Source organism: Zymoseptoria tritici, chromosome 2, assembly GCF_000219625.1.
Source record: "Zymoseptoria tritici IPO323 chromosome 2, whole genome shotgun sequence".
Classification (NCBI taxonomy): Eukaryota; Fungi; Ascomycota; class Dothideomycetes; order Mycosphaerellales; family Mycosphaerellaceae; genus Zymoseptoria; species Zymoseptoria tritici.
In genome coordinates, this window is record NC_018217.1 from 110,989 (window position 1) to 176,080 (window position 65,092).

At 49.9% G+C, this 65,092-nt stretch overlaps 12 protein-coding genes across 12 annotated transcripts; 7 read left to right on the forward strand and 5 right to left on the reverse strand.

Moving 5' to 3' along the window:
- Positions 1–12,012: 12,012 nt before the first annotated feature.
- Positions 12,013–13,119, forward strand: MYCGRDRAFT_25671 (uncharacterized protein; the record flags this gene model as incomplete). The annotated part of the gene is made up of 2 exons (XM_003854652.1): positions 12,013–12,368; positions 12,420–13,119. Coding segments are annotated over 2 exons (1,056 nt in total), but the record flags the coding sequence as incomplete, so codon positions are not given.
- A 533-nt stretch (positions 13,120–13,652) lies between these two features.
- PKS9 (polyketide synthase) lies at positions 13,653–20,890 on the reverse strand (the record flags this gene model as incomplete). The annotated part of the gene is made up of 2 exons (XM_003855768.1): positions 13,653–14,149; positions 14,200–20,890. Coding segments are annotated over 2 exons (7,188 nt in total), but the record flags the coding sequence as incomplete, so codon positions are not given.
- A 1,267-nt stretch (positions 20,891–22,157) lies between these two features.
- MYCGRDRAFT_90337 (uncharacterized protein) lies at positions 22,158–22,753 on the forward strand (the record flags this gene model as incomplete). The annotated part of the gene is made up of 3 exons (XM_003854653.1): positions 22,158–22,176; positions 22,230–22,285; positions 22,340–22,753. The coding sequence occupies 3 exons, from the start codon at positions 22,158–22,160 to the stop codon at positions 22,751–22,753; spliced, it is 489 nt and encodes a 162-aa protein (XP_003854701.1).
- A 513-nt stretch (positions 22,754–23,266) lies between these two features.
- On the forward strand, positions 23,267–24,993 carry MYCGRDRAFT_90338 (uncharacterized protein; the record flags this gene model as incomplete). The annotated part of the gene is made up of 7 exons (XM_003854654.1): positions 23,267–23,422; positions 23,482–23,607; positions 23,663–23,923; positions 24,221–24,290; positions 24,347–24,538; positions 24,603–24,818; positions 24,881–24,993. The coding sequence occupies 7 exons, from the start codon at positions 23,267–23,269 to the stop codon at positions 24,991–24,993; spliced, it is 1,134 nt and encodes a 377-aa protein (XP_003854702.1).
- A 473-nt stretch (positions 24,994–25,466) lies between these two features.
- Positions 25,467–26,222, forward strand: MYCGRDRAFT_37119 (uncharacterized protein; the record flags this gene model as incomplete). The annotated part of the gene is made up of 2 exons (XM_003854655.1): positions 25,467–26,062; positions 26,165–26,222. Coding segments are annotated over 2 exons (654 nt in total), but the record flags the coding sequence as incomplete, so codon positions are not given.
- A 1,048-nt stretch (positions 26,223–27,270) lies between these two features.
- On the reverse strand, positions 27,271–29,049 carry CYP-63 (putative P450 monooxygenase; the record flags this gene model as incomplete). Its single annotated transcript, XM_003855767.1, has 5 exons — positions 27,271–27,695; positions 27,753–28,089; positions 28,149–28,374; positions 28,433–28,751; positions 28,815–29,049. 5 exons carry the CDS (start codon positions 29,047–29,049, stop codon positions 27,271–27,273), a joined length of 1,542 nt encoding a protein of 513 aa, XP_003855815.1.
- A 712-nt stretch (positions 29,050–29,761) lies between these two features.
- Positions 29,762–31,926, reverse strand: MYCGRDRAFT_35451 (putative multicopper oxidase; the record flags this gene model as incomplete). Its single annotated transcript, XM_003855766.1, has 8 exons — positions 29,762–30,087; positions 30,137–30,530; positions 30,590–30,701; positions 30,752–30,875; positions 30,930–31,353; positions 31,411–31,512; positions 31,570–31,754; positions 31,821–31,926. The coding sequence occupies 8 exons, from the start codon at positions 31,924–31,926 to the stop codon at positions 29,762–29,764; spliced, it is 1,773 nt and encodes a 590-aa protein (XP_003855814.1).
- A 1,178-nt stretch (positions 31,927–33,104) lies between these two features.
- On the forward strand, positions 33,105–35,221 carry MYCGRDRAFT_36350 (uncharacterized protein; the record flags this gene model as incomplete). Its single annotated transcript, XM_003854656.1, has 8 exons — positions 33,105–33,241; positions 33,355–33,514; positions 33,580–33,802; positions 33,852–33,982; positions 34,042–34,185; positions 34,240–34,374; positions 34,432–35,046; positions 35,099–35,221. Coding segments are annotated over 8 exons (1,668 nt in total), but the record flags the coding sequence as incomplete, so codon positions are not given.
- A 2,364-nt stretch (positions 35,222–37,585) lies between these two features.
- Positions 37,586–38,740, reverse strand: KSD1 (ketoacyl synthase domain-containing protein; the record flags this gene model as incomplete). Its single annotated transcript, XM_003855765.1, has 1 exon — positions 37,586–38,740. A coding segment is annotated over one exon (1,155 nt), but the record flags the coding sequence as incomplete, so codon positions are not given.
- Positions 38,741–40,195: 1,455 nt separating this feature from the next.
- On the forward strand, positions 40,196–41,487 carry MYCGRDRAFT_90342 (uncharacterized protein; the record flags this gene model as incomplete). The annotated part of the gene is made up of 2 exons (XM_003854657.1): positions 40,196–40,228; positions 40,288–41,487. The coding sequence occupies 2 exons, from the start codon at positions 40,196–40,198 to the stop codon at positions 41,485–41,487; spliced, it is 1,233 nt and encodes a 410-aa protein (XP_003854705.1).
- A 721-nt stretch (positions 41,488–42,208) lies between these two features.
- MYCGRDRAFT_67708 (putative ABC transporter) lies at positions 42,209–46,688 on the reverse strand (the record flags this gene model as incomplete). The annotated part of the gene is made up of 13 exons (XM_003855764.1): positions 42,209–42,839; positions 42,894–42,974; positions 43,031–43,464; positions 43,530–43,721; positions 43,772–43,880; positions 43,936–44,206; positions 44,271–44,525; positions 44,589–44,751; positions 44,803–45,479; positions 45,530–45,763; positions 45,816–46,095; positions 46,150–46,376; positions 46,430–46,688. The coding sequence occupies 13 exons, from the start codon at positions 46,686–46,688 to the stop codon at positions 42,209–42,211; spliced, it is 3,813 nt and encodes a 1,270-aa protein (XP_003855812.1).
- A 356-nt stretch (positions 46,689–47,044) lies between these two features.
- MYCGRDRAFT_35508 (uncharacterized protein) lies at positions 47,045–48,031 on the forward strand (the record flags this gene model as incomplete). The annotated part of the gene is made up of 1 exon (XM_003854658.1): positions 47,045–48,031. One exon carries the CDS (start codon positions 47,045–47,047, stop codon positions 48,029–48,031), a length of 987 nt encoding a protein of 328 aa, XP_003854706.1.
- Positions 48,032–65,092: the final 17,061 nt, after the last annotated feature.

Sequence of the window (65,092 nt, forward strand, 5' to 3'; positions counted from 1 at the left end):
TAATAAATTTCTAGTAGGGATACTTATAATAGTTTAGGATAGGCTCTAAAGGCTTAGAAAGCCTTAAAGCTATTAGAAGTAGTTAGGTTAATTTCTATATAAGTTTCTTTCTTATTTTACTCTTATTAGCTAGAAACTATTACTAACTACTTATAATAGGCTAGTAGCCGTAGAGATTAACTATATAGTCGAAGAGATTATTATATAATAGGAATAAATATAAGTATTTTATCGGTTACTACTTATTAGATCCTACTAACTACTCCTTAGTCTAGGTAGTACTCCTACTACCCTTATACTAGGTAGACGTCGCGCTTTTTAGATAGCTACCTCTACTCGTTCTCGGTCGGTTCCTAATATAGAATATAGTAATATAGTTATTATTTTAAAAAATAATTCTTTGAATAAAATTTCTTATATAAATAGGCGCAGGTTGTCCGAACTTGAGGTGCGTATGATGGTGTACCATACGTTAGTTTCCCTCACTACGTCGATTTCGTGATTTTGATAGTCACGTGCAGGGCTCAAATGACTTCACTCCCTTAATAAACGCTCCTATTGTTGTATATATCACCACCTATTGTCAGCCGGTTACTAAGATCACGCTAAGAGCTAACAATTATATGTAAGTGCGCACAATGCTAATAAGGGCGTTTAGTAGGTTTAAATATCCCCTTCCGCGGTCGTTTCTCTCTCTCTCGAACACTAACATTACTACTACTACTACTAATCTCTGCCGCTCTCGCTCTCGCTTACAATACAATAGCCTTCACTACTTGGAACATACTATAAGGCGAAGCTGTTAAAAAAGCCAGGCTCGAATCGCAAGGCCTGCCGATCGAGCGCGACGATACACTAATGCGAGATGTTAATAATCCTCCGTCTAATAGCGACCCTCTAACTCTAACACCGCCGCTAGCAACCTTATCGCTGCCTGCAGATCTCTAAGCCTTCCGCATGCCGACTACAATAGATTAGTTCGCTCCGCAGTACATTAGCGTTAAGGCATAGACCGAAGCTCTTACTAAGGCGCAATTAGCAGACGCCGCTGTGCGTCGAAGCGGTCGTCAGACGCTTAACCGCTACAATTATGCAGGTCGAGTGCAGGAGACGGACGAAGGTAAGTTTAAGCTAGGAGATCTCGGCGTTTCTTAGTGTAATCCTAGCTAATTATCCCGTTTTAGGAGTGCCGGCGTCTACCGAGTGCAGACTCTATAAGAAAGGAGGCTACGTGTGTCGCGCATATAAGGACATTACGACGCACAAGACGACCTACGGATATTACTTTAGCCGTAGTAAGGCTAACTGCGGTGCTAGCAAGCTATTAGATAGAGATTCTGCTGTCGAGGATGCTACTAGAGGTAGATAGTTTAGAGGAATAATAGAAAAACTCGAGGCGAAGGTAGCAACAATAGAGGGAGATATTAAGCTGTTAACGGATGCGAATTTAGAGCTAGAGAACAAGGGCAAGGCACTACTAAGTGAGATCGAACTCCTTAAAGGTAGCTATAGCGCTGAGATTAAGGGACTCGTAAGTAAGATCAAACTCCTTAAAGATTAGCAGGTAGATTTGTTAGCGAGCTATAAGCTAAACTAAGAGGAGTTAGTAGCAACGAGAGAGGCGTTAGAGGAGAAAGATGCTACGATCGAGCGGCGTTTGGCGAAGTTGGAGGGCAAATAGGTAAGAAACGCGCTAAGATGTAGTAAGATTCGCTCTCGAGCTGCCAAATAATACCTAAGTTTCCTCTATATATGCTCCTTGTATGTCTACTACTGTATACTACACCGAGAAACGCTATAAGATAACACTAAGATTCGCTCTTAGCCCTCTTCTTCTCCGACGCAATCCTCTTCCTGCTACTACGTCTTGGTCTATTGCTCTCCTACTCTACCGACTTATTAACGACCGGCTTATTAACGACAGGCTTATTAACGACAGGCTTATCGACATGCTCCTCTATAGCGGCAGCGGCAGGCTCGTCGACCGCAGACTCACCGACGATAGGCTCGTCTATAGATAACTCTATCTTTACCTCCGGCTCCTGCTTAACAGGCGTGTTTAGTATCTTAGAGCGCTCTTGTAATAGCATAAGGTTTAGAGCGGCTAATAGCTTGCGGACACGGTCGTAGATACTATCCTTCTTCTTCTTCGGCTTAGTTAACGAAGATCGTAGAGTCGCTGTCGTATTAACTGCTCCGGAGGACGTTAAAGATGCTATAGCCATTACCTTAACTAGCGTCTGTGCTAGCGGCGGCGGTAGTAGCGACGGTAGTAGCGCTACTAAGCTAGATTCGGCCGCCTTCTCCTTCTCTCTTCTAGCAATAGCTGCCTTAGCCTCTGCTATTATATCTTGCGAGCTAGATAGGGCGTTAACGTCGTTAAGGATAATAATAGAGTCGTTATTTCTCACTAGTAAGGATGGCTAAGGAAGCTCTGAACTAGCAGCTCGCTTACTAGCCCTCGAGGGACTAGCAGCAGGCTCGACCTTAACCTTTAGGGATTTAGCGATCGCGGCATCGAGATTAGCGTCAGGATCATCGCTAAGATTATCGTCGTTAGTCTTAATAGCAAGGGCTGCGGCAAACGCAGCGTCCTATAGATTGCTAGTGTCCTTGCCCTTAGCCTTAGCCGCGGAGGTGCCGGCGGCGGTCTTAGTAAGATCCTTGTTAAGATCGGCTCTAAGAGCGTCCTTAGTCGCCTTGTAAGCCAGCTTAGCAGCGCGCTTCTTATTAAGGTCGGCTTGTCTCTAGGACTTGCTGCTTCCTATAAACTTCCGGTAGGCCTCGTTCTCGGCTATCTTATTAAGATAACCTCTACGGCGGTTACGGGTATACTGTTCGTTTACAAGCAGCGTAATATATATAGTAGCTTTAACGAGCTTGACTATAGTGTTAGGGTAGAAGGGCGCTAGCATCCGGTGGAGATCCTACGATATAGTACTCTTGTCGCCAGGCCTAATAGGCTAATTTAAGCTATTGTATTTCACAGTAAGGAAGCAGTCGTAGTAGGCGTTGCGTTCGACACGCTTGCGAGCATGCTCGCTCTCCTTAAGGAGGTATTTAAGCAGGTAACCCTTCCTTAAGTTCGCCGAGAGGGCACTAAGATTAGAGTTTATCTCCGCAACAACGCCTTAGCTAGTCCACTCGAAGGGCTCCTTCCGAGGGCTGTAGGTGTGCACCGCCGTTGTAGTATCTACCTCGGCCGTATACATAGTGCACGCGAAGCTAACCTCCTGCACGATAGGCTCTTACGGCTTGTTGCCTTGCTTAGTAGTTAAGGCTGGAGGTAGAGCCGGACTAGAAGATCGTAGTGTACTATTACCGGCTGTAGCAAGAGCGGCGGCTCTAGCTTAAGCGGCATACTTAAGCAATAGAGCGCGAGTGCCGGCATTAGTAGGGCGAGTGTGCTTCTTAGAGGTGCTCTGTCGAACGGTATTAGTACGACCGGAGTAGAAGACGTTGTAGCCGTTGTGTGCGCTAGTGCTAGGGTTTCTTACCGGCGCGGCCTCGATCTTAGCAGCAATCTCGGTCGTTAGGGGATCGCAGCCGCAGTTGCTACAGTTCTCGGTAAGTCTAATATCGTAAAGGGCTCCGCCGTTAGTGCAGAACTTAGTAAATAGTCTAGGAGCTATAGTTAAGCTGTTTGTTTGTTTGTTTGTTTGTTTGTTCCATTTACGTCCTGTAGGAGTCTATGACTATGTAGGACGGCTGTCTCGCGACAGCAGTCTATCTATGTACAATCGTTGTTCTCTCGTATCTCTTGACCTTAGGGAAAGACCCGTGCCTAGGATAGTAGCAAGCTAGTATCGAAGGACTTTAAAGAAAGACAAATAAGGAAAAGTAAAAGGAGTGTAGGCTAGACGGTCTCGTCTTCGCCTCTTGCTAGGTGCCAGGACCTAGAAGCAATCTTTGTATCCGAGAGAAAGGTAGTAAGGTGTTTCCGGAGTTCCTTATCTTCTACTATTTCTAGTAGAGATTGTGCTTGTCGTAGCGGTAGTAGCCTAAATACATCGTAGATAGGGCAGCTACATACGAGGTGTTCTGCTGTTTCTCGTCGCCCGCAAGGGCAGTCTAGCGTCGTTGCGTGTCCAAAGCGATAGAGATAGGACTTTAGGTATCCGTGTCCTAATAGGATAGTATAGAAGGCACTAGTTAAAGCGCGTCTTCCTCCTATTCTATGTTTTCCTAGCGAGCTCCATAGAAATCGACTAAGGTAGCTATTTGTATTCCTAGGTACCTTATTAATCTCCCGTTGTCTTGCTATTTCGTATCGGGTTTTCCAGACGCTAAAGAGATCGTCTTTTGCGTAGTTAGCCCTCTCGTGTTCTACGAAATGCTTGTATTGTCGGAGTCGATAACAGAGTAGTTGTATCTGTGTTCTCTGTCGTTTTTGCGGAAGTATCTCTCTCGAGTCCTCGTGTCGGACTTCTCGCGTATCCGAAGGCGCGCTTTAGATAGCGAGTCTTACAGGGTGGTTTTCGGGTAGCTTTGCTACGCGTAGAGAGTATAAAATTAACTGTCTCTCTAGGCGTAGATCCGGGGGGAAGAGATTTGACTCTACTTCGGACGGGACGTTTGGGGCGGTACGGAAAACGCCTAGGATCTTCCTACAAGCTTTACTTTGTAGAGATACTAGAGGTTTTATGCTCTTTTTCGACCGCCACCAAACCGGGGCCCCGTAGTCTGCTATTATAGTAACGCAGGCTAGGTAGATCTTTCTTAACGATATAGAAGACAGACCGCGTTCGGTATTTGCTAGTCTTTCTAATCGATAGAATGCTGCTTGTGCTTGTGCCGATCTTATTGCAATGTGCTCCTTAAAGGTAAGACCGGCATCTAGCCAAATCCCAAGCTACCTTATCGCTTTCTTCGCCGGGCGAACAATATCGCTGTTTAGAAGAATTACCGGGCAATCGGACCCTTTCCCTTTCGAGAAGTGTACTAGGTCTGTCTTTGCTAGGTCGAAAGCAATCGAGTTCTTCTTTCCTAGGTCTATTAGCCTTCTTGCCTCACGTTCTAGTACCTTAGAGTTCTTCTTAAGGGACGTAGACGAGGTAGATAGTCTAATGTCGTCGACGTAGGAACTAGGAGTAACTCCTTGTAGCGAGAAGAATATGTCGCGCGTATAGATAAGAAAGAGGATAGGAGACATCGGGCTGCCTTGCGGAACGCCGATCTCTACGTCCTAGAATTCCTATATCTGTCCGTCGAATGCTATTCGTAGGCGTCTATTGCTTATAAACGACTGAACCTAACGTATAAGGCTATGCAGAAGCCTTAACTAGATCATTATTCTTAACAGTCGGTTCTTTGCAACGTAGTCGTATGCTCCTCTTACGTCGAGGAAGATAACCGAAGTCTTCTTTTTCTTTCTTCGATTCTCCTCGATTTCGTTCGTTAAGAGAAGCACCGTATCGATAGCCGATTTCTTCTTTCGCCCTCCTAACTACGAGTCGTGTAGAAGGGGCTTCGTCTCTGCGATAATCCCTAGGCGTTTTGCGAGTATTCTCTTACTAATCTTACCGAGGCAGTTTAGGAGAGAGATAACTCGGTAGGCCTTAGGGACCGAATAGTCTGGTTTTCCCGGCTTTGCTAGAACTGCGCCTGTCGCAACTTTCCAGCATCGGGGGTAGTGTCCTTCGTCGAGTAGCCTCCTATATATACGTAGAAAGGTAATAGGAATAGCGCTGTACGCTTTACTAATAATAGCTTGCGTAATACCGTCTAGGCCCGGCGTTTTTCCTTTTACTATCTTCGTACTACAGGCGGCAGCGAGTTCCTCTTCGGTTAGCGTAGTCTAGCCCTAATCCCCGGCTGTATACGCTTCCTAACGGCTAGGTAGAGGTTCCTCGGCAGGAGGGCGCGGAAATAAGGCTTCGGAGAAGGCCTTACATTTCCCCTCGAAAGAATCCTCGTTATTTATCGTAGGTATCTGTCTTCGGCTGCTGTTCCTAGTATAGGACATAGCTTTAAAGATAGATTTCGAGTCTTCTTTTTCGAGGAAAGCGTTCTAGTAGTTCTTCTTAGCTGTTTTAATAGCTTGGAAGTACTTGTTTCTCGCTTTCGTATACGCCTCTTTCTCGTCTAGCGTCGGCGTACGTCCGCAGGTAAAGGTCTGTCTATATGTTCTAGACATTGTGCGGCGTAGCGTGCGTAGCTCTCTATTCCACTAAGGTTTTGCGCAGGCGTGTACTACTTTCTCTAGGATTGCTCCCCGCATCGATTCGGTAATACACGAGGTAAAGGAGTCTACGATGTCGTCGAGGGAGTTCGTATAGTTAATAGACGTCGCCTTGCTTATTAGGAGATCTGTAAACAGTTCCTAATCCGCGGAAGCTATGTCTAGAACTACTTTCTTCTGTTAGGCTCGTTCTTGCGCGCTAATAAGGTCTATAGATATAGCCTTATAGTCTGAGCCTGTCGGAATCGTTCTCTAGTCGATTTCTTTCGTAGATAAGGATCCTCTTGTAAACGTAAGGTCTAGGACCGACTCTGCGTCTAGGTGCGGCCTATAGAAGGTCCCGACACCTATCGTATTACGTAGAGTAAAGCCCTAGTCTTCTATCCACTCTATAAATTCGCGGGCACTAGTAGTATCCTTTCCCTTCGGATCCTAGGACGGGTGTCTAAGGTTAAAGTCTCCTACTAGTAGAGTGTTTGGAAGGAACGTATTACGTAGAGAGTAGAGGCTTCTCTCTATTGTTCGTCGGTTTTGCGGGTTCTCGGTATCTCGAAGGTCTTTCTCGTTGTAGAGATTAACTATCTAGATCTTGTTGCCCCTCTTGTCTGAAATAACAAAGGAAAGTATGTCGCTGTCGTCTAATAAAATAGGAGAGATATTAACGTTAAGTCTTGTGCTAATATATAGCATTGTCCTTGGCCGGATCGTCGAATCCGTAGTCGTTGGGAATAGCTGGTTGTACTCCTGGTATGCGATAGATCTTGTCTCTTTGTAGCCTGTTATCGGGTCTTCTATAGTCCACGGTTCCTAGACTAGTAGAAGGTCGGCTTTCTGCTTAACCGCGACGTCTAAGGTAGACTCTGTAGCCTCGATAGATCGGTTAAGATTAACGTAGAAAATCCGTAGAGAGTGTTCTAACATGTAGAACGTTCTAGGGGCCTCCCTTTCTGTTATATACGATCCTTCGCCTTCTCGACTCTTAGGCTGTCCGCGCCTACGTATAGACAGTTTTAAATAGCCCTTTTTGCCTCCTCCTCGGTAGCAAAACCTACTAGAACTGTCGCCCTAGTAAGAGTCCTTCTTCTCTCTTCGTTTGTTAGCCAAATCGGGGTGCCTGCGAGTTTAAGACCTCTATTAAAGGTCTTAATTTCTCGTTAAATGTCCTGTAGGCCTGTTAGCGTGTTAAAGTTCGCGGTCGAGACGCCGTAGACTACGACCTTGTACTAGAGAGAGTCCTCTATTACCCGTGCCTCGCCTACGATATCGGTAACCTTAGTAAGGCTATCGATCGTTCGTTAGCGGGCTTTCTCTATTGCAAAGTTTAGGACAATGTTACCCCGAAATAATTTCTTTATCGCAAGGACAGCTAGCTCTTGGTCTTCGCCTTTAAGAGCGTCGTTAATTTTGTCTCGGGTTGCGATCTAGTCGAGTTCCTTCTCTTTATCCTTTGGTATAAGGATAAGAGGCATTAGTTCTGCTTGTTCTTTCGGCTTGCTAGCCCTCTGGGAGACGGTCGTCTACTGTTGTTGTTGTTGTTGTTGTTGTTGTTGTTGTTGTGTTGTCGTCTTTGTTGTCGAGGAGGTAGAGGTAGAGGTAGCGGATCCGCTGTCTCCCTTAACAACGTCTGCGAAAGTAGGCTTCTTCGCCTGTGCTGCTAGTTTCTTTGTTATTATTTCTAGGTTCGAGACTTGCTTTGCGAGGATTTGGGACGTTGTCCTAAAGTCTGTATGCTCGGTAAAGTGCCGAAAGACTTCGAGAAGGTCGAGAACCCGGGTTTGTTCTCCTAGAAACCCGACTAGATCCCCCGCCGCTTCGACTAGTAGCTGTCGGGCTTGTAGGATCTTCTCGTTCGCGGGCGTGTAAGAGAGTGTTTGTTTCTTTCCGAGAGAAGGGCTACGAGTCGGGGAGATACTAAATTCGAAGGGGTTTTGCCTTTTCCTAGGTAGGAAAGGAATGCCGGTTCTTTTTAGTAGTTCCTCCGGCAACGGCAGGGTTTTAAGAGACTTAAACGTAACTTCCTCGTCCCCTCTAGCCGTAGCTTTTAGAGTTTAAGGGGCTGAGCTTGCGTCTGTCATTTCCGTCTCGGTAGACATTGTCTTGTTGTTTGTTTGTTTAAAAAGAGGCTCAGCAGTCTTACGCCGAGAGGGCTGCTTGTTCGTCTCTATTTCCAATCGCGTTCGGGTCCTAGCCTACTTGCGACACTAGGGCACTCTTCTCCCTACTATACAAAGTAGGAGAAGGTATACTTTAAAGAGGAGAGAAGAGATATATAAATATACCTCTGCTTCTAGGAAGTACTCTGGCCTACAGCAACGTGCGTCTTTATAGCAGGCTTTAGAGGCGTTCTGCGGGTAGCCGTAGCAGGTTCGGGACAACCTTTGTCTCTAGGGAAAGGTAGGCCTATACTCTATAAAGAGTATCTAGCTATATAGCTAGTACTACTACTCTAATCCCTAGAGGTGCAAATTCGTCCTTACTAAACTATACTGCTCCTTTAGCTTCCTCTCTCGGCGGCGTAGGACAACAGGTAACTCTAGTGTAGAGAGAACTAAGTGTATATGTATGTTTGTGTATCCTAGGAACACTGCTCTTGTTTGGCCTTTAGCTCTTTTAAAATTCGACCAAATCAGGCGTTTAATAGCTAGAATAAAAGCTCTCGTCGAGGGCTTTTAAACAGGCTACACGGCGTCCGAATCGGCGGCGTATTAGTTGTGTTGTGGTATGTTGAAGTGTTGTAGTACAGGTTGTAAACCTTCCTTGTGCTGCAATGCCCTAAACAGGGAATATTTCGAGTGTGGGGGAGGTAAGGTCGGAATAAGGTTTCGGAGGTGGGGGCCAAATCCCGGAGTTCAGGGTCAAAATTTGCACCCTAAAGGGGGCAACAAGGTAAATCTTTAAACTCCAGTAGCGGCGTAGGTTTTAAGGGCAGCGGGGTGAATGCGGGTTCGTTGGAACGGCCTTGATAAGGGCTTTCGAATAGTGCGTGTTTGGTGATGATCGGGTCAATATTGGGTGTGCAATGGAAGTGCGGATGTCGATGTAGTTAAGCTGTTAAATGTTTGTTCGAGTATGTAGATAGTTAGAGGTAGATAGTTAGAGGTGTAAATAGTGCAGGATACAGAGAAAACAGAGGGTAAGGGTGCAGACGATAGAGGGTGCGAGAGAGCAGAGTTTTTATTTAAGGGCCTGTTATCTCGTGATCTTAGCATAATCTACACTGTTTCTTACAGAGGGAAGCTATTCGCTACAAATACCTCCCTTATGCGATCTCTTAGCTGTAGGCTAGCGCCCTGTATAGGCCTCTAAAACTCTACTAGCTTACTACCGGCGGCGAGGTAAGCAGCGGCTACAGCGCGGAGGTGGAGATATATAACAACATAGAGCTTCTCGCTATTAGCAGCCTACTTACGGCCATCTAGTTTAGTAGGGAAGCCGCCGTTAACAAGCGTGTGATTAACCTAATGCATCGTAGCTAGTAGAAGATATAATATAAGGTCTGCATAAATAGATTAGCACATTAGCGCTGGTGTAACGCGACATGCGCGATCTTAGGTGGATCTTAGCGGCGATCCTAGCTAATAGCATACGCACCGAATTCGTCCTTGTTTTGGACCATTTGTTAAATCTTAGGATAAGCGGTATTAAGGTAGATGCTATAGTTCTCGGTGCCCTTTAACTCTAGATAGGCGTATAGTGTGTTCGGAATGCCGGCAACATAGCTAGTAATCTTAGGGTGCTTGCGAATGCGGTATCGGTTGTAGCTACTAACGAACAGCTAGACTGTATATCGCATAATTAGCACGTATATAGCGAGGAAGGCCACACGGTTAGCCCGCTAATCCTCGTTATATAGACGGTTGTTGCGGAGCTTAATAAAGAGGTTACGCTACCGGTTAAACGCCGCTAATGCACTAAGGCCCTAGAAACGCTTAATAGTGTTGTTGCCCTTGCTAGTTGTATACTAAAAGGCTTCGTTAAAACGGAGTTAATAGCCCTCTTGATTCTTACGGAAGCAAAGGTAAGCGTCGGCTATTATTGGAGTCTCTACGCTATAGTCAGCTCGCAGGATCTGTGTATACAAGTTAGCCTGTGCACCGAGATGTCTACCGAGACGTCCACCGAGATAAACAGATACAGGGCTTACCTGTAGAGTAAACCCGAGCTAATCCACTACACCGAGATACTAGCTAAAGACCGAGAACTTCGTCTTGGCTATAGTGCCGACGTACGCCTATATAATCTTCTGTAAATACACGTTAATGCAGCAATAGATCTAAATGCCGAAGAGCTTAAGCTTGCAATAGGCATCTACCGACTATATATAGTTTAGTCCCTTAGCCTTTGGAAGATAAGAGCGGACCTTTACTCGCTTACTAATGCGGCGTGCATCGAAAGGCGCTGAGTTCATTCGGTAGGCGATTTTAAAGATCCGGTTCCTGTATACAGCGGTCAGCACTAGGATTAGCACTAAGATAGCTAGTATTGCAAACCTTCCGATTAGCTTAAACTCGTTTCGCATCTCCCTTACGAGGTTGCGGTATCCGTAATCTTCTAGCGCTCTACCCTTAATTACTCCGACTAACACGCTCTTAATAATCTTATTATAGGATAGCTAGTTATCCTTTAGAATCCTCCTATACAATCCTATGCTCTTCCTTAGCTCTACGAACTGCCACTTCGAGAGAGCAAAGCTATTAATAGTAAGGATCTTATGGCATGTAGCATCGTCCTCGTCTAATTCCCAGAACAGCTCCTTAATCCGAGCCCTTAGCCGCTCCTTATTATAGGCACTAAGATTAGCTCTGCGTGGTCTCGTTGTAATCCCCTAAGCAGCGATTACACGCTCGAACGTAGCATGCGATATATCTACGCCCTTCTACTCTTTTATCTATGCTCGGACGGCGTTGTAGGTTAGGCCTAAGACTTAAAGAAGAACCTTAATCTCCTTACGCAGGTAGTCGTAATTCGGCGGTAGGCGTAGCATAGCGAGATCGCGGTAAGATTAGTAGTAAGATAGCGTAAGGGCGGCGGCGAGTTCGTGTGTATATACGCTAAGGGCGTGAAATCGATAGTAGTATGTATATCGCCAAGGGCGTGAGGGCGTGAGGGCGTAAGATCAATAGTGGTGCGAGAGCGTCTTGGCGACGACGACGACGACCATGGCAACAGTATAACACCAGCATAGTGGTGTGTTGATATACAGCGATACAGCGATATCGTCAAAGGCCAGAATCACGAAATCGAGGTAGTGAGGGAAACTCACGAACGGGGCGCTATCGTATAGCAGTGCAAAGCGGCCTCTCCGTTGGTTGTTCCCTTGTTCGTCGGCCACTTCGATCGAGCGCTATATAATCCACATTTCTGCGGCACAGCATTCCTAGCAAGCACGACGAGCGTTCTACAATGCAGAGCGTACCTCCTAAGAAGAGTCAACGAACACCAACAGACGACTCGCGGGGCTGCGGCTCGACTCATACAGCCTTGTTAAGTTGCTTCGTTCACGGCAGAGCGCCTTGACTCGAGTCCAAGGGCGATCCGGGAAAATCGTGAAACGAGACCGAGCTGCTAGTCATAGGTAGGGTTACGTATGTGGAAAAGTCACATTTCTGTCGACAACTTGACGAGTTTGTGGGCAAGGCATATATATAAATATACCACTTGTTCCCATGTCCGATCCGCAAAGCATCACGCCCGCACAACCCCATCCGTATCAAGCCGCCCGTCTCAAATCCAACACGATGGCAAACTCAAAACTTGACACGAAAGATCTGGAGCACGTCATCGCGTCTTTGCAGCATATTATCAAACATGAAGATACCCGCACTGAGATTGCGGCCGATCAGGAACTTCGAAACCGCCTGGCCGAAGCGTGTCGTCACACGATGCTTCGGTTGGAACGACCTTGGGATAGCATCAGGCGTTACAACTACGCCGTGCATGATGTCGCTATCGCCAAGACAGGCCATTCCATGGGCCTGTGGGCGGCTTTGGTGGCAGAATCTCCAAACTCGGTTCACGGGTCGCAACTCGCCGAGAAGACCGGAGTTGAACTCGGCCTACTGATGCGCCTCTTGCGCTATGCGACTGCTCAGAGCATGGTAGAGCAAACCGACGTGCAGTCCTTTCGAGCAATCGAAGCCACTCGGACGCTTAGCATGCCAATGATGAATTCGGCGTTTACTGTTGCGTGAGTTTGGCGATTCCGTCGTTGAGGGGGTTTTACTGACGGGAAGTATAGGACGGAGATTCTCATCCCCAGCGCTCTGTCCATGGATGCTTACTTCAAGTCGACCGACTTCAAAGAGCCTGCCGATCGGGGCCACACGCTTTTCCATCAGGCCTTCAACACCGATCAGCACTGTTTCGAATGGCTGTCGGCCAAGCCCGGCTTGGGTCAAGACTTCTTCAACCTCATGAAGGTCAGACGCCAAGGACTCAAGGATTGGCTCGACGGCTTTCCCGTGGAGAAGTACCTCGATGTCAAGGACACCACTGAGCGCATGCAGTTTGTGGACGTGGGCGGTGGAAATGGCCAGCAGGCTCTTGCTGTCCTGAAAAGGCATCCGGAAATCGCAGGCAGAGTCGTTGTACAGGAGACTCCCACTCTGGGGGCCTTGGAGCAGCTCAAGAGCGATCCCCAGGGCCTGATTCCCATGGCCACTGATTTCTTCCAGCCTAACCCCCTGAAAGGCGCCAAGGCATATTACATGCGCAACATCATGCACGACTGGCCGGACAAGGAATGTCGGGTGATCCTTGGTCACCTCCGAGACGTCTTGGAGGACGACTCCGTGATCCTGGTGGATGATCTTGTCGTCGATGACATGGAGATGCACTGGCATCCGTCCGCCACCGACATGACGATGATGACGCTTTTGGCTGCCAAAGAGCGGTCATTGACGGAATGGGATGCTCTGATCGAGTCGGCCGGGTTGGAGAGGAGGGAGAATGTCGCCTACGATGCTTATGGGTTGAACATCCAGGTGTTGGGCAGGAAGGCTTGATTGCGAATCGAATAATCGGTACTATTCGATGGACATTCACACGTAGTCAGATATTGGAATTACATTTTTGCGTTTGAAGTTGAAAGTGTCGCGACGTTGCCGGCCTGGGGGAGAAACGTGAAGATGAAATGGAACTCCTAGGTTGTAGTCGTATCAGCATGGCACGGCCTTCGTCGATAGTCCAAAGAGTCATCGCTTTGAACGACTCCGAGACCAATCATCGTGAAAATCAGCACAATCGTAGCGGACAGCTGCCTCGTCAACGGTGCAAAGCAAATTCCTCATATACAACATTCTATAGTTTGGGTGCGCCATGCCAACGGTTCCCCTCAATAACAAGCGACCACCACATATGTAACCGTGCAACTCAGGCCCGACTATGCCAACTCCGACAAAACACCGTCGATCCAGTCGTAGCCCTGCTCTATCGCCTGCCATCCTACCCCGAGCGGATCTTCTGCGGGGAACAAGTCAAATGCATGCCCGCATTGGTCCGCGATGACCAATTCCACGGGGACGTTATGCTTGCTCAACTCGTCCCGGGTAGCAATGCTCATGGACGATGGAAGCCAGTCGTCGCGGGTTCCATGAACCATGAATGTCGGCACCTTGTACGAGTCGTCCCGCACGTGCGCCAATGGACTCACTTCACGCACTTCCGACGTGCTCGGGCTCGGCAGGTACCTCCAATGCTCGTGGTCCGAGTCTTTCATGTCATTGCTGTGTGCGAGCTGAGTCTTGCTGGGAAGCCCGCGGAGGAGTGTCCGCACCGATTGAGCCTTCCAATTCAGATGCAGCACGATTCGGGCACGAGGATCCTGCAATGTCAACGAAAGTGACGGAGTCTTCTTCAGGTTCAAGGGCGTATAATCGGTCAGATGATGATCCTGTACGCCGCTCAGTATATCGTCGACCTCCTGCGGATCTTCTTCGGCGGCTTCGGGGCAGCAAGGGGTGTCCCAGTCTGATCACGGTTAGTGGACCATACCATTGCGGATCACGGGATGTACTTACGCTCGTGCTCTAGATCGGTCGGAGAATACAGTGCAAATACTGCGTCTGGCGGCTTGACGCCTTGTTGCGGTCCGGTGAAGCCTAGACTCATGGCCAACTGACCCCCGCTGGACCAACCCACCGCAATGAGCTTGTTTGTATCGGGTCTGACGGATTCGGCAAGAGGAACGTGCGGGAGCTCTTCACGGGCCCATCGCAGTGCCGCACAACAGTCCATATACGGCCCTTCGTAGAGCCCGACCTCGGGGCAAAGGCGATAATCCACACTGATGGGCAAAAAGCCTCGTTTCAAAAGCTCCCGGACGTGCTTCATAGGAATATCCTTTCGACCAAACAACAAGTGGCCACCACCATGGAACAGCAGCGCAATCGGTCTCTTCGTCTCCGGTGGGTCCGGTGCTTTGGGAAGATATATGTCCGCGAACAGATCCACACCCGCGCGACGTAGCCACTGTGTCTGCTGCATCATGATGCCTGCACGCTTCTCCGCGCTGGGACCAACTGTCGGCGAATGACGGGAGTGACCTTCCTTCGTCGCTACGATCAGCCTCATCGTCCGAGCCTCCACCGAGTCGCCGTCGGTCCACGAGACGTGCTTGAAGCCGGCGTGTTGCAGCGCACTAGACCAGAAAATCTCGTCACCAAGAGCATGCTTCCTCCCGTCGTCGAAATACCACCAGCCATCAAGCAGCCCGAACACCAGGTCAAACCAGTAAATCGAGCGGGTGAACTCCACAAGGCAGAAGACACCCCCCTCCGTGAGCGCCGGAAGAATGTTTCCCGCCGTTTGTTTCGCATCTTTGGTGGCGTGGATGCAATTTGTGGATATCACTACATCAAACGCGGAGCGATACTCCGAGGGGCTTTCTTGGTTGCAGTCCCAAGTCGCAAAACGCATGTTGGAGTACTTTGAGAACTTCTTCTTGGCCTGAGAGACCAAAGCGGGCGAGATGTCGGTGAAGGTGTACTCGAACTCGATATTGTTCTTCGTCAGAAATTCCACAACGAATCGTGCCGTACCACCAGTGCCGCCTCCAACTTCCAGTATTTGAGCCTTGCGTACGGGCGCATTGTCAATCTCGAACCGCTGCAACGTGCGACGCAAGAACTCGGCAAGCAGACTGGTAGTCGCTCGAGCCATGGGTGATCTGTCGTAGTTTCTGGCCATCAATTCCCTGTGCGCCTGGTTTGCAAAAAGGAGCGTCAATGCATCTGTTCCGCCACTGATGCAGTCGGCGAGGCAAGATCCGGTGACGTTAAGCAGTTGAGTCTCATCCGCGTGTTCGGGAAAGGCTTCTAGCATATGAGAGTACAACGAGCCCGAGTCAGTGCTGTCCAGACGCTTTGAGGTCCGGACGTACTCTTGTTGATAGCCTGCGGTTGGGCTAGGACGAACGATGCCTCCATCGACGAGGATTTCATATAACCGATCCAGCAGCCTGGAGTATTTCGGTACAACAGAGAAGCTGGGAACCAGGCTGCCAGCGGAAAGCTGTTGGAGATCACACCCGAGCGTCTGGAAGCACTCTACGATGTATGCGAGAACCAACCTTCGTTGCGTTGGATACACTCGCGTCCAGAATCCAGCAAATCCGGCATCCTCGATGTAGCTCTGGACATCTTTGCGGACACCTTCAAAGACCTGCCCAGCGTTGGTCATCGTCGGTGCTTCTTCATACTCTGGTGGCTCGTCGTCGCCCGTGCTGGCTGATGGCGAACTCGACGCATCGTCGAAAAGATCCCATTCGCTTGTCGCTGCAGAAGTCGTTGCGGAAGGAGGAGAAGCAGTGCTGCTTTCAGGCACGGGCTGTTGCTTGGTGCTTTCTCCTTCAGGTGCGCTGTAGGCGCTGCCTACGCATCCACGACCCTCGAGATAATCGACCATCGACTGCGTGTCCGTCAATTGTTCGAGATCACCTGTAGGAAGGTCGATGTGAAACATGAGACTGATGTCGCGGATTGCTTCCATCATCAGCAACGAGTCGACTCCGAGATCGTCAAATGTCGCCGTCCATCCGATGTCCTCCTTTGGAACATCAGCAAGCTGTTCGAGAAGACCGCACAAGTCTTGGTAGATGCTCTGCTTCTTGCTCACTCCTCCTGCCCGCTCAGTTGTTGCCTTCGCTTCTGGTGGTGCATCTTTCTCTGGAGGTGGACCGTCATCCGGGACGGTTCCTGAAGGCTTTGGCGTTGCGTCCTTCGATAGAAGCGTCGTGCTGGACGGAGATTGCGGAGTCTGAGAATCAACATCAGGTGTTTCCACACGTCGAGGTGTTGGACGAGTAGCATCTTGGCCACCAAACTGAGCCCCTAAAAGGACGACATGCAAATGTCCGCTCGCGACGTCATAGACAAAACAATCGTAGCTGAGCGTGGCCTGCGATCTCGAAATGGAGCAAATGACTTTCCACCCATCGGGATTCGACACAGTTCCAATACCGACGTTGCCCCACTTGATGCTCTCGATGCTTATCAGGCTGTATTGGGTCGGTGAGTCGAGGAGGAAGTTGGCGTGTATAGCAGCGACCTGAAGAAAGCATTCAATGGTTTGCATCGGGCGGAATGTCGAGGCTTTCGGGGTTGAAATGTCCCCAACGACCGTATTTCCGAGCACCGCCACGCTTTGGACGAGCTGGTATTGGCTGGGATATAGGCCCATCTTGGAAGAGATGCCGTAAAGAATCCTTCCTTGAGCTCGATCGCTTTTTCTGCTACTAGAAATGTCGTCTGCAACGTCAACAGGGACTAGTCTGCTGTAACGGGCCAATTCTGTCTCGACATCGCTATCCGCACGGGGTGTTTTGACCAGACCCCGAGCATGCGGACGTTGATCAGACGTGCCAGAGGAGGTAAAGGCGAACTCCCAGCCGTATGTGGCCTGCTTTAGAGACAGAACCAAGTCCTGACATTTCGCCCAATCGATGGGTGGTGCATCGAATCTGACAGACTCCTGTGACGTGTCCAATACCTTGACATCGAGCTTCGTCAAAGCCACAGCAAGAATGTCCAGAGTGATGGTCATGGGCGCCGGCAAGTCGGAGAGCAAATCGAATCCAGAGCTCATCGATGCGTACTCGTCGTTTTCTGTAGATACGGCGAAGCGATGCAGGCTCTTGTCACCATTGCTCGAGATTGCCGTCAGGAGTTGCGGCTTGGACGGGCCTTTGGTTTCCTTTTTGCCGGGGTCCGAGTCTTGTTCTCGTTGTGCCATCGAGGTAGTCGAGAGCTCCAGCCAATGCGGAGAGTGGTCCCACGAGTAAGTCGGCACATTCACGAACCGATAATGGGCATGCGTAGAATGATGGTAAAACCAGCAGTTTACGGAGTACCCTCGAGCCCAGAGCGAAGATGTGGTGCTCGCTACAGCTTTACTAGCATCGCGTCCAAGCTGTTGAGAAAGAAAAACGTCATCCAGACTCTCGCTCGGTGCAGCACAAGTTCGGATCATCGACGTGATTCCAGAGCCTGATCCAGCCTCTAGCCAGGTACAAGCGCCGAGTTTTTTGCGAAGACGATGGACCCCAGCAGCAAAGTAGACGGGGTCGCGGGTATGGCTGACAATATCTTCCGCATTCGGAAGCTCCAGGGTTTTGTCTGGTGTACAGGTCTCCAGTGCTATGGTGGGTGACTGGAAGCACAGCGAGGACGCTAGCTTGTGTAAGTCGTCGAGCAAAGGTTCGGTGAACCGCGAATGAAATCCGTACGGCACCCCGAGTGTCTTGAAGCGAATCGAAGCTGCCTCAAGCTCTGACTCCAGTTGAGCTGCCGATAGTTCGTCGCACACGACGACATGAGAGGAGTCACCGTTGTAGCAAGCCGTTTCGAAGCGTGCTTCTGCATGTCGGCTAGTAACTTTCTCGGTGATCTTGCTGATATGATCTTCCTGAGCATCTATCGCAATCATGACTCCTCGCTCAGGACCCCAGTGCTGTTTGATGAGCGAAGCGCGGCCAGCGATCAGCCGAACCCCATCTGCCACACTTAGAGACTCACTCACGACTAAAGCCGTGAGCTGGCCGAAACTGTGGCCTACGACGGCGTCTACTTGCAGACCGGATTGAAGCCAGCTCATCGCGGATGCATACTGAAGGGCAAACAAGGCGCCGTGGAGTACAACGATATCTTGAATAGGCTCGTCGTGGAAGATGGCCGGATAGAGACTGGGAAACCCATGGTCTTGCAGGATTTTGTCACAGTGGTCAACGTGGGAGCGAAGCGGGCCCGGAATCTCCCAAAGAGCTCGATCAAGTCCAACACGGTCGCGTGTCTGTCCACCGAAGCAGAGGACCAAAGGCCGTGTGTCCGGCCGCTTCTGGATCGCCGCGGCCACAGCCTTGGTATCGGAGACCTGTCGGACCAAGTCCGAGTTCTCAATAACGGTGAAGTCTAGGGCGTATGGCAGACCGTGGTCGCAATGCCGGGCGAGGCCAAACGCCACATCTGCGAGTCTCGAGTCCTGCTGCTCGTTCGCCCTGAGCCACACAAGAAGCTGTGAGGCGTATCTCTGAAGACTTTGTTCGCTGGCAGCTGTGAGATGTATGGGAAAGACTGTCGGTAGGGTTACATCTTGCTGTGCTATCGATCGTGGGGCTTCTGCCAACATCAAGGTCGCATTGCTCCCGGCGGCGCCATAGTTGTTGACGCAAGCGGTGATTCTTCCTTCGCCAAGGGCGACGATCTCGGTCGGAACGCACATTCTGTCTGGCTCAAGAGCTGGAATGCGGCGGTTGAGAGTGTTGAAGGATGCCTGCGGTGGCACCGCACGATGCCGCATTTGCAAGAGAGCTTTGATGAGGGCTGCAGCTCCCGATGCTCCTTCCAGATGTCCAATGTTGCCTTTCAAGGAGGTGACGTAGAGCGGAGCCGGGCGATCGTTGCCTCCGAAGACTTGTCGGATACTCTCCAGCTCAACAGGGTCTCCTACGGCCGTGCCGGTACCATGCGCCTCTACGAATGACAACGCCTTGGCATCCAGCTGCGACTTCTTCAGAGCGGACCTGTATAGCTGAGCTTGCGAGCCAGAGTGCGGCACGGTGATAGGAACGCAATTATCGCCTTGGTTGATGGCAGAGCCTACAATGACGCCACGAATATGATCGCCATCCCGGATGGCATCCTTCAATCGCTTCAGCACGACTAGGCCGATGCCTTCACCTCGGCAGTAGCCGTCGGCATCAACATCGAAAGGCTTTGTCGCCCCAGTCGGCGACAAGAAATGTGCCGCAGCCAGATTCTCATAGTGGTAAGGACTGGTATTGATGGTCGCACCCCCCGCGAGTGCTGCTGAGATTTCACCGGTTTGGAGGGCTACACATGCACCGTGTATGGCTACCGCCGACGATGAGCAAGCAGTGTCGAGCGTGATGGCAGGCCCCGAGAATCCGAAATGATGAGATAGCTTTCCACTCAGGAAGGCGCGGATGGAGCCTGTCGTTGAGTAGGCAGTGGGAGGATGCGAAGCTATGTGGGCATCGTAGTCCGTGGAGCACGCGCCTATATAGCAGCCGATGGATCGCTCCCGGCGATCTACGGGAAGAGCGGAGAAATAAGCGGAAGACTGGAGAGCTTCGTAGGCAACTTCGAGCAGGATTCGCTGCTGTGGGTCCATTGAAACAGCTTCGCGGGACTTCTTGCTGAAGAACTTGTGATCGAAGCCCTGGATGTCGTCGAGGAAGTTGCCCCAGAATTTCAAGTTGTCTGGAGCACGCGGATGAGTGTCGTTTGGGTCGAAACGATGTTCTGGCATCGGACGTAGCATGGACTTTCCTTCCAACAGCACGTTCCAGAGCTCATCAAGGGAATCTGCTCCAGGAAATCTGCACGCCATACCAACTACCGCAACAGAGTGATCGGGGTAATCATCGTTCCTCGAGTGGCCTGTTCGAAGGTCAGGGACCGCCTGGCTGACGTCGTGGCTCACTAGGCGGAATATCTTGTTGAGCTTCGAGGGGATCGCATTGGTGCCGATCATCTTGATCCATTCGCCCTTGTTTGGATCAAGTGACGACGCGGCCGCAGTAATGGTCGAATGCCATAGAACTTTTTGCGCTATGATGCATTGCAGCACCACGTGCGACAGGTCCCCGTCGTCGATGACACCTCCGGTTGCATTTGAGCGCACGTGGCCTGCTGAAGGTGCCTGGATACTGGGTGGTAGTGCCTGGCGAATCTTCTTTATAACGGAACCGTGTTCCTTCATGTGATAGCGTCCAGGTATCTTGCATTCCTTGCAGGTCGCACCGAGCGAAGAGAGGGCTGCAGTCAGATCATCTCGACTGCGACGCGGCAGGATAATGGTGGCCTTGTTCTCGTCAAGCAGGATGGCTACATACGCCCCGTCGTGCTTCTGAACTTCTTTCTCGATCGTGTCCGCGCTCATCTCCGGTTTCCACCTGACCGCCAAAGTTGTGGTATCGGAGTCATTGCGCTTTTGTTCCGAGTGATCGGCATCAATCCAGCACCCAACGGCAAATGCGAGCTGGACGGCCCACGCAGCTGTTCGAGCAATGTCCTGTTCGTCTTTGGCGGCTGCTATGGCGAGGGCAGATAACATACCGCCGCAGCATCCTTGAAATCCTCCTGTTGTACGGACATATTCCACCAGGTGATTGTGAGCAAATCCATTCTGTCTGCAAAAGCTGAGGTAATGCAGCACATGTGTAAGGACCCCTAAGGGTACAATGATGGAATTCCAACGTTCTTGCTCGGCAGAAAGGCCACTCGACCTCCCCGAGCCAGTTAACGTTGACGAAAGGAGCATGCTAGCGAGGTGACCGTTCGGATCCGCAATGGGAGGACCTTGGTTTGGGGCTTGGAGATGGTGCCATGTGAATTCCAGCGTCTGCAGCGCCTGAAGAATGGGGCCCGAGTGCGGCCATTGCATCAAGCTCTGTCGTATGTTGTCGAGCCTTGCAGCATCGGAGGGGAGAAATGTCAATGGGCCAAACACGACGAGGGACGGGAATACTCGTGTGTCCGACATGGCTCTGGTCCGTCGTTGTCTGGAAAGAGTGGGTAAAGACACGTAGAGCCGGTCTGGGGGAAGAGCAGGAGCAGTCAAGGACCCAGATTACTGCGAAGAGTCTTGACCTCCATAGGCATTTGATCATAAGCGAGTAAGCAGCACCAGCTAAGCCATCGTGATCCAACGACGGTTTGCGAGCTCAACGACTGCCAGGATGAGCTTGAGAGCACGCCCGCAATGCATCGCGCGGCATGGAGTGTATCGGAACTGCACGACATCGCGATCAGCGTTTGACTCTACGAAGGCAGGATTGAAGTCCGAACGAACGCAGCGCATTACTCGGCAGGAGGGCAACATCGCGATCGGCGTTTGGCTTGAGTCGAAAGAAGCAAAGGCATCTCCAATCGCAGCATAGGAACCGAGCAACACGAACCTTGCGGTGTGCACACGGAGTAAACGAAGCCCTCTGCCGAAACGGCACAGAGTTTCACACGACGGCGTGCGCTGTGATGGAGCTTGGACCAGCGAGGCCATATGGCGAGCATAGCGATGTATGCTTCGTTGACCGATCACTCATTGACCGGCACGATGGAATGGAACAGTGGGTCTCTGAAGACGAGATGCGGCTGAACTGCATGGGGCTTCGAAGCTTGGAGAGGAGGGTTGCCAATGGCGGCACGAGTCATGGGGACGACAATGCATAACCGATGTACGTCGCGACAAATCCAGGTATACGACTCGCGCGGTGGTTTGATCAGTGGCATCGGGGATCACTGCCGAGGTCCGATGCCCTGCCCGTTAACCCTGTTGATCTTGCTCGGGACGGCAGGTGCCAAAGTCAAACATGCCCCTAGCGCGGAACTAGTGGACGCCGCAAAGGTAAATCCGACTACGCACTGCACTGCCCATCAATCTCGTATCACTACCTTACATTCCATGTAAGGTACCCCTCCGCTTCCAACTCGATCCAGCGTGCCGTCCTCTCGCTGCCGTCATGATCCCACGCTACGAAGGTGAGCTCGAGTTGCTTGGGTCACGATGAACCGCCGTTCCTAACGGTCCGCAGATATGCTTGAGATGCAGGCGCTAAGTTTTGACTGGGCACGCAGTTATGATACCAAGGTAACATGTCTTCGCACATCGTCCGCTTCGCTCCTACTAAGCAACGATGAACAGGATTGGGGCTTGCTAGCCTCCACCTTGACCTCCGAACTGCAGATCGATTTCAGTGAGGTGACCGGGTCCAAATGGGAAGCCATGAGCAGAGACGAATTCATAGCCATGATCAGCGACCGGACGCTTCTTGGGAACGAACTCATCAGTACGCATCACTTGCTGGGAGCCAGCAAATACGAAATGCGGTCCGAAACATCTGCCATCGGTCTTCACCAGATTCGTGCGGCCCATCAACGCTACACAGATCTGGACGACAACACGGTGGTCGCAAAGGGGCACGGTCACGGCTTGATACAGCATCAATACCTCAAGACCTTGAAAGGCTGGCGAATCTCGGGCATACGACCGACAGTGTACTGGAACGAGCACGACTTTGATCGGATTTTTGTCCGGTCCGCGGCCAACCATGACTAAGCTCAAGCCTTCAAGAGGTGACCCTCGCCCGGAGAACAAGCAGACTTCATATGCTTGTTCGGTGATATAGACAGAGTAATCAAACTTAGCAGTGATTTGCTCAATCTTGCGCGCCAGTCGCCACGTTACTCATAGCCCTCAACTCTTTGGGACTTACAGAGGAACTTTGCGGCTACCTGTCAGTCTCTACACAACAATGATCCACCGCGTGGCGGTGAATATCTATTGTCGTAAGCTGAGTGATCCGCCCATTGCGTCATGTGAACGTGAGTCTGAGTCGTTGGGGTTCGGTCATTACTCGTGCTTATCTTGCCAAGCGCTCTGCTCGCAGCCGATTCTGCCGCACGAGAACTTGCGCTAGCCGGTTTTTGAAGATGAGGTACCTTTCCCCGGTGAAGTGATGTTTATAGCTGTGGTGCTACCAAATTCTGTACCATATTATTTCCGACTCCCGCGGCCAGAGTCTGAGTGTATCTTTGTCCACACATCAACACTGCGCTCCTGCTGATCGACATGACTGCTGTTGAAGGGTATCAAGACTTTGATGTGCCGCTGGACTACTTCAATCCGCAGCCAGATCACTGCCAACTAGATGTTGGTATCGTGGGAGCGGGAATTGGAGGACTGGCTGCCGCGATCGCGTTGGCGAAAAGCTCACACAATATTACGGTAAGTTTTCGAGGTCTTGATGGTTGCATACGAACTGACAACGACCTTGCACTGTTCAGATTTATGAACGGTCCAAATTTTCCAACGAGGTTGGGGCGGCAATTGTTGTTGCTCCTAACTGTTCTCGCATCCTTGACTACTATGGGTTCGATTTTGAAAAGGCAGGGGCTACTGTCTTCACAGAGGTGAGTCACGGAGAAAGTCTCGGTTCTACTTACGGTCGTTAACAACCTGGAGCAGATGGAATTCATCGACGGCTCGACTTTGGCCGTAAACCACAACATACCGTGCGACCGCACGGCAGAGAAGTATCACGGCAAGTGGTACGCGCTCCATCGTTCGGACTTCCACGCTCAGTTGAGAGATCATGCTCTCTCCTACCCCAATGTGCAACTTTGTCTTGACGCAAAAGTCGAGGGAGTGGACACTCGTGGAGTCCTGACAATGAAAAACGGCGAGGTCGCACACAAGGATCTTATCATCATCGCAGACGGTGTCAAGGTGAGCCCGCGGCTAAGGTAGATCTGGTTTTCCCGTTCTCTAACACGCGGTTAGTCCGAATTTGCCCATTTGGTTGCAGGACATCCGGTCATCAACAAATCTGCCGGACTACTGATCTATCGATTTCTGGCTGACACTAGTGACATCCTCTCGGACCACCGGACGCGGTCTTTGTACGAGACCAACCCAAGGAACAAGATGTTCATGGCCGCACACGAGGAACTCAAACTGGTTGGGTATCCTTGTCGAAAGTACTGCTTCCCCTACGGACGGGCGTCGAATGGCTCATGCTAATAGCAAGCCTCTAGCGGTACATTGCAAAACTTTGGGTTCTTCCACGCCGATGACTTGCCATTTGACGACGAAGGTTCGACACCCCCTCCTTAGTCGCTACGACGTTCGCAGGGCTAACTCTAGTAGCAGTTTGGGACATCGAAGCTACTACGGATGATATTCGCAAGGACAGTCAACGCTTGAATCCAGCCCTCCAAGCTCTATGCGAGCATGCTACGCAGCCTAGACAATGGAGGTTGATCGAACGCAACAAGCTCATCGAAAATCTTACCAAGGACAACGCAGTGCTGATAGGAGATGCTGCACACCCGCTGCTGCCGTGTACGTTGCATTCGATCAGATACTCCGAGGATGGAGATCTGTGGACTTGGCTGACAATCTTCAGTCCAAGGTCAGGGCGCCGCCATGGCTATCGAAGACGCGGCCGTACTCGGTGTCCTGATCTCGCAAATGTCGTCGAGAGCAGAAATTCCTTCACGATTGGCGCTTTTCCAGGAGCTTCGCAAAGACCGAGTGTGCGCGATGCAGATATTTTCGAGGCAGCAACAGGATCACGCTTCCATGGACGAGGCGGAGAAGTATGTCAAAGGAAAACTTCCAAGTAAGACCCACCCCCCACCTTATCTTCCACCTTTGAGAAGCTCAGCACTGATCCCGTTGCAGCATGTCCGGCAGAGTACCATGAATTTGGATTGCAACCGGATGTGATCGCAGATGCCAAAATGTTGTTGCAAGAACATTTTGTGACAGATGTCATAAGTCCTTGCGTCCTGTAGAGGCTATACAATACGGCTGGGCGTGGCCGATGATCTGCCTGTTTGATTCAATCAAAGCTGATTCGAGCCCACTGCAGGCCATGACAACCTGTAACAAGTCGCTAAGGACGCTCAGATCCTCGAACGGCTCGCTTGCCGACGGAGGTGGAGCACCTATACTTCTATGAATCGTTAAGCTCCGCCGAACTTGATTGAGGTGCACGAGTAATGGATACGGGGGCCACAAATCTGCAGAGTTTGCAGAAGGAGCATGGCCGGAGCCGGCTCGTCGTCGACAGGTTCAGTAGTCAAGGTATTCGTCATCGTGAGGCGAAAGATATCACTCGGTTTAAAGTGTGCTCGCTACCTTCCTGATGTACCCTACGGAAACGACAACATTCTGTGAGTCGAACCTGACGCGACGCCGTCATGTCTGTGGTATGTAATGATAGACTACAGTCTCCTACTTGACCCGACATGTCACTCGCTGACATCTCCAGGACTCCATCAACCAAATCATACTCGACCCCAGATACCACGAACCTCTCGTACTCGTCAAGGCCGTACGCAATGGGCTCGTCTATGGGACCAAGATTCGATTTCCGCATGCGCTTGTGTTAGTCTCCCTATTCGGCTCGGGCACCACGCAGCAAAAGATCAAAAAGATTCTCCAGCTCACTCGGGACCATGCCTTTGTCCTCGCCAAATTCGCTTTCTTCTACAAGCTCATCTGCATGGTGCTGAAGCGGGCCAATCGCGGCAAGGAACAAGCGGTCCACAGCTTCGTCGCGGGGCTATCCTGCGGGTATTGGGTCTTTGGTCGCAGCGCGGTCGCATCCTCAAGCGTGGTGCAGCAGATGGTGATGTATGCCATGGGCCGAGTTATGATGGGACTGGCCAGGCTCGTTGTACAGGCACCGGGCGAGAAGTCTGCCACAATCGCTACCCATGAGGGAAGAGACTGGCGCGGGTCTCTCCTTCGTGCCGGTTGGCCTGTCTCTGCCAGTCTGTGTTGGGGGGTCGTCATGTGGCTATTCACGTGGCACCCAGAGGTGCTGCAGCCTACATTGCGAAACAGCTTGACAGATATGTACGTCGTCCGTCTTGTTGCACTCGAAAGGCTCACTCTCGCTCTTCTTATTGATCAACACCCCCGCGAGCAGCACGCTGACGATTCTGGTGGCAATTCTAGATATGTGAACTCGGAGAAATGGGACGGCTTGGGCACTTTGCTGCTGAGAAATCATTGAGCAATTGGGTATGAGAAGTATGAGACGTGGAAAAGAACGTGGCAAAAGGTTTGCGATAGACGGCGTGCATCCATCCGGTCTTGACTGCATCGAGATCGATACCTCTACTTCCGAATGGGTATCCCACAATGACTACTACCGTCCGTCTCAATTGTAAGATCTGTACCGCGTTCCCCTGTCGCGGTTTGTTCCCGTACGCATTGATCGATCTTTAATGCGATGTCGATCTGGGACAGTTGCGTGGCTCCTCTGCGACTCGTTGTACAAAAGGCAAGTTCTCGTGAGTGTTGCGATCGTCAGTCAGCCACCGTGTATGCACTATGACCGTGAACGGCGTAATTGTAGTTGCAGTGATGTTACGAGTAGGTTTTGCTCAGACTAACCAATGGCATGGGCCGCCACCATCGTCGATAACACAAGTCGATGCGGAGGTCCTCCACCCGCACAAAGTGTTGGCGTCGCAAGAGTGTTTCAAGGGCGATCCGAAGAGGGTGAAGTCCTGGTAAGCTTCCGAGGGCCTCGTATCCACGACTCATGGGGGCGTACATATGTGCCGCATAGTATGGATGGGTATCTATGACAGGATCTTTGCATCATTCCTGTCGAAGCCCACCCACTGACCCGCGATGAGGAGTGGACGATTCATTGAGCTGCCGAGTCGTGAATCACCGCGCGTCTGGAGACGTCTTTTTTGCTGCTCGTATACTTGTACATGCGAACGCTCCACGAGTCGGGACTATATATGCCACGCTCCGAACCCTGGTAACCGGCACTGCAGAAGATCGGCGCTGCAGAAGATCGACGCTGCAAGGAATAGTCCAACGCCGCCGCACGCAGCTGCGAGCCGTGTGGCGTTCAGTGGGACCATCGGGGGCGAGCCGCAGTGAAAGCAAACCTACTTGTGACCTCACAGTGCTTTGGAGCCCTGGCTAGGATCAGGACAAACGTTCTTGCACTTTGGCATTGCTGGATACCTAGGTAGTTCTTAACCACAATCTCGTCATCACGTTACATTAATCACCTTCAACACAATACCGCGATCAATCCATCAAACCACGACATCCTGCACCAACGCGCGGATTCCCAAACTTCCTTTCTTCGGCCTTGGCTTGAAGCTTGCCCGGACAAGATCAACGTCGGACCTATCCGTCTCAAAAAGGGTGAGGTCGAAACGCCTGACAACATTTGCAATGCCCAGAGTCATAATGGCGTAGGCCATTTGCTGGCCAATGCATACGCGAGTTCCCTTTCCGAACGTCACCAAGTGTTTCTTGAGATTCGGGTGGGTGACGGGATCCATCCATCGCTCGGGGATGTATTCCATGGGGTTGGGAAATACTTCGGTATCGTGCATGACGGTCAACGCTTGGGTGGCGACCATGTATCCAGGAGGAATAACCCTGTCCCCAAGCGTCAATGGCTCACGAGGGACACGAGGAAGTCGAGTAGGAGTCCCATAAGCCAAGCGAAATGCTGTAATGCGAAGTTAGCGGCCAACACAATGCTAGGCTCCATGCTACATTCACGGACCTTCTTCTACGCAAGCCGTGAGATATGGCAAAGCCTCCAGCGTGGAGAGTTCTGGGGCCGCATCCTTGGTATCGGGCCATGTGGCCGTCAGCTCGTCTTTCAGCCTCTTGTGTACAGCCGGATCGTTGAGGATTCGAAACGTAGCTCTCTCCAGCGCCGTCTTACTCGTTTCCAGCCCGGCGGAGACGACGCCCAGTCCTTCGCTGACAAGACGTGCTTGCCTTCGCTCCGTATCGGGCAAATCCGAGTGGTACAGCTCATACATGATGTTTTGATTCTCCCCCTGAAGCGGCTTGAAGTCTGGTGACTTGATGCGATTGACGTTAGACTCGATTTCCTGTGACGAGGTCACTAGTGTTCAATATTGGACTCAGGAACTGTTTCCAAATAGCGTACGTTGAGGAAATCCATTGCTCCGCTCAATGCCGGGACCATGATCCTGATCAGCCAGGGCGGCATGTAGTAGAGGACCATGCCGATGACCGGAAAATGGGGCACAGTGTCCATAATGTCTGCGAAGACGTCAACCTGCTCTAGCAACGGACACTGGAAGTTGACGGCGGTGTTGACCCAATTATACTCTCTGTGGAAAGCATAGTGCGCTATCGTATCGGCCACGAGACTGCGAATCTGTTACCTCTGCTCCACCCCAAGACAAGGCTTCCCACCCGATAACTTACCATCCCCACATGTCGCCCAAATTCAGAACCTTCTCCTTCCCGGCAAACTCGCGCTGCACGCGTTGACACATGCTGTTCAGGCGTTCCTGGATGTACGGTGCGAATGAAGCCACCCGCGACTTGGAAAAGTATGGGTTGAGAGCAGCTCTTCGTCGGCGGTGAAGATTATGATCGGGAGTCGCAAAGACAGAGTTTGGCTGGCCAGCACGCCATTTCAGGTGCTCGGGCTTGTCGTGATGGAGCTGGAACGAGTAGATCGAGTCGTAGTGTCGGAAGTCGTTGACGTGTATCTCCCATGGAGTGATGCGCACGAACGGGCCTTTTCAGATGGGATTATCAGCTTCTGTCGGCGGGTCTTGGTGCAGGAACTTGATTGTAGTACCGTATTCTTGGTGGAGTTCGTCGATATGGAATGCAAATTGAGAGCCGCCTTTGTAGATGAATTCGTAGTAGAATTCATACCAACTGCTGGCGGCAGCGAGCTTTGGGCCAGGGAACTTGGACAGCGGGCTGAAGTATACTCGATATAAAAGTACACCGCCGTAGAGAAGCGCAATTGTGAGAAGGACGTGGGTCAAGCCAATCGAGCGGTTGATCACGGCCTCGAGTATAGCCATAATTGGAAAGATGTTGCACACGAAGAGCTGAGCGGGCTCGAAGGCCTGGATGTCGAAGAGCTCAGCGTTCAAAAATACTCCGAACTGATCATGCGAGCTATACAGTCCGAGTCAGTAGCAGCTATCGCGACTCGTTCCTCCCTACTGACGCCATATGATCAAATTGATTCATTGCAGCATGTGTTTCAAGCGCTGCCAACGTACGACAAGGGCATTGTTTGCAGATCTTTACCACGCTTCCAATCATCGATCGCTCGCTATACGTTCAAGGGTGGTAGGGCCTCGGTTGGAACGGCACGTCTTCGACTCAGGTGCACTGCCGAATCAGGTACTCCGGAAAAGACAAGAGCAGGATTTGGGGCAAACCGAGGAAGGCAAGATCCATAGTCTCGCGAACATTCATAGAACCGTACTCTCGTCATTACTACAGAGCCTGCCTACCGACATACTGCAGTGAACAAGCACAGTACCGTTACGATGTAATTTGCCTCAGAGGCATTGTTCAGTATGCTGAGTGTTCATGACCGGCTTCGGGAAATTGTCTCTCTAACGTCTTAAGAGTCTGTATTGTACTGAGTCGGTCGATCTTGGTCAGAACCTCCTCGTTCTGTACTACCGCAAGTGTGTTCATATGCAGCGCTGTAGTCTTCAGCGACCGTCTCATCCTCGTTCTCATCATGGACAGCTGCTCGAGCTTTCAATGGTTCTTTCCTTAGTCCAAAGGTCCATACCTGACCGGCGGGATGAAGTCGGCATGTACCATGTTCCTGACCTCATCCGGTACCGGCGCCATGGACTCAACACCCTCTAATAGAACGACTTGCTGGCCCGAGCCAAAGTGATGGATCCGGTGACAGTGAAGCATGCTTGCCGCTGGGAATGTGATCTGGTAGCGGATGACCGTCCACGCTCCGGCTCCTTCATTCAAACGACATCCATCTCGCAATGGCGGGTCATGAAAGTTGAAGTTCTTTCGGTAGTCTTCATGACCCAAAGCTTCCTCCACGGTGTCGAATGGGAAGCCACCCTCACCCATGCCTGGACCAGGTTAGTCGAGGACAATACGCTCAACAAGTACAGCACTGACCTATAATGAACGCTTTCATGTTGTGCTTGTGGAAAGGGTGCATGGCCGTCACCTGCTGATCATTCTCGAAGATAATGTCCACGACGGAACCATTGTGCATGGTACCCGGAGAGCCATACGTAGTGTTGCCGCGAGAGTCGAAGTTCCACAGGACCGGCGGCAAAGACTGTCGGAAGCCCTGATGTGGCGAAGAGTGCAGCACCCAGGTCGAAGGGCCGGTCATCTTGACTATGAACTTCAATGTCGTATCTGAGCGTAGTGGCGGTGGACGAGCTGGGAAAGGCGCAAGTGCCGTCTCGTTCATCTTTTTGGAGTTTTCAGAAATCAGTGTGCCGTTGAGATGGACCCAAGGCTTCGTCAATGGTACGGTGGTGTTGGTCGCATCGGCGTGTCCCTGTAGAGCAGATCAGGTTTGGTAAGACTGTAGTCAGAGGGCGGTGAAGAGTGACTTACACCGTGACGGTGATATCTGAGAAGACCGATGCCCTGGACGATTTGCTGTGGACTCAGCGAAGTCAAGCGAATGGCGTAGTCCTTCGGTGATTTATCCATCTTGACCAATATGCTGATCTCTGGGTCAGTCAAAGCGTTCCCAAAGCTATTCAGCGTCCTTACCTGATTCGTTCCCCAAGATTCACGTTGATCTGATTGACCTTTTGGGGAGATACAAATTCACCGTCGGCCGCGACGACATAGAACTCATGCTCATCGATGCTGATAGACAGCTCGTGATGAGCACCTGCGTGACGTTGTCAGCAACCCAATCCGTGTTTCAACATTCGAAGGTCAATACCCGAGTGAATAAAGTTGATCCAGACCCAATCTTCGCGTTCTTGCTGTTGAACAACCTCCATCGGCGGGTTGGTCGGCTCGCACTCGAGTGGATTCGTAAACTCGTAGCCGGGGACCTTGTAGATGCATCCCAGGTCGTTGCGATCGGGCCCACCGGCGTCTTCAATGTCCCGAGCTGAATGGCAGTATGTTTGTGCTCTGTCGTTCAATGTCAAGGAATTCGAACACCAAGGGGCAAACCCTGTGTCGCGGTACTGGATGAGGAGAATGTCCATTCCTTCCGCGTTCCAATCGCTCGTAACGATATGGCGAGGATTTTCTTCGGCTTTCTTCATGGCCGCGAGGTCTTCCTTGGAGTCTGATATAAGCTCGTATGGTCGTTCGCGTGACTCCGCGGGGATGATCCAGATGGGACCACGCATTCCCTACGTAGTCGCTCTACGGTCAGCGAGGACTTGAGAAGTGGGGGAATTGGTACCTACATCTGCGAAAGCTGGGCCGAAGTGCCCGTGGTAGAAATAGGAGCCGTACTGATTCTGAGCAGTCCAGCGATAGGTGTAATTGTCTCGGGGTTGGATGGAAAACTGTTGGAGCTGAGATTAGAGCCAGACCTGTAGACGATGATTGAAGCGAAGGCTGACCTGCGTTACTCCTGGGACCCCGTCGTTCCACGGGTGGTCGACCTGATAGACTCCATGCCAATGCATCGTGGTCTCGATGGCAAGCGAATTGGTGACGAAAACTTCCATTTCATCGCCCTCGCGGACTGTAATGAGTGGGCCCGGGCTTTGACCATTGATGTAATACTTGGGCCGACCGTGGCCATCTGCACAATCATCGTCGTGTCAGGGCAGTAGAGCATGAGCACCGTTTGGCAAGACCAGAGTCTTACCCATTTCCCCCCAGGCGGAGGTAACCGTCATGTTGTATCGCCAGACGTGTTTCGCTTGGACGTTCAAAGCCCAGAGCAGGCTCGCAAAGACTTTGATCGACTGCATCTTGCAGGTGGAACGCGGTGACCGGTCTTAGGGAGTTTGATGAGGGCCTCGACAGAAGCTGATTTGAGCAAAGTCTTCGAGAGAGGGCTTGGTGTCTGGCTGCTCGGAAGACTTATTCACCAGATAGCAGTCCGTAGGAATGGCTAAGACGGAGGAAGTGGCGACAAGATCATGCGTCAGAAGGAGCCACACCCTCATAGAGTATAGGATCCTCAGAGTTTCGAGTTCCACGTAGCTAAACGCATTGGCATTACTCCCCGTCAGCCGTGGCGCCTCCACACGACACGATTCATGAAAGCTGGTTGAAACAATGATCATCGACGATGGATGTAGACCTGTGAGTATTGAGTGTGTACGAAGGGACAATAATGATATGCCTCGTACAAGGCATGTTGTGCCGATCAGCGTGACTCGCGTCAACAGGATTTTCACCAATGCCGGCATATATCGAGCGCCCCGCCGCTGCGGCACTATAACCGCACGATAGAAGCTTGATCCCGGTCGATCAGCGTCGGCACATGCAACGTGGTGCGGCTCAAGCGCGCCATGAGTCGGTCAGAGCTTGTCGTCTGGAGGGACCACACCATCTCGATTTCTTCGTCCAAGCAGAGAGCCGATCTCACGATATCCGGGCATGCCTGCAATATGACAATCACGTCTCGCATCAGGTCAGCCGCATCCCAATTGCCCCCGTGAGTTGATTGGATCGATTGGTGCGATGTGCGCTTCAGCTCAAATGGCATGACTGGCCGTGCTTTTGCCCTCGGCCGTCGTTGCATCGACCGGGCCTTATCAGAACTGCAGTCGCTGTGTTTTCCAGTTTTGCAGCAACTCTTTGGGCGGAATCTGCACCTGGCTTTGCAGAATGGAACACAAGTACGAAATCATCGTCGACAAGGCGGCCAACCCGATCGCAACCACAAGAAAGCGAGGATCTTGGTCCCTCCGAGGAAGTGTTCTTCCCTTCATCACTGCCACGACGCTCTTGCTCTGGGGAGCTCGAGAGATCGTGCAGTGGAACGGCGTGATCATCGCAGACTGCAATGGATCTGAGATTGAAGCATCTGTTCGCCCCGTCGCACAAGTCGTGAGGCGCTACAACATCACTGTCGGAGTCAAATGGTTGAATCTTGGTGAGTGGCGGAATCTATCTCCTGGCGGCAACATCTATTGACGTCGGTGCAGATGGAGGCCGCTGGCGTCCTGGATTCGTATGCAACGGCGAATCCCCGTGTCCGACTCTCAATGCGAGGGAGGGGGATCAGATTGAGCTCCATACTACCAATGATCTGCCAACACAGCTGTCGATCCACTGGTCAGAGACTGCACGAATTTCTCAGATACCATTGCATCCGCTAACTTTGTGGTCAGGTCTGGCATGACTCACCAGAGGTTTGGGTATGTAGATGGCCGATGGCATTCCCTCAGGAGTAACACTGACCACCTATGCAGGTTTGAGAACGACGGTACAGGCGGCCTCAACCAATGGGCAATGCTTCCTCGTAGCAACTGGACTTCGCATTTTGACACAAGCGGACACTGGGGCTTGAACTGGTATGCTGATCACACGGGCGCAGGGGTTGCGGATGTAAGTTATCTATCATGTCCCTCGTAGTCGCCTGTGGGCTCGATCCTGGCACTGACACGATGTAGGGTGTCTACGGGACCGTCTGGACCGCACCATCGCCTTCCCGACCGCGTCCGTACACATTGATCGCGGGATCTCCTGTTCATGTCCGTCTGATCCAAGAAGCAGAGGATGACATACAGCACATGGTTTTATGGAATTCCGACTTCCGCACCGCGGACTGGAAGATTCAGAAAATGAAAGCCAAGGGAACTGGACTGTCGTGCTACAAGTCTATCCTGGTCAACGGTTTGTCAGACACGTTCACTTCGGAGGAGACTCGGCTGACAAACTCCAGGCAAGGGCCGTGTGTTCTGCAAGAATCCCAACTACAATACTATCGATGGACACGAGCTCGACGATGCTGGATGCGCCGTGACGCCCGGCATCGAGCCCGATGCCTGTACGCCATCTTTGGCTGATTTCACGGTACGAGTTCTGCTCAACATACCCAGTAGGGAGAGACGGCTGACTGACTTGGAATCCAGGTGATTGAAACCCATGGCAAGGAGTACATCATGCTCAACCTCATCAACGTTGGCTTCGAACACGCACTGAAGTGGAGTGTTGACAATCATCGAGTCTGGGTCGTCGCGAACGATGCTGGGTTCATTGAGCCACAATTGGTCGATGTGGGGCTCCCCTTTCTGAGTCTGTAGATGCCATGATTGCTGACGAGGCCGTAGACCGTCTACATCACCAACGGAGCACGCGTGACCGTGCTGCTCAAATTGGATCAAGATCCAGACGATTACGCTATCCGTATCGCTTCTACCAGCAAGCTGCAGAATCTGGAAGGCTATGCCCTCCTGCGCTACCCGGTACGTGCTTTTGTATACACCCGGAGCTTCTCCCCTTGCTGATTGCACAACCTGAAGGCAAAACGCTATCCAATTTACGGCCAGCCAATGGCTCTTCCTTCCATCAGAGCCAACACCAAGACTTGTCTCAATCCTGATAGCTCAGTTCCTCACGGGTGCCACGAATTTGACGAGTATACTGCCCGTCCATTCCCAGCTCAGATCCCAGACAAGACAAGCAACAAGACGTTGCTCTGGACAGCGGGAAGTCAGCCTTCCAAGTACGAACAACACGTCACAGAATATTATGTGAATGAGAAGCCCTGGCAACTCTTCCGTGCCGCTATGGAACCAGTCTACTTTACCAAAGATGCAGCCAGCGTGGCCAAGCCTATCCAGGCGGGTCTCCCCATCGGCACCGTTGTGGACTTGATCGTGCAAAACACCCTCAACGAGACGATTCCACTTTACAAGCACGGCAACCCAACCTTCCATCTGGGTTCGCGAGCTTTCGAAAAGTTCGAATGGAGCTCCATTCAGGATGCGCTTGAGCACCATGCCGATATTAACATCAACGATCCGGCTCTTGCTGTCGTGCACGACCTTCCCCCACTTGGTTGGTTGGCCATTCGCTGGAGAGTCACACTGACGGGCGCGACTATGTTCCACGCAGTCAAATTGCGCTATTTTGCGGTGAGTCCACATGGCGACCTAATTTTCATGATCAAGCTGACGATGTTTGCAGCTTGGTATGGCCGCTCCCATGCTCGAGGGCATCGAGACCTCGGTCAGGGGGTCCGTCTCTGAATATGCTAAGCATCAACCTCACGTGATGTTTGAACCTGGCAATGATGGTGTGTTTGGATGAGAGGAGCAAGAATGGTCATCCTTCGGCCAACTGGGTCTTGGATTCGTCGATGAAAGTGCAGGACTGATACACCGATACGGAATTGGGTGGACTGTGAGCTAGAATAACATACACAAAGGCACATGCGGTTGAATGGAAAGTCGTGCTATGGGTAATGCCCATCAGTCCTATCTGTGGCGATCTTGTAAACCCGCCTTGCGAGCATTCAAAATGCAAGATAGTTTCCCGCACAGCCTGAGGTCGAGTGGCGATGGGATCGCCATCGCCATGCCATCGACGGCGACCGCGTCGTGTAACCTGAACCCTGATTATCGCTCGTACAGGTGAGGGCTCGAGCGATGCACACTCACTACGTGACATACGAAACAGTAATACCCTCGACATTCCTCATGCTGCCGTAATCGCCCCGGTCACGTCAAAGGATATGGACTGAGTCCCGGCCGGGGAAGCCTTGCGCGTCTGAATCGGTTGCTCAGACCCGCGCCACGAATGAGTCGAAAAGGCACGATAATACTCGCCACACCAACTCCGATCAAATTGATAAAACTACCGAGTGTTTTACAAACGAGATCCTTCACCGCTCACCGCCTTTCATGACGCCTTGTCTCCACTTTCGTGTACAGCTTGTTATGCGTGAACACCTTGGAGACGAACAACCGGTTTCGCGTCGTCACCACCATCCGTGCGAACCTCGATAGTGTCGTTGGAGATCGTTGTGATCGAAAACTTGCCCCCCAGAGTCGATTGACTTTCAAAGATCGTCAAGCCGTCCAGGCTCAACGCGCTCAAGTTCTCTCTGTCCGAGCCCAGCTCAACGTCATGTTGCACAGCGACTTCGAGCGCGGCAGAAACAAGACTAGGGTGGACATGATAGAGATCGGGGAGTTTCTGGCCTTCCAGCTTGGAGTCCAGATCGAACGCGGTGGTTGCATTTTGAACCTCATCGCCCTTTGCGGCCGACTTGTTCATACCCGTGTTGATGCGAATGGCGGCAACTTGAGTGTCGTGCAGAGGGGAATCTGCTCGGTCGGACGGCTCTGACATCGATGCCTCACAGTGTTTGGTCCAAACTCCCTCCCTGACTGATTGGATCGTAATCTTGTAGCTCGCATCCGATGTCTCGGTTATGGAGGTGTGGACTTCGATCAGATTGACGTCGTTCTCGTAGTTTAGAGGCTGGAAAACCTTGAAGTTGCGAATAGTCCAGCCGGAGTCAGGCGCATTTCCAAAGCCTTGATGCAGTGCCTCGGCGACGATCGATATGAAATCTGCTGTCCCGATCGTAGTGGCAGGCTTTGGCTTTGGCGTCGGAGGCATTTTGTCAGGCAGGTCATGGAAGGAGAGCTTATTCCTCCAGACCATTGTCGCGGGCGACAGGCCATACACTCTCCGACCAAGTAATTCGTGGTACGGGTAGCTGCTCTGGTTGAACTCGAGGTTGGCCTGCGTCTCGTCCGAATAGGTCTTGGAATGATCCCAAACATAATGAGGCAGATCGACTGCGACAAAGGGCTTCCATCCGACAGAACTGGTTGCATTGATCTTCTCCAGGTCGATTGGTATACCGGCATTGAACAACTCGCCGGCGAGTGACAGAAGACCGGCCAAGCTGTGCACCTTGCTGATATCGATGCCTACTGCAGCGTCTTTGACGTGCGGCGAGTCCGCTGAGGCATACGGCACGTCTCGCACCTTGGAGCTGGCACATTTGGCGGCGGCCGTATCTGTTTGGAGGATTACCGAAGGCACGATGTTCCAGTCTTTGAGCAGGTCCACCAGCGCCATTTGTATAGCTGTGGAGGTGTCGATCGTGATACCAATCGCATCCATGGAGCTGGAGAAGACGGGAAAATGCTGCTTCAGTTCGCAGGCCAATGGGATAAGATCCTGGCCCGGCTCCGTGAAAGAAAACATAATGTTCGTGGCACCCTCTCCGTCCGTGACCGAGCCCGACGTGAGCGAGTGCGCAATATCGCTTGTCAGAGAGCCAGATGTTCCGACAACGGCAGCAGCTCGCAAGTCAAACTTGGTTCGTCTGAGATTCAGCGTGTACGCTAAATCAGCGGCGTAAAACTCGTCGGCCACCTGGGCAACAGCCGCAATGGACGCTTGTAGGGAGGAGTCCTTGACCGCAGAGAATGTCAACAGCAGAGGACGCGTGACGGTGTGATCATAATCGGCCGTCTCGCGCCTCTGACCTAGGCGATATTCGGGATGTAACGTGTGGACAGCTTCCACCAGACTGTGTACGTTGGTTCCGGTCCACCCGTAAGAGCAGGCCCCCACACGACGGACTGAGTACTCAGACGGCCAGTTAATGGTCTGTTGTTGAGGCTTGATGTTGAGATCCTCGAGATCAATGGCAGGATGTGCCGAATTGAAATTCACGTGGCCGGGGATGACACCAGCCTCGGTCATCATGGCGGCTTTCATGAGGATGAAAATTCCACTGGCACCCTCCTGGTGGCCAAAGTTCGGCTTGAGAGAGCCGATGGGGAGCGGTTTAGCTCGTCGTGTAGGGTTGTTCATGAATTTTCCGATCGAGTGCGCTTCGGCAATCTCTCCGGGAATCATTCCAACGCCATGGGTCTCGACGTACGCAGTCTCCGCGGGATCCAGCCCTGCCTGTGAGTAGGCGAGATCCAGACACTTGGCCATGCCGGCCTCGTTTGGGATGAAAAGCGGCGTATCCGGAATCATGCCATTTGCCGTGACGGCAATGGACCGCACAACGCCACGAATGGGGTCGTTGTCCCGGATTGCGTCGGATAGTAGCTTGACGTACAACGCCCCAGATCCTTCGGCACGGGCGTAGCCATTGCATCGAGCGTCGTAAGAGTGGCACATGGAATCTGGAGACATGATACCAAATTTGGAATAGCTGGAGTATGCTTCGGGTCCGAGCACGAGATTGACGCCTCCAACGATGGCGGCCGGAACTTCTCCTCCACGGAGAGCCATGGCAGCGGTGTGGAGTGCGAAAAGACTGCTCGTGCAGCCCGCATTGGTGGTGTATGTTGGTCCGTTCAGATCGAAAAAGTAAGACACTCGGGCGCTCAACAACCCCGGGTCAACGCCGGCGACCTCGTGAAGGTGGCGATCGTCGTAGCCGTGTCGGACCGATGCAATGACCTGGTCCAAGCCAAAGGTACCAATGTAAGCAGCCGTATTGGTTCCCTTGATATCCTGCAGTGTTTTGCCCGCAGACTCAAGGCATTCGTAGACACTTTCGAGGATGCGGAACTGCTGAGGGTCCATGTGCTTCGCTTCATCGGCACTGATGCCGAAGAACTCGGCGTCAAATGCGTGCGTGTCGGTGTTGAGGAAGAAGCCGCCTTTGGAGGCAATGGCCCCCGGTCGACCCAGAGAGTCCTCGCGAAAGTAAGCATCGATGTTGAAGCGTGACTTGGGAATCGTTTCGGAGAGCTTGATTTCTCCATTGATCATCGTCTCCCAAAATTCACGTGGGGACTCAACTCCGCCGGCCAAGCTGCAGGCTACACCAATTAGCATCGGCTCACAAAGAAAAGCCACCACAACTCACCCATGCCAACAATCGCAATGGGTTCATTGCGGCGATCGATGGCTCCGGCCTCTGTCGTTCCGGATGTCATGTTGCCAGGACGAATTCGCAGTCGACAAACGGCGTGTAGCAAAGGTCAAAGAGCAGAAGCGACAATCTCGGTGAGTAGGGATTACAAGTCTTTCAACGTTGCCAATGCCGCGACGACTCTGCGACGAGGTTTGCGTTGTCTTTTTAACGACAAGAATTCGACCGCCGAGTCATGTCATCTTTACATGTCGGCAGCGGTACCTCCTACCGACGGAGTTTCGAACTTCTCGCTCGGTGGCAAAACATTCCGATCGATGGCATGGTTCTTTCTGCGATGCACAGCTTTTTTTTCCAACAAGACGACCATCGCCAATGCCTTGGGAAAATACCGACATCTGCGAATCACTGCCAGCTCGGGAGGGTGTCGATTCCTGCCTAAAGAGGTCTGTTAATGGAGGCGACATATTATGCGTTGTAGTTGCATGCAGGAAACCCGCATAGTGTTTTGACTCCAAGCTGACCACGAGTCAAGTCAGTGGCTCGGTCGGCATTTCGACCCGCCTCCGTGGTTACCGGATTGGGACGGCGTTGAACTTACGCAACCAAGATATGTACAAAACATGAACAGCATCGTTTCAATGGGGAACTCACGACCTTGTTTCGCACCGACATCTCCGGCAGTCCCACCTGTCGCATATCAACGTCCTGCGGATATATGATATCGAAGGAGTGGCTCACGATGGAGCGGAGTTGGATGGGTCGGCACTGGGAAGACTCTGCTCTGTAGCCCATCGACGAGAGGCACAGGCGTGCCTAAGGTCTTGCTGCTCTTGCATGAACTGCTTTTTCGCTTCCGTTCACAGCAGTCTTGTCAGCCGTGTCGAGTCGTGGGCAGTAGACTTAGCGCGAGTAAGAAAAATGCCGCACCTGCTTCCAATGCGTCGTATCGTCGTCATTCCGAGCCTCTCATACAGGTGCGATTCAGGGCATGAACATCACCTGTATCGTGTGTCGCATGGACCCCTTGTCGAACTACACGTCCTGCACAGCAGCGCAAGACGCATGCAGCAGAAATTGCAATCGACGTCCATACTGTCGATCGCATGATTCTCGAGCCCATGCGGTTCAAGAAGAGGTGCACCATCTGCACCGTGTGCAGGTCCACATCCCTGTCGGTATACATCTCTTAGCCGCTATACAAGCGCAGTGAAACCAATGCCACGTCGAGTTCAGCCTGTCGACCTTTCACATTAATGTTTTGCTCGATCGCCGATCGCTCACTGGCCACGACCGGCTTGACATCTCATGGTGACAGAGTATTAAGATGTTGGAAAGCCAGAAGACTTCACTTGGTCACGCATTCGAAATAACCCCAACAATCAAGTCAGATCGTCAACCCGCCCAGCTCGGAACCCCTCACGATGTCCATGCAAGATGGATCGGCTCCACAAGGGGTAAGTGCAAAGCGAGAGAGTCGAGTGTTGGTCCAGTACTGAATTGACCTGTTGTTCAGCCGCCATACTTGCCGCCAATTGCGTTCATAGGGGGTGTACCAACGCTCGAGACGGACGTCCCGATATGTGCACTTCTCCTGCTCTTCTACGCAGGCGCGGCGATAGGCCACAATGTCACCTATCAGCTGAACCGGAAAAAAGGCCACAAGTTCATCCCCTCGATCGTACTGTTTGGTTTCTGCATGTCTCGAATCTTGACGTGCGCGCTGCGGATGGGGTGGGCACTGCATCCCGACAACGTTTCGCTCATCATCGCCGCCAACGTGTTCGTCCAGGCTGGCATCTTGATCGTGTGGGTGGTTAACATTATCTTCACCCAACGCATCATTCGAGCCGTGCGACCCAAGATTGGCTGGCATCCCGTTGCAAGCCTTTTTCCCAAGGTCCTGTTTGCCCTGGCTGGCATCTCCCTTGCATTGGTCGTTAGCTGGACCATCTCCTCGTACTACACGCTGGATGAGCAATTCCAGACCATCGCGCGAGATGTCCAGCGAGCCGCCATCACATATCTGCTGGTCTTCACGCTCGTTCCGATCGTGACGCTACCCCTCGCATTCTCGAAGGGCAAAGGAGCGCAGGAATTTGGACGCGGAAGCATGGGGTCCAAAATGGTCGTGGTTTGGGTGTCCAGCCACGTCTGTCTGCTCGAGGTCGTGTTCCGAGTAGCGACCAGCTGGGCGCCGGGCCGCCCGGCGGACAATCCCGCCTGGTACCACTCCAGAGCGTGGTTTTACGTCTGCGATTTTGCCCTGGAAATCATCGTCATCTACTGGTTGCTGTTGGCACGAGTCGACCAACGCTTCCACGTGCCCGACGGAAGCAGCAAGCGAAAACACTACCACGCACCGGCAGAAGCACACGGGGACGAGTCGGACGCGGAAGCCGGGGACATGTTTGACGAGGGACGCGACTACTGGGCGTACCATCAGAGCGGCACGCTCACAGGGGACCACTGGAGGTCCAACCACAGCGGAGTGTTCCCGGGACGTCGGCGGAGGTCCCGCAACAGCGGGACTATCGTCAGCCAGCGAGATCGGAGGTCGCCTCACATCGGCCGGGTCACGACGCGCGAGTACACGTCGCCGGCGGGAGATGATCGCCGGAAGTCGGGTCACAGCGAGATCACGACGACGCATTGGTTGCAAGTGCCCGAGACAGCGCCCACCGAGGTGTCCAGCGTCAGCCTGGGAAGATGGTAAGTAGAGCCAAGGTGGATGGATCGGACACGGCGGACTCTACTCACCATCTTCCCCGTCGGGTCGGGTGGGCAAGTAAGCAAGCAATGGTCAGAGGAACGTGAATGTGAATGCGACTGGAACGGAATGGGATGGGAACTGAGAGTAATGAAAAGTAGTATTAGTGCCCAAGTGCCTTAGGCATATGTGCTAGAATTAATCGAATCCCAATCAATATTTTGGTAGATGTCATTAATATTCGCTGGACTATATTGATGAGAAGCACAGGTACTTTTAGGTAAGGTACCCCCCGGGCCGTCTCTCTCTCTCTCTCTCTCTCTCTCTTCCACACCCTCTCTGTATACGTCTCCTTTCCTCCGTTACTTTATACCCTACAGAATGCACCCGCTTAGAGCGTCCAATGACGACCGACTCCATAGCGCCTAGCCGACAAGCCTTCCAGAGTCACGGCGCGAGGGGGATGATAATACCTGAAGGATCAACCATGAGCTCCACTGCGCCTCGCCAACTTACCAGTCATCTCGCACACTCATGGGTCGTGGATTGTAGCGTGGAGGTATGCACTGATAGTTCTTCGACCGAGGCGCAAAGTTCATTCACAATCTGACCAACTCCCAACAAAGCCTACGGGCCCAATCACGAACGATGATGTGCTTCTTCTCCCCGGCCAAAATATGCCCACTACCAGCTTCTAAAGCCACCATCCAGAAATCGACCGGCCATGTCACATCTCCTGCCCCATCCCCACCGCCTTCCTAATCCGCTCAACCGTCCCATCCCCCAAAACAACAACACAACCCCTCCCCTCCACCATCCACTTCTCCAACCCCACAACTCGATGCGTAATCATCACAACCGTATGTCGCTTCCCAGAAAACTCCTCCTCAATAAGCCGGTATATCGTCTGCTCCGTAGCAGTGTCTAGAGAAGCCGTAATCTCATCTAGCAGCACGATCGGCCTCGATCCAGTTTGTGTTCGAAGGGTTTTGGCTTTGATGAGAGCGCGGGTGAGGGCGAAGAGTTGGCGTTGACCGGTTGAGAGGGTAGGGAAGGCGGAGAGGGGTTTGTGGAGGAAGGATGAGGTTGGTGCATCATCGGCGGAGCGGAAGTGTGAGAGTAAACCGGTTTTGGACAGTGCTTCGATGATGGTTGAGTCGGAGGAGAGGTCGTCTGGGTCGAGGTTGAAGCGTGTTGCCTCGTCCACAAAGATGAGTGGATCTTGAGAGACGGTGATGAATGCTCGTTGGCGGAGGTGGTCGAGGCTGACGGTTGTGATGTCGACACCGTCGATTAGGAGCTTGCCGGATTGCAGAGGTAGTAGGCGTAGGAGTGCTAGGAGGGTGGTGCTCTTTCCGCTGTAGAAGTCCGTTAGTACATAGGCAGATATTTCCGCAAGTGCGGTTAATTACCTCCCAGTGCGACCGCAGACAATGACCTTCTGTCGAGCCTCGATGGTCAAGTTGACTTTCCGCAGGGCAACCATGTCCGACCTGTTCGACAGTCAGTATGCACCACTTTCGGCCCTTCCTGAAGATAGAAGACTTACGAATACGCCACCGTCACATGTCTAAACTCAATCCGACCCTCAACAGACCATGCCTTCATGACTTGCACATCCTGACCTTCGCCCTCTTCAGCCGGCACCGTCTCCTCAAGCTCCATCAACCGACCAACGGCACCCATCGAAGTCTCAAGCGTCGTCCAACTCTCCACCAACTTCAGCAGCGTCGAACTCACAACTAGCATACTATTCAGAGCAATACCGATTTGTGCTCCGCTGACAGTTTCCCGAAGCGAGACGGCCATGGAAACCACGCCGATTGCGATGGAGCCAGAGAGTAAGTCGAGGATTAGGTTGAGCCAGCGCTGGAGGTCGAGGAGGGCTAGTTCAGGCCGCTGAGCGGTATCGATTGCTTTTATGTTGGCCCGCCGTGCTGCGTTGGTCCAGTCGAAGGCGCGGATCGTTTCGATGCCTTCGACCTGTCGTGGTGGGATAGTCAGCTTTTGATCTTGGTTCCTGCGAGAGTTGATGGCGAGTATCTTACGGTCTCCGAGAAGTTCGAAGTGACTGCAGCTTTAGCTTCCAGTTCCAGAGCTCGCAGCTGGCGAGATGTCTGGAGGTAAGCTCTCTGGATGTAGTATACAACCGGCATGCATGCAAGTAGGGAGAACGTGAGCCAGGTCCCGGTTGTGCTTAGCAATACTGTCTGCATAACGAGCTTGAAAAGCTCTGTGATCTCGTCAGTCTGTTCCCCATTCCAAAGTTGCCGTCGAACGTACGAGTGACCACAGTCTGAAGCGCAGCAGGAACCTGCTTGTCGATAATCTGAACGTCTTGACTGAATCTATTCATGATCGATCCGCTGTCGGTTTCGGAGAAGTACCACAGTGGTGCACTGACATTCCATCAGTGTCATGAACGATCAGTGTTGACATTGCTGAAACACTCACCTCGAAACGATCCTCAACAGCCGCCGATGAAGTCGCAATCCAGACCGAGGAGCCACACGAATAAGCACCGACCACATCTGAACACTCGTTGAGCTCCAAGAAAGTGTCGAGATCATGATGTACCCAGCGACATAAAAGAATGTCTGCGTGCCATCGGATCCAGTCCACTGCTGAAGCCAGTACTGCGGGACCGTGATGAAGAAAGCATACAAGGCGGTGCTGAGGATGAAGAAGAATAGATCTGCGAGGTTCAAAGCGCGAAAGTAGTATGCTGGAGAGTGTTAGCATTGGCATCGGATACCCTCCACCGAGCAAGAGTACGTGGCGGCACTTACCATAGAGCGCCGCATCACCAGTATGCTGTGAGAAGTCTTGCTGGAGGCCACTCGGAGCTCCAGTTGCGAAATTGAACTTGGCACTTGTTATCGCCGGTGCTTTCTCTTCGGAACCTGGACTCCTGGTTCTGTCTGGAGCTGCGGAGAACTTTGCAACCGCTGCTGCATCTTTGCCGATACTGCTGCAAAGTCCTTGGTCGACGATAGTACCATTGCCGAGCACTACAACGTGATCTGCGAGGTCGAAGTATTGATCTTCGAATTTATGCGTTAGCAACTCCTCCCCGTGACCCTTGCGATTGTCATAGTTGATCCTACAGGAATTGGACACCAGAAATACCGTAGCCTTGATCTCACGGACAAGTCCCCCCGGTCCAAACAGATTTTGAAAGACAGCTTTCTCCGTCTCGCCATCCAGTCCGCTGAAGCAGTCGTCGAGGAGAAGCATTGTTGGTCTTGCGAATAATGCTCGTGCCAGTGCCTGCCGTGAGTCAGTGTATGTTTAAACACCTAGCCGTAAATCGAGACCTACCACCCGCTGCCTCTGCCCACCAGACAGATTCATCCCGCGACTACCAATCGCAGTTTCATCTCCCTCCGGAAGGGCTTCGAAGTCGTGCGTCAGACAGCATGCCGCAATGACACAGTCGTACCACTTATCTGACTCCGACGGGACATCCTCGCTCGATCCGTGAATCGCTTCTCGAATCATACCGTTTGGCAACCACGGCTGCTGAGCGCAAAACCCCACCGAGCTAACGGACATCTCGATTCTGCCTTCAGATGGTTCCGTTTCGCCAAGGATGGTTCTCAGCAAAGACGTCTTACCACAGCTTGTAGGGCCTGAGAGGACCGTCAACGCCCCGGCCTTGACTTCGATATTCAAGTTGTTTAGGATTGTCGGACTGCGGCCAATCGCCACTTCATCAAGTCTAATTGCTGCATCCGAATAGCAATGTCCAACGACCTCTTCTCGATGTTCTTCGAGGACCGGCCTGAGAAGGAACTCTTGGATCCGGTCAAATCCCGCAAGCGTAGCCACTGCACGGGGTATAATGGTCATGACCATGTTCGCGGGATGTGTCACCATGCTCAAAATGGCGGTGGTGGAAAACGCGGCTGCAGTATCGAGACTCTCACCGCGGAGTTTTGTCATGATCGCATAAAGGACGAGGGTGATGGCCGGTGAAAAGATGCCGAGAGCGTTCGCTGCAACGGTATCAGCAGGCAAATGTAAAAGTAGACGACCGTCTGCGTACCAGAGGCATTGTAAAGAACCATGACCCAACGAAGTTTCGACGCTGCTTCAAGCTCGGCAGACCGCAATTCCGCGATGCGCTTAACAAGGCTCGACTGAAATCCGAGCATCTTGACAATTTTCATGGAGCTCAACATGGAAGCTGTAGCTCCTAAACGGCGTTGGGTTGCTTCGTTCCAAGCTCGCTGGTAGGGCTTCAAATGACTGGCGACGTATCGACTGACATGCGAACATACTGTTTTGTGTTGTCAGTGCCTGTTGAGAGAGCATAGAAGTCCCGCACAAACGGTAGATGAGGACCAGAGACAGAGGCCAGATCCAGCCCACCTGCCTAGCCAAAAGTCCGAACCCAATCAAGACTTCGACAACTTGAGCCCAGGTTTCGTGGAACATCTCTCCGACAGAAGTGAGGCTCTCCACATCGTTACTGATCAGCGTAGTGACATCTCCACCGTCGAAGCTAGTGCTGGCAGAGTGGAGCACTTTCTCATGGATCAGTCCGACGAGAGCACTGTTGATTATCAGCTTCAATTTGTTCTGTCGATGACTATACATGGCTTTCGAAAGCTGTATGAAAGAGTCAGCTTCGTGCAACATGAACGGGAATCTAGCCATGCGTACTGCGAGGCTCGAATAAATGACCACTGCAAAGAAGACCAGCCAAGTGGCTTCAGTCCGTCCGGAGGAATTTACATAGTTCGCCGCATAGCGGATTGAGTACTGTATAAGAAGCGGTTGGCAGTATCGAAATGCAATCAGGAAAAGTCTTGGTGTGATGGGAGCGAGGAATTGCTTTCGCAAGCACTTCGTCAAGACCACGCGCAAGGTGGAGCCCGTCTCGAGCTTGTCTGTTCGTTGTCAGTCACATCAAGTAAGCGGATGGAAGGGCGTTCCTGCTCACCTCGTGCAGCCCATGCTCGGGATAATGCATTGCGAGTGGACTCTGGTCCCAAGTCTCTGTCAAGCTGTGGCAGATCTCGAATGGATGATTTCTTGCTCCGTCCACCAAAGGCGCCCACGTGTATCAACTCATACCAGCCGTTATAGGTCCATGATCGCAGCCTTTCGGAGGTCGAAAATGCTCCCAATGCGAGAGCAAGAGCGAGGCAGAGGAGAGCGCCAGGTTCAACCGGGAGAGTCTGCGATACAGTGGCCGTCATTTCCGAGCGATATGCACAACGAGCGAATGAGCATATTGGCGAATCCGACACGAAGATGTGGCATTGCAAAGCCAAGACGCAGGCGTGAAACTTGAAGTGAATCACAATGGGTCACAAACGACCTGCAGCTTTGGAGCCGGTCGGTTCATCAGGCCGAATCCGAATCCGAGAATTGCTGACTGCACCTGCCGGCTTCCGAACCGATCGCGTCTTCGTCATTACTTCGCTGCTCGTCTTCAACATTTTCCTGAAGACTTCATTACTATTGCCACCAACATCACCTTCCTGTGCGACAACTTTGACGAAGGAATACCGGAAAACACCCTCCCCATCTTCGCGACACGAACGATACGACCATGGGCTGGTTCTGGGCCGATTCGACCTCAACACCCGCCGCCCCTCATCCGATCCCTTCGAAGTCCTCCGCCACACCACCGCCAACATGTCCCATGCACAACAAATCCACCGCAGCGATGCTTCCTCCACCCGCACCGACACCAGCGACCGAAAGCGCATGTCCCTATAAACCACCCACCGATAACGACTCCCCCTCCTCCTCAACCTCCTCCGCATCACCCTCCTACATCTCGAAACTCAACCCTCTAAACTACATGCCACACTCCATCTCCAACGTTCGCGAAGCCGCCGAACAATCCGTCTCCCTCCCTCTCTCCCGCGAAACCTCCACAATTCCTCGCGGCGACGGCGAAGGAACCTGGGAATACCCCTCACCACAACAGATGTACAACGCCATGCTACGGAAGGGCTACAACGACACACCCGCCGAGCACGTCGAAAGTATGGTAGCAGTACACAACTTCCTCAACGAAGGCGCATGGGATGAGATCCGAGGTTGGGAAGGACGATTCAACGCAGGCCTGGCAAAAGGATGGGAACGATGCGCGAAAGGAGAGGAAGGCTACGAGCGACAAATCATGATGGAGACATTACGACGAGGACGAGATGCGCCGGAAGAGCCAGCACCCAGTCTCGTACGCTTCACCGGCCGACCGAACGAACTCACTCCCAAAGCGAGGATGATGTCTGTCATGAGCAGGATATATCCCAGCGCATTCCCCGATAATCCACCTTTCGATCGACACGACTGGTTTGTGAGGAGGGTGGCGCCGGATGGACAGACCAAGGAGGTCAGGTATGTGATTGATTATTACAGTGGACCACCGGAGCCGACGGGCGAGCCGGTGTTCTTTTTGGATGTCCGGCCGGCCGTGGATGGACCGGTGAGTGCAGCGGAGAGGATGATGAGGTGGGGTGGGGATGTGTGGTGGAGAGCGAGTGGAGGGAGTGTAAGGGAGGAGTTGGCGAGGCAGGGGAGGAAGTGATAAGCAGGACTGACGAAGGAGCTGGACGACGGGGAGGAAGTTTTATGATAACATCAATTGGAGGGACTGCACAGCATGGCGTTTGATGATATCCTGCATTCGTCGTTTTGGGAACAGGCATGATGATTATGTGGTATGTGTACAAACTCGACTCGGCACATCTTTTCTTCCGGCGGCTGTCCTTTCGCATTACTATCAGTGCTACGGCTTTCTTCTTACAGGTTTGCAACTATACGCTCATCATCTCATCTGCTACAAGAACAGCGCAGCTGCGGTAATACTTCACGCAGCTCAAAACCACCGACACCCACTCCCGTCCCGCCCTGAGACATCTCAACGCCACAAGCGGGAAATTCAAGCTCGTCTGACTTCGATGGTTCTCCCGTGACCCAGACACATGCCGAAGTGAAAAAGGACATCACCTCGCCACTTCGACAGCAAAAGCCACACCTGCAAAATGTCACCCATTCACTCCAACAAATACGATGATCATCCCTGGCTTTGGAGTGCGATAACATGTCACTTTCAGGGGATGATGTACAGGATCTCACGAGATCCCAAATCCGAAGGAGGAATCGACGGCGGAGGTGGAGCGGGTCCGCGTCCAGTCGCAGCGAGGTGCTGGATTTAGAACGAATCCAGAAGCGGACTCAAGACCAACATAAGTCGCCCTCGCAGTCGGAAGCCAGCGTCCAGCCTCGAGCAGAACCACAGCTTCGAACCCAGGACATTCCTGCCGAAGGCTCCATACCGCTGCAACCGCCGCCGGGCATGAACCTCCCCTTCCGCCTCCGCTCGCAAATCCAAGAACAGGCCTCCATCGCGCTCGCCTCTCAAAGCACAGATCTCACGACACCCCAGTCTGTACCTCCCTCCCTCGGCCTACACAGTCCGACTTCAGCATCACCACCCAGCACACTCTCCGGCTACGAAGCAGATATCAGCTTCCATCCTTTCCCACCTCGTCCCGATTCAGGATCGCAACCCTCGTCTCGAATTGATGGTCGGGCCAGGACTGCGGACAAGCCGCCAGTATGTGAAGCTTGTCGACGATTCTTCTGTTTCGGCGGGCGAAATTGCCCTCATAGACAGAACGAGGCGCGACCGTCTCGGCTGGAGAGATTAGAGACGACATCGAGTTTGGGTCTTTCGGATGACGATCAGGTTGGCTGAATGAAGCAGTGATCGACACTGTGGGGTTCGGGCGTCTGATTCTCATCTTCTTCGCCGCTGTTGCCAGTGCGATGGCTCAGGAGGTGGCTGGGCCGAGTGCGGTCGGCAGTGGGAGGGATGGTAGCGGACGGAGGAGGCTGCATCTGCATGGCAATCAGCTCAAGGTCTCTCCTCAGAGTGTCATGATGAAAGCCTTCAAGTCGGAATCTGTTCGAGTCCGAAGAGCTGTGGGACTGTTTCAAGTCAGTAGACACGTCGTCAAGTGCGCAGTCATGGCTTCAGGCGGCACTTTTGACAGGTAGGAGATCGTGCTCGTTTGGGATGGCGACGGGAAGACTTGGTATTGGGAGAGATACTACGGTACTGCAGTATCGATCGATCCGCCGCTTTTGTCCGGCTTCCAGCCTCGCATCAGTGTCCACTCCCCCTCTGCCTTACTCTCCTCCACTCTCTCCTCCATTCCTCCTCCATCTTCTCCTTCCCAGACCGCTCCTATCACCCTCTTCAAGAACACACCATCACTCCCTGCTTGTTATAGCCGCAAGCTCCGTCGAACGTCCTGCATGGATAGTCCTAGGAGGGAAAAATTCAGCGAGATCGATGCGGTATCAATGATATGTCGTCCGAGGGAGACATAACATCCGACGGCAAGACAGGAGGAACGTACGACGTCGCAGCCTACGTAGTTGACCTTGCCCTTCACGCTGAGGTTGCAGAGACCGGACCTGCATTTCTGCATGGGAGTGTTCGTAGAGCGAGGTCAGGAGGGAAAATGAGATGCGGCGGGCAAGGTAAAGAGCGGTGGGCGAGGTGAAGAGCGGTAGTGAAAAAGAGCATTAAAGAGGACAATGGCGTACATGAGCGAATGCAACAGCAGCCATCATGGAAAAGACGGCGGAGAGCTTGATGAACTGCATGTTTGTCGATGTTTTGTTGGTGTTGGGTGTTGATGCGACTTCGAAGATTGGTCTGAAGTTGAGGGAAGAAAGAGAAATCGTTCGGAGAAGTGTCAGATCTTTATGCGTGTCCTCATATCAGCACTGCAGGCTGGTGGTGGCCCGAAGTCTGCTCGATGCCTTCCAAGGACTGCGGGTTGCCTCCCCATCTCGCATCACACGACGACTTCAAGATGACAGGCGTAAGATTGCAGAATAATCAAAACTCAAAGCAGCAGGACCCTATCGCACGACACGCCATCCGTGCACGCGGGATCTGAGTGGCCGTCTCGTTCAGGATGTTGGTTCAAAGCTTCTTTACCGGATGTAACCTGCGCAATCACTTTCTGGGGTCTGGGTACCGCAGGCCCGCAAGCTTATGCCCAAGATTAACAGCGTTCAGGGAAGACAAATTGTCGAGGGAATTGCCGTCGACGAACCCCAGCGTTAAGTGCTTACATACCCTAGCTACTTCGGCGCCTCGTGCAGCTATTAAAACCCCACTACTTCCCCGAGCCCTAGCAATCCCAATCGAGCCCCTAGCTTAATTAATATTAAATGCTAGTATATAAATTTTAATTAATTCTTCGCACTAGAGCCTCCGGCGGCTAAATAGTTCTACCTAAGCGCTCGCCGCTACGGGCAGGGGTATATGCCTTACGTACTCGGGTATTATACGCCTGTCGCTGTCCTCGTAAGCTCGGGCTCCTTAGTACTTACTTTCCTCGTTGTTCGCTTTACTCGTTACCTCGTAAAGGCTTATAACTTCGGCTTACTTATCTAAATTAAATTCGATTAAAGCTAACCGACTTAGCTATAGCGTAGGGCTCGACCGGGCTAGCTAGGGCTCGGGGAAGTACTAGGGCTATTAATACTCCCGCCGATAGAGCATTCGCTAGAAACGAGATAAGAATATAAAGTCGAGAATTAAGATAGGAAGAGAGAGGAATTAGGTCGGCTATTATGTCCTTTTATAGCGTATTAGTATATTAGAGTAGTTACCGTCTAAACCTTATCTAGAGGGTAAATAGCCTATAGAATAAGTAACTACTCCGATATACTAATATACTATAAACGATACGTATACCTTAGAGCTATTTACCCGCCTAATAGAACTAACGTCTAACGTAAAGGAATTCTAGCGGTAGTAGATAGTTAGAGATATTATATATACTATAGATCGAAGGCGACTTAATAAATATAAAGTATACTACTTATTAATATATAGTATAATAAAGTTAAGAAATAAATTAAAGCCGATCCGGATAGCCCGTAGCCCGTAGCCCGTAAAGTAGTGTCGGAGTAGGATATTAATACTAGAATTAACGTCTTACTATAAATATTAGGTAGATTATTACTTCTTCGAATAGCGTAGTACCTAACTACCGGTCGTAGGCTCTCTAGGTCGCCGCGAGCTTTAATATAGTTTTACGCTACCTCTAAAATTTATTTAGTATCCGTACTTTCTTAATATAAGTTACAAAGGTAGGCTAAAACTATATTAAAGCTCGCGGCAACCTAGGGAGCCTATAACTAGTAGTCGGGCGCTACGCTATTCGAAGAGGGACAATTTAAAGAAATTTAGAGCCCTAGAACGAAATATTAATTATTACGCGTAGCGTAATATAAAGTTGTAGGTAGTTAGCTAAAAACTATTTTAGCCGCTACTCGCGTCTAATTAGTCGCTTAATTCTATAAGCGCCTTAGTATTATATCTACCTCCGCCGAATACTAATAATCGGCATCTAATCCCCTACCTTAATAGTATATATACCCCTACTAAGGCCTTTTAAGCTTATTTAAGCTAGATTGCGCCTATATAATCTATATAGCCTATAAAGAGGCGAAGGAGGAACTCGAGGTATAAGAATATATAGAATCCCCTCCTTCCGAGAGAGTATTAAATTAAGTCTATTCTAAAGTAATTTATACTACTACTCTATTCTTAACTATACCTTTTATATACGATTTAATCTACCCTATAGTATAACAAATTACTTCTAAGATAACTTCGTCTCGTTCTAGCCTATCCGGGAGTAAAAGTACCTATTACTATATAAACGAACCTACTAATAACCCGGATACTATAGAAACCTCTACCTAGACTACTATTAGTAACGATAAAGACGCCGAACGTAGGCCTAAAGACCTAGAAGAACCTATCGGGCACTAGGATACTACTAACGTAGGCGAGGAAGAACTAGAGAACCCTCTATAGGAAGAAGATATCCTACCTAAGGGAGAAGAAGATAATATTAATAAACAAATCCGTAAAGAAGAGGCCGCTACTACTAGATAAGAGCGCCTTCTCTAGCTTAGCCTCCTTTAGGTATATAATAGAGCTATAAGGAACTATATCGCCTAGGTATAGGACGGGTCTATTCCTACTATCTTACCTAATATCTTAATTTAGCTATCTATCCCTAAGAATGCTCTTCTAAAGGCTCGGAATCCTTATATCTTTAAGGGAAAGAACTACGCTAACTAGGAATAGTAATAGGAAAATATTAACTAAGTAATTAACCGAGCTAGTATAGCTACTAATAAGGAAAAGATAGAATTCGCTAAAGAATAGATAGCGAGACTCTAAAAGTAGTACTAGAAGCGTTACCTACTCGATAAGGTACCTATCTAGCTAATATAGAACGATATATAGCTTATAATACTAGATTCTATAGGTACGAAGGACGAACGTACCTAAAGAGCTATAGATAATATTAAAGAGGCTAAATAGGGTAATAGGACCCTAACTAGGCTAATAAACTACCTAAAGGAATAGTAGAATAAGATTAGTTATACCGATATCCCTAGAATAATCTATAAATTTAAGGGAGCTCTTACCCTAGTAGTTAGAAATAGGCTCGAATAGAGCTAAGTTACCCTTATAATCCTTATAGATACGGAGGAACGAGCTAATATATTATACTAATAGATATAGGAATTTAATAAAAAGCATTTAGCGAAGACTTTTATTAATAAAACTAATAGTAGGCGCCTAAATAAAAACAATAAGCCTCTAAGTAGGCTAAGAAGGCCTAAATTCCCTTAAAGGCGGCTACTAACGAGAAATTATCTACTACCTACTAGATATATAGTAAAGAGGGCTACTAGCGCTAGGAATGCCCTAATAAGAACTAGTTAGGAAAAGGGAGAGCCTATAGTAGATCTCCTCTAATCGCTATAGGTTAAGTCTAGTACTTAGAGGCCTAGAAAAAGGCTACTAAGCTAAGGGAAATTACCTAAACTATAGGGGAAGGGCTTATACGCCTTAAAGTAGAGATATAGGGTCCCGATAGGACTAAGACTCTCTAAGTACTACTTAATTATAGGGCGTAAAGTAACTTTATAGATAATATAGTAGCTAAAGAGCTAGGCCTAAGCCCCGAGTTAGGGTAAACGGCCTAATACGTAGTACTAAACGGCTAGAGGTTAGCTATTTAGGGAGAATGCTATATTCTATTTAAAGTAATAGATACTTAAGGACATATAAGAGGATATATAGAAACCTTTATAGTTAGAAGAATCTACGGGTTCTAACTAGTCCTTAGTATACCCTAGCTAGAACATTAGAACCTAAGAGTAAACTTTATCTATAAAAGCGTTATCTAGAAAGGAATAAAGAGTAGATAATAGAAGCTAGTTAGGCTCGTCTTGCCTAAAGAGTTCTAAAAGGACGCCTCTAGTATTCCTTCGGGGCATATTTAGGCTCTTACTACTTAATATATAGATAACGCGCTAAAAGGACCGGAACTCCTAAGCGAATTCTTAGATTTCGCGGACGTTTTTATAAAAGGGAACGAGTCCCTTCTTCCTAAGACGGGGCTAAATAAGCTTAGTATCGACCTCGAAGAAGGTAAGGAGGCCCTATATAGCCTATTATATAACCTTTCTATAATAGAACTAGAGACTCTACGTAACTACCTTACTAATAGCCTAGAGAAGGGGTAGATTTGCCCCTCGACCTCCTTAGCGGGGGTAGGTATCCTCTTTATAAAGAAAAAGGACGGGAGTCTATATCTCTACGTCAACTATAAGGCCCTTAATACCGTTACTATTAAGAATAGATACGCCCTACCCCTCGTCTAGGAATTACTAGACTAGTTAGCGTTAGTAAAGTTCTTTATAAAGCTAGATATATAAGATACGTACTATTATATCCGAATTAAGAAGAGCGACTAGTAGAAAACTACCTTTTAGATAAGGTATAGCTACTTCGAGTATACTATAGTCCCGTTTAGGCTAACTAATACCCTAGTAGTATTCTAGGGCTATATAAATTACGCCCTCCGGGGCCTACTAGACTACTATATTATAGTATACCTCGATAATATCTTAATATACTTATAAGACGCTAAAAGCTATAGGGAATACGTTAGGATAGTCCTTAAGAGACTTAGAAGATACTAACTCTTCGCTAAACTATTAAAATATAAGTTCTTTAAGTAGTAAGTCGGCTACCTTAGGTTCGTAGTAACCCTAAATAGGGTCGAAATAGAGGTAGAAAGGATCTAAGCTATCGCCGACTAGCTCCTTCCGGCCTTAGTTAGGGACATTCGTATCTTTATCGGATTTACGAACTACTACCGCTAGTTTATTAAGGGATTCTCCTATATAGCTAGCCTAATAAACTACTTAATAGAAAGAGGCCTAAATAGTACTAAAGGCGGATACTAATAGAGAAAGGAGGAATTAGTCTACCTCGAACTCCTACCTAACGCGGTATAAGCATTCTAGTAGTTAAAGACTAGGTTTATTAAAGTACCTATCCTACGGCATTTCGACCTAAAACTACCTATTCGCGTCGTAATAGATACCTCCGGGTTTGCCGTCGGGGTAGTACTATTCTAACTATACGAAATAGAAGGTAAAATGTACTAGTACCTAGTAGCCTTCTTCTCTAGTAAGATAAACGCGGCCGAGAGGAACTATAATATATACGATTAAGAGCTTCTCGCTATAGTTAAGGCCTTTAAGTACTAGAGACACTACGTTAAGGGCGCTTCGTACTAAATTAAGGTCTTAACCGACTACTATAACCTAAAATAGTTTATAACGACTAAGTAACTAAGCCGAAGATAGGTAAGATAGATAGAGCAACTATTAAACGTCGACTTCTATATAACGTATAACCTAGGGTCGCTTAATACTACCGCGGACGGAGTAAGTAGGCGCCTAGACTTAGAAGATAGGGACTACTCGGGATAGTAGATTAACGAAAGTAATAGTACTCCCGTATTAGATACCCTTTAGTACTAACTAGGTCTATCTAAGGGAATAGTAGCTAAATCTAGCCCCGCTCGGTCTATAATAGTAGTTATAACCTACTATCTATAGTTCGCTAGGACCTACTATAGTAAAACGTATATATTAGCGAGTACTATAATAGAAGAATTATTAGACTCTACGCTAATTAATATAATACGTAAGGGCCTAAAACATAACCCTATAGTATTAATAGTCGAACTAGCTAGGAATAACCCGGAGCCGCCGGAATAGACCTAAAGGTAGGCTATTATTACGGGTAAACAATATTTATACGAGAGTTTAGAGTCTATGTTAGATATAGTAAGTTCGATAAGGAAGTAGCCTAAAACCTCGCGGTAAGCGTAGAAAAGGATGTAGGCTACTAAGACAAAGCACGGGGTTGCGCTACGTATTATAGAAAGGGCGCTAGTCCCTTATAATACCCCCCCTCCTCCCGGTGCGCGGAAAAGTCGTCGGTAACCGACATAAAAGTAGCGGACTATTTACCCTCCTCCTTTAGACCTACTACAATCGTCTAATTAGCTAAAATTTACTCCTATTGTCCGCTCTTTTCCTAGTATTATCGCTTGTCCGGGCGAAAACTGTCGGATCCCGATATACTAAGCCCGCTATACTTTACTCTATCTCTTTACCTTTCTAGTATTGTCGAGAAAGTAACAATATAAGGAAAACACGCCCTTAGAGCCCGGGGCTACGTATAAATACCCTGCCCCCCCCCCTCTTTTCTACCGCTAGTATTACTAAATCGTTAAGGTAAGTTTTTAACCTAAAGGTTAAGGGTTCGAGTCCTTCGCTTTTATCTAGGACCCTAGTGCCTTTCTAACGGAGTCGTAGATGTTGTCCCTTTTCGGCAATAATAATAATCCTTAGAACAACAACCCGGGTCCCGCCCTTACCTTCCCGCTAGCTACTAATAACCCGCCGGCGCCCGCCCCCGCTCCGCCTCTAGCGGCCCCCGCTTAGAACTAGCCGCGTGCCGCTATCTATTGCGAGCTATACGCTAAAAGCGGAATCGACTACGTCCTACCGGTAGTATAAAATATATCCCGCCTATTTTCCGCCGGACCCTACTAATAAACCTAGATAGGCCGATCTCGCGCGTATATAAGCTGTTACGCTAAGCGTAAGAATTGCGCTAAACTATAAGTTATAACCGGGCTCCGCTCGAAAGTCGCCGCTAACCGCCTAGTCCTTAATTCGCCTATGTCGCCTACGCCCTTTAGATCCGCGTAGGTACTTAGTAGGTAGCGTAAGTATCGCCGGCCTACGCTCGAAAACCGTCGGCTAATTAGACTATAGTAATAATACTTATAATAGTTTAGGTACTACTCTTAAGGCTTAGAAAGCCCTAAAGCTACTATAGGTAGAAGGTTTACTCTCTACGTAGGTTCTCTTATTGTCTCCGATCGAAAAGCCCCGCTAACTGCTCGAAACAGTCCGGTAGCCTCGGAGATTACTCGTTCTATAGAGGAGGTTGTCGCGTAGTAAGGACAAACGTAAGTACTTCGCCGGTCTCCGTTTAGTATAACCCGCTAACCGCTTATTAGTCCTAGTAGCATTCCTACTACTCTCGTATTAGGTAGGCGTCGCTCCTCGTAGATAGCTACTTCCGCTCGTTCTCGGTTAGTTCCCGGTATAGAACATAGTAGTGCGATTGCTACTCTAAAAAGCAATTTATAAAATAAAAATTCTTACGTAACCTCTCGTTCTCCTCGTATATCTAGTTACTTCTTCTCGGTAACCGCTCTCTTTTTCCTCTTCTTAATATACTTCTCTTTTAGCCTATTATTAACTTTAGCATTTCTAAATTTTTGCTCGAAGTTATCTATAGCGACGGTGTCTACTAGGTTGTCTAAGGGCTCCTACGTTAGATCGTAGTAGCCGGTCTATTTAACTAGGACCTCCCTTCCCCCTCCTCTATTCTTTAGTACTGTCCTTATATATAGTAGTTCTTCTACATCCTATTCCTCGTACGACTTAATTAATACTAGATCCGGCTAGTAATCGTCGGAGACCTAGCCTAGGAGAGGGTCGTCGCTCGCTAGTCTTAGCAGATCTAAATAGAAGACCGGATAAATGTTGCTAGGGATCCTAGCTAAACGGATAAAAACCGGCGACAAGACCTTATTAACTATGTACTTCGCATTCTTATAATCTAGGCTTTCCTTAGGGCGATTAGTGCGATAATTCCTTAAATCTAGCTATACCTTGTCGCCCTTCCGGTATATTAGCGCCGCGGTACGCTTCCTATTAGCGGCCTCCTCCTACTTTTAGGTAGCGTCCGCTATACTTACCTAGCACAGGTCTATAATTCCCTTTATTTTCTCTACGAACTTCGAAGCTCTCTAGGCTACGGCTAGCGTAGAGGGCTCCTCGTTATCCGGCTCTAAGGGTACGGGAGACGGGGCTTCGTATCCGTAAACTACGAAGAAGGGGCTTATTCCTAACCCCGAATAGTAACGGGCGTTTAGCGCTAATTAGGCCGTAGAGAGCTAGCGTTTCTAGTCGGACTGCTCGTAATTAATGTAGTTCCTTAGATAGGCTTAGATGTCCTAGTTTAGTCTCTCTAGGCCTCCGTCGGTTTAAGGGTAGTAAGCTAAGCTTAGTCGCTACTATACTCCGACTAACCGGTAGAGTGTTTTCTAGAATGTGCTCGTCTAGTTCGTCCCCCTATTACTCGTAATCGCGCCCGGCAGCCTATAATATCTTACCTAGTAGTCTAGGAATCTCTCGGCGTACTCCTCCGCTTTTATACTAGGCATCGCCTCTAAAACGACGGACTTACTTAACCGGTCTTTAATAACCTATAGGTAACGGTTCCCCTTAGACTTAGGGAGGTCGGTTATAAAATCTATAGAGATCTCCTAGAAGAAGCGATCGGGAACCGGTAGAGGGCGTAGGAGTCCGTGTTTATACTCTCTCTATACCTTATTCCTTCCGTAGTAATCGTAGTTTCTTAAAAACCTCCTAATATAACGTAACTATAGGGGCTAGTAGAAGTTTCTCCCTAGTATAAAGGCCGTAGAGTCCCGCCCGGGGTAGCCGTAGACCGGGGAGTTATGTACGGACTAAATAATCTTAGTACGGAGTTTATCGTTTTATAGAATCTTAGTGTCCGCCGACTTATATTCGGCCTCCGACGTAACCGCCGCTCTAGGAACCTATAACCTGCCGCGATGCCTTAAGCGGCCCTTCTCGTCGATGCTACAATCCCTAATCTAGATTTTAACCTTTAGATCCGGTAGAATAGCCCGGGATCCGTCCTTAATAGCGCGGATTACTATCTAATACTAGGTATCCTTTTTTAAAGTCGGACCCTATAGTTTATTTAACTCGCTGTCCTAAAAGGGTCCCGCTATAGCCGCGTCCTTACTGTCGGAATTCGGCTCTAAAGCTACTAGCTACATTAGTATAGCTTGTAGGTAGTAGAGTTAGATAGACGTAGCCGATAGGTTATTAGCTACTACCTCCCTTTCCCCTCCGGCCGCCGGCTAATCTAGGGCTAGATTAGGTTCTAGGAACCTCCTAAACCGTAACATCTTGTCGTCCTCGCCTAGAGTGTCCTACTCCCTACGAGAAAGTACGTCTAGTATAATCGCTTCGGTCCCTAGTCGGTATACGAGTTTAAACTAGAACAACGTAACGGTCTTAAACTATCGAATCTGCCTCTTACTTAGCTGCCTCTTTGTTATAAAGTACTTTAGGTTCTTATAGTCCGTCTAAATAGTAAAGGGACTATACGTCTTTAGCTCGGGTACCTAGAATTTTAGGTAGGATACTACTACTAATATCTCCTTATCGTAAATGTCGTAGTTAATCTCGGCCTTATTAAGCTTCTATAAAAAGAAGCCTACTAGCTTTAGGACCCCGTTTACTTCCTATAGGAGCGCGCCTCTAATCGCGAACCCGCTATAATCCGTCTCTAGGAACGTAGGAAGCCCCGGGTCCTAGTATATAAGCACTAGAGCCCTATAATACTTCCCCTTTAACTTCTCGAATGCTTTCTCCTTAAGCTCTCCCTAGGAGAACGGCGTTCCCTTCCCGGTAAGCGCGGTTAAGGGAGCGGCGATCTTAGAGTAGTTAGGGATAAACATCCTATAGTAGTTAGTAAAACCTAGGAACCTTCGAACCTCCTTCTACGTTCGTAGTGCCTTCTAGTCTTCTACTATTTAAATCTTCTTAAGGTCGGGTCCTACGCCTTTTCCGTCGGCATAAACGATAAACCCTAGGTACTTAATAGTCTTCTATACGAAAGCGCACTTTCCTAGGTCTAGGTATAGGCCCCTATCCTAAAGGGCCCGGAGGACTATACGAACCTTTTAGTAGTAATCCTCGAGCGTACTATTAGAGTAGATAATTACATTATTACTATATACTAATATAAAGTCGTCTAGATATTCCTACAACAAATTGTTAATAAACCGCTAGAAAGTAGCTAGTGCCCTAGATAGACCGAACGGGTATACTAACTACTCGAACAGACCAAATCTAGTACGGAAGGCTATCTTGTACTCTTCGCCGGCCGCTATACGAATGTAATAGAAGGCGGCTATAACGTCGACCTTCGTAAGCTATCGTAAGCCCGTAAGGTTCCTTAAGGTCTCCGGAACTAACGGGAGTAGGTATCTATTATACTTCGTTAAGGCGTTTAGCGCTCGATAGTTATAGTAGAAACGTAGTCCCCCTCCCGGTTTGCGAGCGAAAAGCACTAGTACTATAGCCTCCGAGGAACTTAGCCGGATATATTCCTTTTTTAGTAGGGCATCGATAACTTTTCTTAGGACTAGGAGTTCGTCCTTAGACATGCCGTATAAGGGGCCCTAAGGCAATCGGGGTAGTAAACTATCGGTATTCGGCCGGAGAGCGATCTTATAGTCTAGATCCCCTCTATAAGGAGCGAGCTTGTCGGCCTCCCGCGTCCTAAATAGCGGTAGTATGTCGTAAAGCTCCGGGGGGAGCCTACTCTTAAGCTACTTATCTATTAGGGGCTCCTTTACTTCTAAGGATTTCTAGATATCCTAAACTGTTGCTATAGCGAGGGTTATAAACCTCTTAGTATCCTAAAGGGTCTTCTTAACGTCCTTAACTAAAGCTATAGTAGCCGCTATAAAGCTACCGGAGTCCTTAATCTCCTTATAGTTCCTCCCTTCTTCTACCTATTTATTAGCGATACTATAGTAGAACCGGTGTTCCTCTAGTGTAGTCCGGATCTTATTATGCGCCTTCTAGGGGTTCCTAAGGATTAGAGGGAAGGCTAAGTTAGGCACGACGTAAGCATATACTAACTAGGTATATCCGCTTACTCCTATCCGGAACGCGACGACTCCCTTAATCTACAAGTTACGTATAAACGTAGTAGCGCCCTTAACGCCTCTCTTCTTATCGCTAACTAAGCTAAGCCCGAGGCCTTTAGCTAGGTCTCCGTTAATAGTAGCGTAGTATTAATATCCTTCGTCGATTAGGGCGAAGGTCCCGAAGGTTTCTTCTAGGACTACGTCGCTATAGATTAGGGTACCGTTTATCTTACTCTTAAACGCCTCCTAGCCTACTATTATTACTACGGCTATACCGTCTCCTACCCTAGTACTTCGGGAAGGAGTTAGTCTTTTCCTGTCTCTACGGAATCCGACTCCTCTTTATCGTCCTCTAGAACCGGTCCCGCGCGGACTGCGTTTATTCTAGTAGGTAGCGTTGCTACGGCGTAGGGACATTCGCGTATACGGTATCTGTCCGCTCTATAGCGGAAGTAGAGTCTCTTCTATCGGCGTCGCTCTCTTTCTACGTCGTCGACCTACTTTACTCTCTACTTCCCTCTAGCGTTACTATTCCGACTTCCTTAGCTTCTTAAGCGATTTCCGCTCGTCTAGGCCGGGGTTATAATAGTATCTCTATCGGCGTCTACCCGTACTCTCGAGGTACTCCTACCCTAAGGGCGCGCGGTTACCGGTATAGAAGAAACGGTACCCTTATTCTTCTCTTTCTACTTTTTATTAGTAGCCTTAAACTAGTTAGTAGCCTCTAGATTAGTTATTACCTGCTCGACCTCCTCCGTATAATCGTTATAGTCCTTAATATTTGCGATAGAGGTAGTATATATCTTTGTAGGGTTCGAAAAGGTATGTTTTAGGTATCTAATCTAGACCTCGTCTTTCTAGCTCGCTCCGCCGGCACTAAGTAGGAGATCGTTAAATCTTAGCTAATAGTCGTACTATAGCTAACTAAGTTTATGCTAGAGGTTTATAAGCTCTTCTAGTACGTTTAAGGCCTCTCTACTATCGCCGAAGACCTCTTCGAGTCGCGTAAAGAAAGCCTTAGGGTCCCGTACTTCGTTTGCTCCTCCCGACTCCTAGAAATAACGTATACGAGATCTCTCCTTATAAGGGAGGGTGTCGTAGATAGCGTCCTAGTAGTACGGGTCGGGGAGCGTTAGTTTAAGGCCGGTACGTACTCGAAAGGAGCTTCTTAGCCGTAGTAGATAGTCTCGGAAAGTACTCGACTTCCCGTCCTAGGCTACCGGCTTCTAACCCTTAGGGCCCGAGGGTTTTAAGTCGTCGCCCGCGGCCGGTCGACCGGAGATCGCCCGAGTTAGTGCTTAAATTAGGTCGTTTATAGAAGGGGCCGCTAGATCTACTAAGGCTCCTCTAGTTTCGGCTACCGGCTACGGTATATTCTGCTCGGCTTCCGCCCGATTAATAGCGTTCCGCTAATATTCTAGCTCTACCTACATTATATGTTAACGTATATATAGTTACTAGAGGAACGTTTATAGATCGGGTATACTCGGCTCCTCCGGATTAACGTTACCGGATCCCGAAGGATTTACGCTGTTGTCCGTTATATCGCTTATAAAAGGAGTTATATCGAGTAGATCGAACTTAATGTTACGGGTAAACAATGTTTATACGAGAGTTTAGAGTCTATATTAGATATAGCAAGTTCGATAAGGAAGTAGCCTAAAACCTCGCGGTAAGCGTAGAAAAGGATATAGGCTACTAAGACAAAGTACGGGGTTACGCTACGTATTATAGAAAGGGCGCTAGTCCCTTATAGCTACTATAGCTATTACTTCGGTACTATTAGTAGTAATAGCGGCCTTACGGAGCGCATTAGCCTTTATAATATTACCTTTAACTAATTCTAGTATCTTTTAGCCTTATTAGCCCCTAAACGCCCCCTTTTTCGTCCCTATATATATATCTAGAAACAATCGTAGTTAGAGTAATTATAGTACTTTAAGTAATATTTGTCCTTATTATCTTCTACCTACTTATCCGGCAATTCGCGCGTAAAAAGGTAGAACTAGGCTAAATTAGCCTTATTTAAGGGCTTATTAAGGTAGTTAACGTATAGATTACCCTTAAAGATACTATTAGTAGCGAATTACTTATATTAGGTCGCGATAGAGGTAGGCTACCCTATAATAGGCTCGTTCGGTCTTAGATAGGGTCGCTTAGTAAAAATAGCGGTCGTTTAATAGAATTCGTAGTTATCTAGTAGAAAATAAGGCTAGAAGGGAACTAAACGCTACGTTAGTACTATATAGGCTATAAATGCCCCTTAGGGGGGTACTTTTAGACCTATTTAGCTATCGGATAGGGTTAAGTTATACTTACTAAGTCTATATAAGGTTATTAAAGAAGAGAAGAATTCGAGGAATCTAAGCCTAGGTTTTAAAGCCGCGCTAGATCCTAATTAAGGCCTTAGGCTATTAAACTTAGTAAATACTAAAAAGGATTTACTCGAGGTAAGACCGTTTAGAGCGCAACGCTCTACGTAAGGAGAGGGGCTATATTATATCTACCTCCGCTAAATACCGATAATTAGTATCTAATCCCCTATCTTAGTAGTATATATACCCCTACTAAGGCCTTTTAAGCTTATTTAAGCTAGATTGAGACGGCCGAACAGACTGCACCTTCACGCGGTGGCCGTCGTAAGTACCTTCCTTGGAAGGGAAACTAAGACAGTCTAGAAGAAACCTCCTCGAAAACCTCTCGAATCCGCCCGAAATCCTTCTCGAAATCCGCCTCGAAACACGAGCTACAACAGAACAACAGCACGATTCGAACGAATAGCCCTCTACGCTACGAACGAGAAGAAGAAAGAAGTAGTCTACTCTGCCCTATACGCGCACCTCCTCGAAATCCGAATCGAAATTGCATGTCCCTTCTCTAGAGACTTCGTTATCCTCGAAGGAAGTATATATGCACTTTAAAGAGCTAGAACTCGGTGGAATCTATAACTCTACGATTAACCTACGTAGCTATATGCGCTAGAAGGCGGCATATAGTTCTACAAAGGCATATTAAGGACAAGAGAAGGCAGCGAGTTAGACAGCTGCTTTTTGCGCCTTTGCGCTATATCGCCTTACGCTACATCTCTTTCGAATTCGTAGCGTGTATGCGAAGCGGAAGGATCCGCTAAAAATTCTGCAAAAGCTTAGCGCGAAAATTCTGTAGCCTTAGGCTGCAACACTCGTTTGATTTCCTTTGTCTCGCATTTGTTTAAAGTCCTTTAGCATTGCCTTAGGCACGGGGTCTCCCCTAAGGTTAAAGAATACCGAAAAATCTAATTGTAACTAGATCTACTGCTTTGCCTTTATGGCAAAGCCGTCCTATATAGTCTTGGACTCCGAAAGGACGTAAATGGAACAAACAAACAAACAAACAAACAATAAGCTAGATTGCGCCTATATAATCTATATAGCCTATAAAGAGGCGAAGGAGGAACTCGAGGTATAAGGATATATAGAATCCCCTCCTTCCGAGAAAGTATCGAATCGAGTCTATTCTAAAGTAATTTATACTACTACTCTATTCTTAACTATATCTTTTATACTTAGCGGCTAGCTTACGCGTATACTATATACTACCGGCGTATCTTACTTTTACCTCGTATAAGCGGCGACGAGCTAGAACGGTAGGGTTACTAGTAGCACGTTAGGGTTAGCGTTAGGGTTATACTACGAAATTCCGTTTAATGTCCCGTTTAAGCCCGTTTAATGTCCCGCTTAATACTATGCTCGAATCTATTTAAATTAGTCCCCGAGTCGAGGGATTTGGCGCTAGGGGCAGCCTATTCGGATTCCAAAATACGTATCTCCCTCGTTTAAAGGGAATTCGAAGGCGGATTTAATTGTCTTACTCCGAACTCGCTGCTTGCGGGCTGCGGGCTGCGGGCTGTCCGGATCGGCTTTGAAATAAATCAAGGTAGAGTTGCAACGCGAGACAAATTTCGATGATTGAAAGAATAAATACACAACCCCAAGGTCCCGCCGCTCCGTCTCCAGAAACAAAGTACTCGCAGGGTCTGATGCAGAAGAAGACGCGAATGTTGGTATCGGATAATAAAATGCACAGTCTCTGCCCTTCTCTCCCGTTCTCACAGTACCAAAGCCTCGTGCGGAGTACTCTCAAGGTAGATTTGGATAAGGTGTCCTGCGGGTGATGGGAGTGGAGACCAAGGATGTTTTGTGAAGTGGATCTCGATATTGGGACGGTGAATGGACGCGCGGCCGATGGTCTGAAAACTTTTTTTTTTTCTTTTCTTTTCTGGAAGGCTGAGGTGATGATGGATGGAGGGATAGACGGCCCTTTCGTGTCCAGTCCGTGTGCTTGGCGAAGGTTTCTCTGATGCCCTGTTCGAAAGCGCAGCAGTCTGTGCTGTCATCTCGGGCCTCGAGATGATC